General features: G+C 42.3%; 1 protein-coding gene across 2 annotated transcripts; it reads left to right on the top strand.

Annotated features, from left to right (window-relative positions):
* The first annotated feature begins 25,579 nt into the window (after positions 1–25,579).
* On the top strand, positions 25,580–61,317 carry LOC147903551 (pentatricopeptide repeat-containing protein At2g33680-like). Of its 2 annotated transcripts, none has more exons than XM_087372745.1 (2): positions 25,580–25,940; positions 58,983–61,317. In XM_087372745.1, the coding sequence occupies exon 2, from the start codon at positions 59,180–59,182 to the stop codon at positions 60,764–60,766; it is 1,587 nt and encodes a 528-aa protein (XP_087228871.1). In that variant the 5' UTR covers positions 25,580–25,940; positions 58,983–59,179; the 3' UTR covers positions 60,767–61,317. The 2 variants fall into 2 exon arrangements, with proteins under 2 accessions (XP_087228871.1, XP_087228872.1); XM_087372746.1 differs by having other exon boundaries at positions 25,580–25,989.
* Positions 61,318–72,089: the final 10,772 nt, after the last annotated feature.

Below are 72,089 nucleotides of genomic sequence, written 5' to 3'. Positions count from 1 at the left end.
TAGATAGTGGGAAAAGCAGCCATCAAGAAAGGGTCCTTGTTCAAGATGCTAGCTTGAGTACCACACTTGCACGCCATGTCAACTTAGCAAAACAATTGATGCCACTTTACACAATATGGCACAAGAGATACGAACATATCAATTTTGAAATCTTGATGCAATTGAGAAATCATAATATGGCACTTAGAATTCCTAAGCTATAGTTTCTTAAAAGAGTTTGCAAAGCATGTTGCTTAGATAAAGAAAAGATTTGATACATATAGATTATGTATGTGGTTATGCATAGACCCATAGTATCAATGGTTCAATTTACTTGTTGATATATACAGATGTATGGGGCTATGCATAGACCTATAGTATCAATGGTTCGCTTTACTATTTGACTTTCATCGATGACTACAACAAATGTTGTTCGGTCTATTTTCTAAAAGAGAAATCTATAGTCTTTTCCAAATTTCAAGAATTCAAAGCCATGGTAGAGAACTAGAAAGGTAGAAAATTTAAATTCATGAGATTAGACAGAGGAGGTGAATACATGTCTTTAGCATTCGTGAACTCTTGCAAAAGTCATGGCATTTGAAGAGAGCTCACATGCATAGATACTCCTTAGCAGAATGTAATAGAGCTGAAGGTAAGAATGGGACTTTAGCAAATAGTGCTAGAGAAACTGCTCAGTGAGAAGCTTCTTTCGAATCATATTGGGAAAAATAAATTGTCACTGCAAACTTGGTTAATTGGCTTCCAACCAAACTCATTCAGCAATGCACTAGGCATCCTGCATACGCCCACATACATGACGATCATCACAAAAAGTTGGATGTTATATCATGAAAATGCATCATGGTCGGCTAGAGTGAAGAAAGAAAAGCATACAAGTTGTATGATCCCATCATGGTCAGCCATTAATGCATCACGATTGGCTACAGTGAAGAAAGCAAAGCATACAAGTTGTATGATCCCATCAACCAAAAGGTCATAATCTCCAAAGATGTCATAGTTGATGAAGAATCAGAATCCAAAACATCAAATGAACAGGAGATGGTGACACTGATTACTCAATTACCTACAAAAAGTATTGATAAAGAAGAGCAAAAATTCTAGTACCCTCTAGAAGAGTAGCAACGCAGACAGTCTACTAGAGAAATTAGGCCACAAACAAGGTTGACATATGCTCAAAAAAGCAAAGTAATTCAAATTGAAACTACTAATTATGCTCTTGAATGAAGTAATGGATGCCTTGTACAAAAACAACACTTGGTATTTATGTGACCTTCCACCAGGAAAGAAGGCCATTGAAAACGATAGTTTTACAAAGTGAAGTACAATCTAGAGGAAGAATTGAAGATACAAAGCTAGACTAGTTGCAAAATGTTTTGCACAACAATATGTGCAAGACCATGATGAGACTTATGCTCCAATAGAAAAGATGGACTCCATAAGATTTTGGATATCACTAGTGACACTCAAAAGATGGAATGTGTACCAACTAGATGTCAAAAATGTTTTTCTCAATGGTTACCTAGATGAGGAAGTCTACATGCAACAACCAGAAGGGTATGGTGAACTAGGGAAAGAGCATTAGGTCTACCATCTCAAGAAAAGTATCTATGGCTTAAAGTAAGCACCCAAAAGTTGATACAATAGAATCGACAAGCATTTTGCTAATTGAGATACATGAAGTCGAATGCAGATCATACACTACTACAAATTGCTCTTTTTTTAATGCTTTATTTAACACTTATTAATTAGTCTTTTGATATAGAAGCCTCCTATCAATATTATAGTAAGAAAGTTGTTACATCCATATTTGGTCATTATTAGCATCGATATTAGCATTCATTGCTAGAATGGTGCAAAGTACTTGTATATGCCACTTCATCTGCCACGTGCATGAGCAAATGCAATTGGATGTCATGATACTTATTGGAAATGTGTTTCAATCAAACATATGCTTCGACTGTGAGAATTCTCATTTGCAGAATGGATGATTTCTTGATCTCTTTTGATGATATCCCCTTGCATTTACATGTAAGCAATGGAACTTGCTTTTGCAATGGTATGAAAATTAAACATGCAATTGTAGATCCTCTTACATACCTTATAAATACACTAATCTTGTTGATGGCCTTTGATGAGACTTTGATGCATCTTTACTACTACATCTCTGCAAAGCACTTGGAGGTACATACTATAGAAACAATGTTGTGTTAGTCAAATTCAAACAAGAGTTCCAAAATGATCAACCTGAAGAGGAATTCATGTTACCTAAATCATTCTGTGCCAATCATTCAAATTTAGACCACTTAGTTTTCCATTTAAAGTAAAGGGACCCTTTAAGTTATGCATGTACTCGGTTGAGGTTTTCATACCCATGATAACGCTCTTCAACTGCTTTTGTCATTACCTAGGGCTCCTTAGGTAAAGTCACCTTGCCCACGACAAAAGGCTCTTTCAGTTTTCATTAATTTCAAGTCAACTCATGCCTTTGGGGTATCTCTAGCCCCCAGTCATATATTTCCACAAACTTTTAGAAACATTTTTGAATATATGCATTTGGTCCAATAGATATGTGACTTTGTGTTGTCTCTAGTAAGGAAGAGTGTAAAATATGGAGAGATGTTGCATGCTAGCTAGAGGTATTTCAACTTGTGGATAATGCCACAGTCACTCCCAATCACCAAACCTTATGGCCAGAGGAATAGGGTCTAGTTCTACATCTCCAAAATATGGATCCACTTGATATGGATGGTCCATAGGAAGAAACTGACTATGCTTCACATATACCACCTTTGAAAGATCTTTTGAGTGCTACTACACAACCTATCTCCACAATTAGGACATGCAAAGTATCTAGACATTGGCTCAAGGATTTGTCAAGAAAATGTGTTCCTCGAGTTATATAATAGGAGCAAAGTAAGCCTTACTGAGAAGCAAGCTAGAACTACGTTCAAGGTCACTCGGTTGACAATGCCTTGGTGAATTTTATGACATTCCCTCTTCTTAAATCTCCCTCGATTGGAATGAATGACTCTTGGATGTTGATGCTGATGGTGTTGCGGATATTGAAACTAGATTTGATGATAATAACCGCTTCTAATGCTCTACCTCTGCCTTTACCCTCTGCCTCTATTTGAGGATGTGAATGCTTAATCATTGGAAGGAACTTTTGCATGCTTGAATGGATTGAGTCCTGAGATCTTCACAAAGAAGCACTAGTTGTAGCTCTTCTAGTGTTGGAATCTACCTTTGAATAGCAATACACTGGACAAAATTCTAGTATCCCTCTCCTAGTCCATTCAGGATGACTTGAACCATTTCTACAAGATCCATAGTCTCTCTAGCTATTGCGATTTGATTGTTATAATCCTTGATCCTAAATACATAAGCATGACCAGTTTCATTGATATTGTGGAAACTCTCATTGATTTGGTTTCTCAGTATGAGAATCCTGGATGTGTTCTTGGCATGTTCTTGGACTCATAAAGAGCTGCGAACATAGTTGCAGGAAAGGTGACTGACTAGTTTAAGGTGTAGCATTAGAATACATACATACATACATACACACACACACACACACATACATATATATATATATATATATATATATAAAACACACACACACACATAGAGAGAGAGAGAGAGAGAGAGAGAGAGAGATCCCATGTTTCTTTCTATGTCTTCACCCAAGCATGAAATCTTGCACATTTTGTCTGATCAAAATGATATGCATATTCATCTTTCTTGTTCCATTTTTCTTGTGCTCAGGAAATGATAGGATATACTGTAGGTGTGGACACCATTGGTCCAAGTGTAGACCCTTTTGCTTGTGCTATAGCAATGGTGGGAGTTACTGCTAGTGCACTAGATGATCTAGCTATAGACCCATCTATGTACTCCCCTTTGTCTTGAAGTACACAAATGGTCTCCATTTGGCATTTCCATGTGCTGAAATTAGAAGTGTTTGTCTTAGTAGATGCCTCCAAATTGAGGTTGCTAGTGGTAGACATGATGCAAAAAATAGTACCAAAAACACTATGTGAAGTTATTGCAATTTGAACTATTAGTGGTCAACATAGAGCTGCAATATATTCCAATCTATTACATGGCTTATGTGGCAAATGATGTCGGGAATAGCCGAGGCTTTACAAGGCTCAAAATAATGTGCAAAAATGCCAAAAAATACCTTATAAGACTTTAAAATGAGGGCATGTGAGTGCAAAATGAAATGATTTACAATATACCCTCTAAACAATCTGCCAATACCATTGAGTACTCTAAATTTTATTCATTGATGTGTGGAAGATTAGGCTTCAGAAAATGTGGTGATGTGAAACTGCATGTGAGCGTTGGAATTGTTTTTGAGTAAGAATCAAGAAATTTTGGGCATGGCTTCAATTGGCTACTTTGGAGTTGTCTCCTTTATGGATAAACTAATCCACATTAGTCTAGAGCTAGACCAATCGTCAAGCGAAGAAAAATAGCCAAAAAAAAAAAATTGTTCCTTTTAGATACAGGGTCACAGATGCATTGATGTAGAGGCTTGAACGTGTGCAAGAAGTGTATTTTGATGTCAAGGCTAAAAAATGTGTGATACAAATGCTGAAATGTGTGCATGATGTAAAAGCATGTAGTGCACTAAAAAAAGAGCGATTTTCCTTGTTGGAGTACCCTCAGATTCTTTATGAATCAAGAGATACGGCTTGATGGAGAAATGATGATGTGGTAGGCTGTGTTTATATGAAAATTTGTGCCTAGCAAGGGGTGTGCCTATGGAGCACTGTTGAGGTGCCAGCTGTGTGCACATGCAACATGCAAAGTGTGCCTGGCAGGGGTAATTGTGCCTACATGTCACATGGTAATGTTGATGTGGCAAGGCAATGTGTCAGATGATGGGGCATTGATGACATGGTTAGCTAAGTCAAGTGCATTAATATTGTAATTTGATTGATCAATGATGATGTGTCCATGTGACATGGCATATGCATGGGTCACTGATGATGTGGATAAATAAGGTACTGTGGGGTTGCCATGTGGTAGGATAAGCAATGACATGGTAATTTGCATGTGTGGATAAGGTGAGGTGATGTGGCCAAAGGATAAGGTGGAACGTGTTACATTGTGACCAAGCCCTGAGGATGGGTTAAGAAATTTCCACGTGTTAATTCCACGATAAGAATTGTCGAAATATTAGGACATTCTAGGCAAGATTTAGATTTCATTATCGTCGCGTGGCTCACATTGATGTTGTTTGAGGTCATCGATGTTTGGGATTATTTGAAGCTCTGCATTGTGATTCCCTTGCATTAAAGTTTGGCTTTGTCTATTGTGGTTGCTCATTGTTGGAGGTTTGCTCATGAGTCATGAAGGATGCTAGAGGCTGACAGTCATTGATAAGAGCCATGAGCATCACCTGAAGCTTTGCTTACATCATTGCGTGTGTCATGTGTCATATTGGCTTTATGTGGGCAATGAAGACTTCATTTGGATGCCTTTGTGCCTTTTTGCATTTTGTTATGCTGTGTCGTGGTGGGTTGTGTGTTACCTAGGCAGTGTTGCTACTATAGATGTCCATCCATCATTGTTGGTGCCTTGTTGAGTTGTTGATGCTTGGTGGCACTTTTGCACTACCTTCTTATGCCTTGCAGTTGCCTTGGAGCTGCATGCAAGGAGATGGTTGTTGAAGTAGCTATTGGTTGGTTGATGAAGGCCAGACAGGCTCGTTTGCATTGTAGTTTGGAGGTGACAATTGAAGACAAAGTCATTGTAGAAGCTGATTCGAGCCTTTGTCTACCTTCAAATTGCCTTTGCATGGAGTCATGACTCATTTGCTTTACATAGAGTGTTGGCACATTGTGGCTGCCTTCGCTGGCTGGAGCCTATCGCTAAAGCCTTAGGAGCCGAGTCATAGATGGTCATTGCTTTATTGATAGCGCTTTGGACTCTCGCTCCTTGTAGCATGTAGCTCTAGAGACTTGAAGGTCTCTAAACAACAAGGGACTCATAAAGGCTCTCAACAAGGAATGGACTCAGCTCCTTGTTTCCCTCTCAAAATCGGTTCTAATCTTCTCTCTCAAACATATCTTTTGAAACTCTAAAACCAACGCAACATTCTAGTAACTTTTCTTGGAATCCACTAACTCTGAAGCCAATGCAAGAATCCACTAGCTCTCTCTTGGAATAAAAACAAAGACCTCCCACAAGTCTCTCAATGAATTTTCACGACTCTCTGCCTCTCTCAAAATGAAATCTCTCAAAGAGAAAGACCTCTCAATGGATGGAAAAACCTTTCACATCAACGGAAATTGTATCACTCAACGGAAGTGTGAGAATTCTCTATCTCTCAATCTCTCAGACTCTCAATCTCAATGCCTCAGCAAAATGCTCTGATACCATGAACCAATATGAGGAGAGGAGAGGAGAAGAGTGGAGATGAGGAGAGATGGCACAGCTAGAGAGCACACCACGAACGACTAACTGTACACTAGATTTTGTTGAAAATAATGAACATATACAAACCCTTTTAGGGTTAGGGTTTCCAGCCCTACCCATACGTTTATTTAAGAGCCTCCCTCTCTCACTTTGTTCTTCCCTCGTGCCAAGACCTTCATTGCTAGCTTCCTTTTTACCCACCATCAACTACCTCTACCCTTGGCATCAAGTACTCACTAGTCTAGCTATGCTCTTCTTGCAATTGGCTCCCTCTTATCCTATGCATCATGGATTCCCATATATGCATCATAAAGTCCCCATACTCCCTACATGATTTGTGTACCCATCTTTCTTCCACACTGTTTGCAATTTTTTGCTCTTCTACACTTGGACTTATGAATTCATCTTTTCTGCTACATTGATTTATGATGTGGCATGCACACGTGGTTCCCAATACATAGATCAAAGTGGCATGCACACATGGATCTCAACGTCTAGCTCGAGTGTGAATAAATTAAGATTTGACCAAAGCTGCTTACAAAATGTTTACCTTTGTTTTGTCAGTAACATGAACATTGAAAACAAATGGGCAGAAATGCTTAAAAAGACAATTTAGAATAAGGACATGCTTTTTCATACGTATGCATTTCCAATTTATCCCCATAACAGTAGAATTTGTCACATCCATAACTGCAAAGCATATTTGGTCACATCACTACATTTCTAAATGAAGCAATTGTTGAAAAGGTCACCTCCCCATCTGTAATCCCCATATGAGGAGGGCATGGGGGAGGGGGACCTAGGGCAAGAGCTGCCACATGGGCATCTGTTTGGATGCCATGTGAGTAGCATGCCCATAGGAAAGAACAGAGAGAGGGGGCTACCACATGGGCAGCCCCTCATAGAAAGGGGCTACCACATGGACGACAACATGGCAGTTGTGGGCAACAATCCAAGGTTCATACCTAGAGGAACACAAGAAACTTGAAGAGCCTAGAGTGATACCTTTGGGATGCTTGTGTCTCTGTAGCAGATGTACATACTACAATGCAATTGTACGGGATAGTATGGAGTAGATATGGATGGACAGAGAGATGCAACAAAGGCAGAAAGCAGGCACATCAAAAGCGCAAGGTGTACAGGCAGGTTATGGAGCTGGTACATGGCAGGATAGAAGCGGCTGAACCCTACAATAAAGGGAGGGCTTTATTCCCTAGATCAAAGGCATTGAAAGGGCCATGAAAGACCCTTATATAGGGCACTGATTGGGCTGGTAGGGGTAGCCAACCAATCAGTTTTTAGGACAGACAAAAGTCAACCAGTAGGACCTTGATCAATCGATCATTTTGAGCAAGCCTTGGGCCTATAAAAGGAGAGGCCCTAGGCCTCATAATTCATCCAGCCTTGTAGCTTTTGGAGGAGAAAAAATGAGTAGCATATACACTATCCTTGAGCCTCTACATGGGAAGTGAAGGAGAGAAATGTTGCTGCAGACTTAGCTCTAGGGAGAGGCTAAACTTGGACTAATCTTCCAAGGCAGAAGGTAGAAAGTCCACATACGCTCGAGGTGGAGCACGTTCGAGTCTAGAGATCAGAGGACCACACCATTGGTGGGACTCTGGATATGGGACTCTGGATCTATCTCTTTTGTATTGTGTCCATTGCTTTGGATGGAAATATATTATTTTAGTGGTTTCCATATCTCGTTGGTTCATTGTCTATTGATGATTCTGCACATCTATGTGATGCACATTAAGTTAAGAAGTTTGTGATTCCACACCCCACACCACACTGTGTGAGCTCTTGGGCTATTCTCTAAGTCTTCCGTCGTGCGTACCCTCTATTGGTCACTTCCTAATAGCAATGATAAATAAAGAATGTGCACCCACATGTGAGAGGATGCTTTCGCATATCACCTTTGGAGAAAGTGGGTGCATGTGTGGGGTACTCTAGTCAAAAAATGATTGGAGAAGTTGCAGTTATTTCTTAGAATTTTTTAAGTAAATGGGAGCCAACATGCAACTGACTCAGATTTAGGGGACTTGAGTCTCAACTTAGCATTGAGTTGGTTAAAATATCAAGTTAGCTAGATTGTGAGTCGATTTGATTAGAATTTAGACTTTGCCACTCAATTTCGAGCATTGAACTTTCAAATTTGAGGCCATTTTAGCTTGCTCTATACTTAGATTATTCAATGATTAGGTACCACTTAGTTTGGTTATATGCTCAGTTTACTCACCAATTTAGCTAGATGAGTGGCAATGTGACATTGATCAAGGGTCAACACAAAAATTTGCCCCCCCTCCCCCCCTCTCTCTCTCTCCCTCCTCTCTCTCTCTCCCCCTCTCCCTTTGATTTTTCTCTCTCATTCATGCTCACACACATGCATTAAAATCTCTCTCTCTCTATATCTCTCGCCCCCCCCCCCCCTCTCTCTCTCTCTCTCTCTCTCTCTCTCTCTCTCTCTCAAATTTTTTGGACTTTCCCTTTGTGATTATATTTGGCCTCATGCATATGGATGTCTACCAAAGCTCTCTCTCTCTCTCTCTCTCTCTCTCTCTCTCTCTCTCTCTTTCTCAGCCTCCTCCCGTCTCTCCGGTTCCATCCCTCCCCACCTCGTGATCCTCTCCCTCCTCACTCACCTCAACTTGTCCCTTAGCAATTTTTCAAGTCGCATCCACCCAGTTGGGCATCCTCCTTGCTCTTGCATACCTTAGCCTTCATTAAAATTGCCTCCAAGTCACCATTCCTCCTCAACTCGTATGTTGGGTAGCTCTATTGTTGTTGGATTTGAGCTATAATAATCTCTCCAATACCATTGTCCCATCTCATCATCCTCCGATTGAGTTCCAACGTAGTTGTGGGTGCCCTCCCTATAGAGCTTAGCCAATTTATGCAACTCATAGAACTCATTCTTTTAGGCAACTCCCTCAATGGAAACATTCCTCCACAATGAGGTAGCATCTCAAATCTGTAGAAACTCTTTCTCACATCCAACAAACTCTCTGGGAGCATTCCAACTGAGCTTCCCCAACTGATACACATTAAACAACTCTATCTTAATGGCAATAGTCCATAAGGCAATATTGCTCCCCAATTAGTGCACCTTTAAAACTTGTAGAGCCTTGTGCTCTATACTAACAACCTTAGAGGTAGCATCCCTTCAAAAATGGGTGGCCTCTCAAGCCTAGTCTATCCCACCAACCTTCTTTTTGGTAGCTTTCTTGAGGAGCTTGGATGATACATGGGGTTGGCCTTATGTCTGTGAAGGACACAAAATTTTGCTTCGGTTTGATAATGGTAGGTTTGAAATTTTCCTTTTGTCTCATTCTTGGAGGATGCTTCACCCCCACATTAAGATTTAAAAATGCATCACATATCGTGAGTGTTAAGCTAGAGAAGGAGCACCACTAAATTCGTGGAAGCCTCCTTTGCATGCCACATGGCAATGTCCCAGCTCCGTCTCCACTCCACTCCTCTTGCCACATGGTTTTTAAAGACAACTAAATTCAATCCACCTATGGTACCAGCATAAAGTGGTGGATGATTATTCAAGACCTCATAAAATAAGCTTTTGCTTGGCACAAATCCTAGGCACAAATCCTTCTTAAGAAATAGAATATATAGATAGAAGATAGAAGACAACTAAGGACATGCCCTAAAACTATGAATGTTGAATGGCATGGCCAATCTATGATGGATTAGGGAGGTGTCAAGGTTAGGATCATAGGTTGCTTTTATTTCAAGGAACACAATTTTAGGTTTTATTTATAAATCTAAATATTTAAATACTTTGAAGGTATTTTTTAAATTGGTTCTCATTGAAGCGTTAGCATTGTTGTTGAGAAGAACATTTTACATAGAATTGCATGCATGTTTATGTGTACTACATGTTTGTATGTGTCTTTATTTTTATGAAAAAAATATTTAAAAGTCTAAGCGTTGTGTGTGTGTGTGTCCATACATATATACATGTGTAGTTTTAGAAGATTGCAAGATCTTTGGAATGCAAGTATACCAAAAGTTGTGAGGACCCAATGCCATTAGAGCTCAATCTTCCCCTAGTGGGTATATTATCCACAATTAATGCATTCCATGGTACAATTTCTCTTATGGGGGATGCATCAAAGAATTGTTGGGATTCAACTATGCTCCCACATTTAGCATACATGTCAATGGCACTACTTGCTATGATAGCATTGGTCTTAAAAGAAACCTTACTAATTTGATAATGGACCTCATTTTTTTACATCCAGAGCTACTATGTTGCAACAACTTTCAAGATGGTAACAAAGGTAAAGCTACTCGGTGACAGGCCTTGTTCATTTGCACATAAAGGCTAAAAGCTTACTTGCTTGCTTTATACCCCAAGATCAATGTACTCCATGCACATTTGTAAAGATGCTTGTTCTTCATACCCCAAGATAAATGTAGTCCATGTAATCACATGGCAATGAGGCAATTAATTAAAGACACATTGGCATACATGTGTACCAAAGTGGCTGCAAGCTGATGGACAAATTGATGTAATGGATCATACCAAGGTCTATGGTTGTGAGTGATCATGTGAGTGAGTGTGTGAGCACATGTGTGTGTGTAGGTGTGCTTGAGTTAGGTGTGATTGATGATGTGTTAGTCAGTAGGTGTGATTAAGTGAATATAGGAGTGTGGTGTGTGATTGAGAGGTTCTAGGAGACATTGGTGGTCTTCCTGATTTAGATAATTGTGGATCTAGATTCCACCTAGTTGCTTATATGTACTCCATTCTATGAATGGATCGATTGCTCATTGCCTTCATACTTGTGCCATTGTATCTACCTCTTATCTACCATGCTTGCACCAACATGGGGTATAGCCTCTTAAGTGCCATGTCATCATCTTCTTCACCCTCTTCTTCACCTCTACCGTTTTGCCTCTTTTTTACATGGATCTTATAGCATCAAATTCTTCTCATCCGACAATTGGATTTCTAAATCCTTCTGGCTGCAACTTCCCCACTTTAGGGTGCACGTCCTCACTAGAGGGATCTCCAAAATTGTGCATCTACAGCCCGTGCCTCTGTAATTTCTAAAGGACAAACTATCTCTTTCACGATATTTGCTTAGGTTTGTTCTCTCCATTCTCTCAGCCATTCCCCACGTCCCTGGTGTGTGATCCTAGGAGACATTGGTGGTCTTCCTGATTGAGATAATTGTGGATCTAGATTCCACCTACTCATGGGTAGTTGCTTATATGTACTCCATTCTATGAATGAATCAATTGCTCATTGCCTTCATACTTGTGCCATTGTATCTACCTCTTGTCTACCTCCATCATGCTTCCATGCTTGCACCAACACAAGCCAATCTTAAAAACTTCGGAGTTGAGGGCTCTACCTTTCACTAAATATCTTCTTTTTGGTTACAAGTCTTTGCTACTCTAAATGCTTGTATTTTGAAGATCTTCAACTCTTTCTAGCCTTGTAAGAGAGTAGACACTACCCATTTTGGGTTAGACCCTCTCATGGCTACCTTCTTGAATATGGATAAGTTCAATGGTAAAGGCTTTCACACATCGCAGATGAAAGTTAAGTTTGCATCGATGAGGGAAACCTCATCAAACCTGCTGCAATTTGTTCTTCAATAGCCTCTAATCTGGAGAATCCTCAGCTCCTACATGCCCGACACGAGATCCTGCTAAAGAGGAGAAAGCCTATGGCATTATTGCTCTTGGCTTAGGAGATGATTATATTCATCACATTTTTTATTTGGAGTCTCCTTCTGAAACTTGGCAGAAGCTTGATATTATTTTTGGTGCTAGCTCTCACATCTCAAAGTTGTCACTTAAGATTGCTTTCTTTGAATTAAAGATGGCTAGTGGCACTCCCTTGGCTACCCATGTCAATCACATGCGGAGTCTCATGACTCAACTTGCTTCTATCAACTCTCCAATCACTATAGATGATGCAATGGTAGATCCCTCTTTTATGTTGAGTCAAGGTACTCTGCCTCGATAGTCCTCCAAAATGAATGGAATAAACTATCGTATTCTTTGTAAACACCTCTGGTCACCATATGATGTAGGCCATATGTATGTGTTTTGCTCCATGGTACCTCCTGCAGACATTGTGTGCATGTACATGCAGGGGAGATAACCATTGGAATGTCTTATGTATCCCTTTGTTTACTTCACACCCTTGGGAACCCTTGCTAGCATGAGATCCTAGCCATAGGTTTATCATTGACGACCATGAGATGGCATGAGAAACTATGAGACTAGATGTATCCTTGACATAGCCTGAGGCATTCCCTTGAGGGGCAGTTTGATGGGATATCTCAAGGTGTATGCCCCAGGCACACCTTGAGTTCTATGTGTGTGTGCTAGAGGCACAGTTAGGTGCCCATAAGCACTGTTAGGTGGTGGTAGATGCCACATAGGATGATTGAGAGATTCTAGGAGCTGATTGAGGAGATCATTGAGGAGATGATTGTGGAGCTTGGTGGCTCATGTAGAGGTGCCTACATATGGACCTCACTCTTCTTCATTCTAATGCAATTCTCTCATTTTGTGTTCAGCTTCATGCTTTCCTTTCACTTCTTCAACAACATCCACACACATACCATCTCATTGTTGAGCATACTCTAGAATCGAGGCATTCCAAGAAACCACTCTGTGATGAGACTCTGTGATGAGACAATACTTCAAAAACACACACTTATTCCCGTATTTCATGTATTATAACGTGGTTCCTGTGAACAAATCTGTCTCAAAGCCCCTATTTTCTACTTGAGAGTGGATTCCCTGAATTTTCTCCAAGCATCATGTCTTTGTAAGTTTTCTAATGACTTGCCTCTGCCCTTTTCCAAGTCTTAGATGGCATGATGCAACAGCAAGCTCATTGAAAATTTGATCTTGAGCTCCCGTGTCAACCCGATCACTCCTCCCATCACGTGCATCTTTCTTTCCCAAGATGTTGCAAATAAATTAGGCTTAGCGACAAAGTGGGCTTGGTGAGAGTGATTCTTTGGATTTCTAATGAGTCCTCTTTGTAAGCCTCCATACTTTCAATGACTCGAAGAGTGCACTCTCAAGGTTAGCCTTTTGTATCCTTGTGCAACTAGAGGAGGGGAAAGGAATGAAGAAGCTTGCCAAGCCCTCTCATCCTTTGCATTGTAATAATGGAAAAGGGCTCAAATTGGGCATTTGCACGGGAGTTTCATCGCTATACTCCTCGTAGCAAACATCGCTATACTCCTTGTAGTATATCGATGCATGGGAGTTTCATTGCTATACTCCTTGTAGCAAACACTCACACAGCAAAGCTGGCTCTCAAGACAAAACATAACAAACACGCCACCCAAACCCCCCCTGAAACAATCAAGGGGAATGAGGTAGTCCAAATACCTCTTGATTTTTTTTTTCATTTTCTTGGGTAGGAGTCTAAGCACGTCGCCCTTTCAAAGAGAGCACGAAAAACAAAATGTATCTCCAAGACACATTTCTTGGTCTAAGATAGACATGCAAAGATCAATGCTGTGTGGGTAGTTTCAAAGAACATACCATGGCTCTCTCAAGATGAACCATATTGAATTTAAGTAGTGCAGCTTGTGAAATAACTTTAATGTGTTTGTGAAGGGGTAAACTCAACAAAGCTCAGTCCCATGCCTTGCGGGGAGGATTACCAAAAAGCGAGCGGAGAAAAGCGAGCAGCCCCAAATAAGCGAGCAAGATTAAATAGGTTTCAAGCGAGCGAGAACCTCATCCAGCATCTTATTCCTCTCAATATCATTGGAATAATTGATGTGATCATAAGCAAATTAAACATATTCCAACAATGAAGGCATGCCTGAAACTCACAATTAACTTCTCTTTCATCCCCATACTATCAATTTGAGTCATTGTGGAGAGGTAGAGACACAACAATACATAAAATTTGCGATTAAAAAAGCAAACACTACTCAGATTGAACATCCACACAGCAAGATAATGATAGATCACAATGTAGAATATATGACTAAAAATATGTAAACATGATCATGTGCTACATATACATATCATGTCTTTTATGCTTGCAGAAGATCATCCATACATTCGATCCAAAAACATGGAAACAGAATTAACTATGTCAAAAGAAAAAAAACACATTTTCATCATAAGGATTAATTTTGCTTAGTGAAAATACCTATGTAATCTGGACAATACCATGCTTTAAAAAACTCAGGGAGCCAAAAAAGGATTTTAGCCCTCCATATTTCTATTATGACCAATGTCTGAATGATAGTTCTATCGGAACTAGAAATGAATGCATCTAACCACTATGTTGAGTGCTCATCCAATATCTTGTAGACTATTATGTTAAACTCAATACGTGACCACAAACTCAAGCATAAGAGAAGCATGATTCAAGTGAAATAATTGGCAAAGACACTCTGTAACTAGTATCCTACTGCATCTAACGGAAAATATGCACAAGGCATTAACAAGCTTTTATTTCCACCCGTATAAGCAAACTCGTATCTTGTAGTATGAGAAACTTTAAGGAAAACATTGCACTTAATGCATCAGTTAAGCCAATGACTACTCATCATGCACAATCAAACAATCATCAAGGAAAGTCTAGTCAAGCAAGTTGAAGAAAAAAACCAAATATCTATTCGGATCTATGCCGTGGTGTATCTGCCAACCATGAGTAGCAAAAGAACCTATGAAAAAGGAAAAATAGGGATTATGCCACTCTACCATGATCACTTCCATGCTATAAATAAGGGAATACATAGTCATTTTAGGGTACTTTTAGGGTTCATTTCCAACCACTAAAAAGAGAGCCAATGCTATCTATTTGTATTCATAAAATCTTTATGAACATTATCATGTTCAATATAAGGATAGGAGCCAGCTCAATGGGTAGTCTTAAACAAATATAAATACTATTCGAATTTTAACCTTATGCAAAAGTTTTTGACACACAGTAAAACTTGATTATACATATAGATGGGAATCAGGTCACCATTGTAAGTATGTATTTAGTAATTAAGTTGAAAATATTCCCTTAGAAAAATAGCTCAATGAACATAGTACCCATATTATATATCCAAAATTTACAAGATCTCATTCATACCATTATATTGTTTTCATCACTTGTCATCAGTACTAACCTCAATTGGCATTATGTATTTGGGTCAAAATAGTTTTTAGTATAGGATATAATGGAGCAATACATTTATGTAATATCTAGAGATCATAGTTTCTAATATAGGATAAAATGGAGCATAGAGTAATGTTGTCATTAAAAAATGAAAATACCTTCCTTGACCATAAACAAGTATCATGCATTCATAAAAAAAGTTAGTCATAAACTGCAATATAATGTGCCCATAATGCATGTACATTAAATCTTCACATGTTAGAATGTGAGAAAGGGAATAATTTAACTATGAAATCAGGGATCAATGTAGGAAATGGTCTTCTATGCACACATATATGCTAAGGGTCCATCTAATACAATATTGGAAATTGATGTGAGTATAAGTGTATGCATCCATCAGTGATGTATATGAGTGTATGCATCCATTTGTGATGTATATTGTTGTACTAATCCATGGTGCTTTATGGCTTGAGTTGTTTGTAGTGCAATTAATCACAACAATTTTGTATTTTTTAAAAGAAAAATGCCATAAAAATTTCATGCTGCAAAACACACACAAAAAAATGGCATTTGTAGCATTAATCCAAGCATTTCCTACAAGCAATCTCCATCCCTCCCTTTCCTGCTTACTCTTTCGGCCACCTCCACCCTCTTGTTGCCCTTCAAGACTGCCTCTTGCCTCCTCGCCTCCTTGCTTCCTCACCTCCTCTCTTTGCCTTCTCACCTCCTTGCATCATGCTTATTGCTGGCAATTCCAAGGCTGTCCCTCCCCTCATTGGCCAGCTCCTCTACTCCTCACGTCATCCTTCTCCTCATTTTGGTGTCTCCAATGAATAGCTTGGGGGTCTTGTTTTTGGAGGGGGAAAGCATAAGAATGGCAACACCTTAATGCGCTGTCATTTTTCGTGCTTTTGCCACCCAAAAACAAGACCTGCAAAGCCCTTGCTTAAGCTTGAATGAGCCTCTTGATTTTGGGCGTGTTAAGCCATTTTTGACCATTATACCCCCAAAATCAAAAGGCTCATTCAAGCTTAAGCAAGGGCTTTGCAAGCATTGCAAGTCCAGTAAATGAAATCAATCAGATTAGGAATTGGCAAACTTAATTTGGAAATGGTCAGAAATACTTTGTCTTTGAATAATGCCTTGGATCATGGGATGGGGTCCCATGAACCTGCTGCCTATGATGACGAATGGTTCTGCCCTCGACTAAAGGTGACGTGTGTAGTAGTAAAAGGATAGCCCTCATGGAATCTCTAAGGGGTCTTGATTTTGGCCATGATTTGCACATTCTAGCACTTGAGCCATACATCAATTTCCAACACTTGAGGCATATAGTGGCTTTGCCCATGCAATGTTTCCAGCTGCAATCCAAGCATCAAGCAATCTCATATTCTGTATCCAGAGACATCATGAGGGGTAGAGCCTCTTTTTGGTAGTCTCACTAGCAATATGTATTGAAAAAAAAATGTATTCAATTATTATATTCTTCCTTGCTATATGAATGCTCTTAATGCATCCAAATTGTAGAACTACTTCAATACTACTTCTTAGTTATATTGTATAATAACCTCCATATGTATGCTCGTGAGACAACAAAAAAGAGTCCTGGCAACCCAAAAATGATAGTGCATTGATGCACTGCCATTTTTGGGCTACTAGGCCTCTTTTTTAATGTCTCCTGAACATAAGAACAAGCACTTGTGTTCCTTACCTTTCTTTCCAATGGGGGTCTTGATTTTGGGGGTGTATGCCAAAAATTGATAAACAACATTATTTGATGCATATAGTTTTATTAAATCGATAAAATAGGCATGAAAACATCTAAATTGGCTCTTGCCATTTGATTTGATGTATGACATGACCCCATTTGGATTTGTAATTCCAAAGATACGGGGTCTTACTTTTAGGGCTTGAATGCCTAAAATAGGCAGCGCATCAATGTGCTGCCTATTTCATACATTTAGGCCTCAAAAGTAGGACCCCATGTAGGACCAAATGAGGTCCTACTTTTGAGGCCTAAATGCATGAAATAGGCAGCACATTGACAAGCTACCTATTTCAAGAATTCAGGTCCTAAAAGTAGGACCCCGTATCTTTGGACTTACAAATCCCAATGGGATCATGTCCTATATCAAATCGAACGGCAAGAGCCAATTTAGATGGTTTTCACGCCTATTTTCTCCATCAATCAAAACTGTATGCATAAATATATACATCAAGATATGCATCAATATATGCATCCATATATACATATGTATGTATGTATATATATATATATATATATATATATATAGATACATACATACATACATACATGTGTGTGTATACACACACACACACACACACACACACACACACACACACACATATATACACATATAGATATATATGTATGTATATACATACATATATACATACTTACATACATACAGCAAAATGGGGGTCTTGATTTTGGGGGGGGTATGCCAAAAATTCATAAACAACATTATTTGATGAATATAGTTTTAGTTGATGGAGAAAATGGACATAAAAACCATCTAAATTGGATCTTGCCATTCAATTTGATATATGACATGACCCCATTCGGATATGCAAGTCCAAAGATGCGGGGTGCTACTTTTAGGGTCTGAATGCCTAAAATAGCAACACAATGGGGTCCTACTTTTGAGGCCTAAATGCATGAAATAGGCAGTGCGTTAACGCGCTGCCTATTTTAGGCATTCAGGCCCTAAAAGTAGGACCCCGTATCTTTGGACTTACAAATCCAAATGGGGTCATGTCATATATCAAATCAAACGGCAAGAGCCAATTTAGATGATTTTCATGTCTATTTTCTCCATATATCAAAATTGTATGCATCAATATATACAAATATGCATTAACATATGCATACAAACATACATACGTATATATACATATATATATATATATATATATATATATATATATCTATGTATGTATGTATGTATGTATGTATGTATGTATGTATGCATGCATGTATGTATGTACATGCATATATATACATACATACATACATACAAACATCAAAAGTAAGACCCCATTGGTTTCCCATGTCATGCATTTTGTTGTCTCTTGAGCATAACAACAAGCACTTGTGTTCTTTATCTTTCTTTGTAATGGGGGTCTTGATTTTTGGGGGGTATGCCGAAAATTGATCAAGAACATTATTTGATGAATATAGTTTTAGTTGATGGAGAAAATGGACATGAAAACCATCTAAATTGGCTCTTGCCGTTCGATTTGATATATGACATGACCCCATTTGGATATGCAAGTCCAAAGATACGGGGTACTACTTTTAGGGCCTGAATGCCTAAAATAGGCAGCGCGTTAACGTGTTGCCTATTTTAGGCATTCAGGCCCTAAAAGTAGGACCCCGTATCTTTGGACTTACAAACCAAATGGGATCATGTCATATATCAAATCGAACGACAAGAGCCAATTTAGATGGTTTTCATGTCCATTTTCTCCATATATCAAAATTGTATGCATCAATATATACATATATGCATCAACATATACATATACATACATACATACATACATATATATATATAGATACACACACACACACACACACACACACACATACACATATAGATATATATGTGTGTATATACATACATATATACATACTTACATACATACAGCAAAATTAGAACCCCGTTGGTTACCTATTTCATGCATTTTGTTGTCTCATGAGCATAAGAACAAGAACTTGTGTTCCTTACCTTTCTTTGCAATGGGGGTCTTGATTTTGGGGGGGGTATGCCAAAAATTGATAAACAACATTATTTGATGAATATAGTTTTAGTTGATGGAGAAAATGGACATAAAAACCATCTAATTTGGATCTTGCCATTCGATTTGATATATGACATGAACCCATTCGGATATGCAAGTCCAAATATACGGGGTGCTACTTTTAGGGCCTGAATGGCTAATATAGGTAGCGCGTTAACGGCCTCAAAAGTAGGACCCCGTTGGCAACACAATGGGGTCCTACTTTTGAGGCCTGAATGGCTAAAATAGGCAGCGCGTTAACGCGCTGCCTATTTCATGCATTGAGGCCTCAAAAGTAGGACCCCATTGTGTTGCCAACGGGGTCCTACTTTTGAGGCCTAAATGCATGAAATAGCTAGCGCGTTAACGCGCTGCCTATTTTAGGCATTCAGGCCCTAAAAGTAGGACCCCGTATCTTTGGATCTACAAATCCAAATGGGGTCATGTCATATATCAAATCAAACGGCAAGAGCCAATTTAGATGATTTTCATGTCCATTTTCTCCATATATCAAAATTGTATGCATCAACATATACATCAATATATACATATATACATCAACATATACATACATACATATATATATATATATATATATACACATACATACATACATATATATATATATATATATATATATATATGTATGTATGTATGTATGTATGTACATGCATATATATACATACATACATACATACAAACATCAAAAGTAAGACCCCATTGGTTTCTCATGTCATGCATTTTATTGTCTCATGAGCATAAGAACAAGCACTTGTGTTCTTTACCTTTCTTTGCAATGGGGGTCTTGATTTTGGGGGGGTATGCCAAAAATTGATCAACAACATTATTTGATGAATATAGTTTTAGTTGATGGAGAAAATGGACATTAAAACCATCTAAATTGGATCTTGCCGTTCGATTTGATATATGACATGAACCCATTTGGATATGCAAGTCCAAAGATACGGGGTGCTACTTTTAGGGTCTGAATGCCTGAAATAGGCAGCGCGTTAATGTGCTACCTATTTCATGCATTTAGGCCTCAAAAGTAGGACCCCATTGTAGGACCCCATTGTGTTGCCAATGGGGTCCTACTTTTGAGGCCTAAATGCATGAAATAGGTAGCGCGTTAACACGCGCGTTAACACGCTGCCTATTTCAAGCATTCACGCCCTAAAAGTAGGACCCCGTATCTTTGGACTTACAAATCCAAATGGGGTCATGTCATATATCAAATCAAACGGCAAAAGCCAATTTAGATGATTTTCATGTCCATTTTCTCCATATATCAAAATTACATACATACATACATACATACAAACATCAAAAGTAAGACCCCATTGGTTTCCCATGTCATGCATTTTGTTGTCTCATGAGCATAAGAACAAGCACTTGTGTTCTTTACCTTTCTTTGCAATGGGTGTCTGATTTTGGGGGGGTATGCCAAAAATTGATCAACAACATTATTTGATGAATATAGTTTTAGTTGATGGAGAAAATGGACATGAAAACCATCTAAATTGGATCTTGCCATTCGATTTGATATATGACATGACCCCATTTGGATATGCAAGTCCAAAGATATGGGGTACTACTTTTAGGGCCTGAATGCCTAAAATAGGCAGCGCGTTAACGCGCTGTCTATTTCATGCATTTAGGCCTCAAAACTAGGACCCCATTGTGTTGCCAATGGGGTCCTACTTTTGAGGCCCCATTGTGTTGCCAATGGGGTCCTACTTTTGAGGCCTAAATGCTTGAAATAGGTAGCGCGTTAACGTGCTGCCTATTTTAGGCATCCAGGCCCTAAAAGTAGGACCCCATATCTTTGGACTTACAAATCCAAATAGGATCATGTCATATATCAAATCGAACGACAAGAACCAATTTAGATGGTTTTTATGTCCATTTTCTCCATATATGAAAATTGTATGCATCAATATATACATATATGCATCAACATATACATATACATATACATATATATATACACATACATACATACATACATTTATACATACATACATACATACATACATACATATATATATATATATATATATATCTATATATATATATCTATATATATATATCTATATATATATATCTATATATATATATATATATATATGTATGTATGTATGTACATACATATATATATACATACATACATACAAACATCAAAAGTAAGACCCCATTGGTTGCCTATGTCATGCATTTTGTTGTCTCATGAGCATAAGAACAAGCACTTGTGTTCCTTACCTTTCTTTGCAATGGGGGTCTTGATTTTGGTGGGGTATGCCAAAAATTGATCAACAACATTATTTGATGCATATAGTTTTAGTAGTTTTAGTACACATACATACATACATACATACATATATGTGTGTGTGTGTACATACATACATGGATGCATGCATGCATGCATACATACATACATACATACATACATATTGATGCTCTATTGATGCATATAGTTTTACTAGATGGGGAAAATAGGCCCTACTCCGATTTTTGTGGAGAGACACAACTAAACAAATAGAGCAAGTCCAAGGGGTCGCTGGGGACACCCCCGGCAAATGGAGATGCCCAGTATGCAATTTTAGCACCAATTTTGGGATGTAAGCTGCATAGTCATGTCCAAAAAAAGTTGTCACTTCTTGCACTAAATGTAGGGTGGTGAATATATCCTATTCCGTCATGGGGCCGGAGAAGACGGAGGCAAAAAATTGAACCTCCAAAAAGACTTCTTTTACCGGTCTATGGGGACCGCGACTCTTACTAGTGTTGAGAGTGGACAAGACAGCTACCGTTGGTGTGATATGGGAATCTCCCAATCTGCAATTTTAGCACCAATTTTGGGATGTAAACTACATAGTCAGGTCCAAAAAAGTTGTGTCAATTCTTGCATTAAATGTAGGGTGATGAATATATCCTATTTCATCAGGGGGCCTTCAGAAGACGGAGGGAAAAAATTGAACCTCCAAAAAGACTTCTTTTACCGGTCTATGGGGCCTAGCTCTTACTAGCATTGAGAGTGGACAAGATAGCTACCGCTGGTGTGATATGGGAATCTCCAAGTCTCAAGTTTTGGCTAAAATGCAAGGCAGTGAAAATGCGAGGAGAGTTGCTAGGTAGCCTTGATTTTGGGAAGGGATATGATGATACTTTGTTGTGTTATGTAGGATATTAATTTCCATTAAATTTGGGACATGTTAGATATAACTTCACAAAATCCTAAGTCATGAAATTAATACATTACAAGTTCAAGCATAAATAATAGTTGTGAAGTTAATGCATTAAATATTCAAGCCTAAAGAAGAATTAATCAAGACCTAATGCACCGTACCAGAGACTTTGGCCTTACCTTCATTCCATAGACTTGCCAACGTAAGGCCAAAATTTTCATTCTTAAGAATATGTGAAAAGACCTTACATTTGGCCCACTTTTGGCGAAAAAATTTCATTCTAAAGAATAGGTGGAGTGAAATTGTGTTTGATAAATACAAATCAATGCTCAAGTTTGGACATAAATAAAGGTATCCTTTTGAAGATATTGGAACACATGAGAGAAATAATATTGAAGATACATGAATTTTTAGACATACTATTAAAGACAAATGAACATAATAATGGATGAAATCCTATTGATGATACATGAATTTTCAATAGAACTGTTATTCAAAAGATTTGATGGATTGAATGTAGCTTTAATACATTATCCCTTTTACAAGGGTGTTTGAGTTTGAGGCTTGAAACATAAGAATGAATTTGTGTTGAAGCCTAGTGGTTTGTTAAGGATATGTGAAACTTGAAGTAAAAGTACTTACAATGGAAGGGATTATATCAAGATCCTATTAAGGACATGTGAACATATAGTAGAATAATTCTACATAAAATCAGTGGATCAAACTTAATGGCTCAAAAGCAAAAAAGGATGATGGTGCAACCTAGGGGCTACTCTACGGCACTATGGCAGCAATCTTTGTAGTTACTATCAAAGGTAGTGTAACTTTTTTGTCAAGGAAAGAGACGCGAACCACTCCACATGACCTAGATCTGTATGACCTAGGTTGCACCGACTTGTTTCTTTCATGGATAAAAAGTGATCCTTAGGTGATGCTATAGCACTCCCTTTTTTGGTCCATTATTATAGCACAATTAGGGCCTTTTGACCTAATACTAGCTACCCATCAAATATTTGTTGTAGATGTTAGGGGTAATTACCAAACTACTAGTGGTAGTTTTATCACCACCATTAGTAATTTTATTTGAGTGTTCCTTAATGGTAGTTCTCCTACTACTACATACAATATTACCAATAGTAGTCCTAATCCCAATGATAGTACACATAATATTATTACGACCGTCCAACTTTAATCATCATTATATCTATGAATGCATATATATAGGTCTATCTATATCTATACCTATTTATTCATCATCCAATACGTTTGCATTTATTTTTGGTGCTTTGCTTACTTTGAAACTAAAGATAATGTGATTTTAATATTGTTTGCATTCTTGTCAAACATGAGGAGCTGGAATGCGTAAGAGTTGGGAGGCACATTATAATTTCTGTGCAGATTTGAGCCATTGAATAGCCTATTGATTCTGATTGTTTTCTTTCTTATTAAATCCTTAATTTGGTTATTTCACACCGAACATCGCCATATCAATTCTTTTTTTTTTGTTTTAGTAATGTCCTATCGTAGCATAGTCTAGGGTTGATCAAACAAGATAAATGGGTGCTCACATTTAATATATTTTTGAGAGTCAAAGGATAGTGGCTGTAGACTAGAAAGTCATCACTTTGAATAAATTTGGCAAGATTCTTCTGATAGAAGGAATAATTTCTATTGCACTAAAGATGAAAGAAAATTATCAAAAGGTTGATACAAGGCTCAAAATCACACTGGTGCTACTAGGCTTAATAGTCGTAGGCTAGTAGTAGTACTAGTGTATTTACTAAGTAGTGTGCATGCCTCTCTTCATTAAAATTCATAGTCTTCAAAAATATATAATACATAAGTCAAAATATTCTAATTAGTTTTATCATCCTAATGTTGAAACTGACTTAAATTCATAGTCTTCAAAAAGGTATAATACATAAGTCAAAATATTCCAATTAGTTTTATTGTCCTCATGTTGAAACTGACTTTCTCTTCCTTCGTCTCCTATGAGCTTCAAACCTTTAATCCATTAATCTCTCAAATAGTAAGAATGGTCTTGTATTAAGAGGCGATGATATCTAAAGTGATCTACAAATACTAAGAATGGTCTTATATTAAGAGGTGATGATATCTCAAGTGTTATACAAACCGTAAGAATGGTTTTGTATTAAAAGGTGATGATATCTCAAGTGTTCTACAAATAGTAAGAATGGTTCTAGTGTTCTACAAAAGTATTAGGTACCTCTTAGTAGTAAGGGAAGGAGTGATGATATCTCAAGTGTTCTACAAATAGTAAGAATGGTCTTGTATTAAGAGGTGATGATATCTCAAGTGTTCTACAAATAGTAATAATGGTTTTGTATTAGGAGGTGATGATATCTCAAGTGTTCTAAAAAACTATTAGATACCTCTTAGTGGTTGAAGAGAAGGGGTTGGAAGTATGGGCAAAATCTCTATGAACTATAGGATGGTTGCAAGAACAATTTTGAATGTCATAAATGACACTTGGGTTTTTCAACATACGGGTTAACTATTTTTAAACATTTTCTTTCATGATTGATAACACTTTTAATAAGAAGAACCATTTTGAATGTCATAAGTGTTGATGCAATCCCATGCTATGAAGTCTACAGACGATTTTTTTTCCCCACATATGGGTGAAGTGATGTTTACGTTACTAAGTTCAACATATCAAGCAACGCATTTGTTTTGATTATTGAAGGAGTTTGATAATAAGACCCATTTCAAATGCAAAAGAATTGTTGTATCAGTAATGGAATCCGCTTTGGAGTGGAAATTCGGTTTCTTTCAAACCACATACTATTGTTGCATAATGCGAGTATGGCTCCAATTGGAAGTTAAGGTAGACTATAATTCGCAATATTGGTATAGTTACACATAGTAACATAAGTTTTATTTTCGACAATCTTCCCAAATAGTGGTTTCCACAAAGCTATGTTGAGTACCTCGATAAGGAAATTGTGAAAAAGTTCGCTCTCTTTTTTGGGCCCGCTCGCTTTTCCTCGCTCACTCTATCGACTGCCTCCCTTGCGGGCAGCATGAATTCGCCTCAGCCAAATCTTTGACGATGTGTTAAACTTGTGAATTATTGTCTTCAACAGTTCATCTGCCAAATCATGTTGATTTCGCCGTTCCTACAATATTGGAGAGCTCTCTCTAAGACCTACAAAGTGGATTCCTTGGGTAGATTGAGAAAAGCAACCGAGACGTTCAGCTTCTCCCTCTCCTCCCTAAGATGTCACGCAACATTGGGGCTGCTATCTCGCCCTCGATCAACTATATGCACCTTTGAACGACATGTAAAGCAGCTCGAAAAGCAGAAATGAAGGGAAGAGGAGAGATTAACCTCTCTAGACAGTAACGCAGAAAGTGCTTGACCTCCTCAAATCCTGGTGCATACCTTCGCTTGTTCAGCAGTCGGGCAGTCTTCATATTTATCTTGTGAGACGTTTCCTTTAACAACGATAAGAAATTCAGACTTGTGCCTAATCATTGCATTTGCGCTTTGCTCATGCGACAATTGACGTCATCACGTTGCATTTCCGGCTTCTCTTTGTTATTTTCCTGTCTCCATTCTATTCAATGTGACATCGAAGCTGCTTGGCTCAAGATATTTGTTGCAAGCTGCTCAATCTCTGTCGAAAGATGGAATGCTTTGACAGAAGGATCTGTTGTCTTCTAAGTTGATGCAGCTTACTGCTGTTTGGCATAGGCTAGGCAAACGGCTAGTAGCTTGTCTACAAATCTTGTCTCAGCATAGTTCGTTTGCATTACAAGAGCATGTGCATGGCATGCTACCCACAGGACTGCCTTCTATGCGCAGCAAGGTGCTGCACATTAGCAGCCCATATAGCTGGTTCCCATGTCCTCAATTTGGGGGCTCATATGTGGGGCAGTGGCCAATGAGCCCTCACAATGACCCATTGTGGGCCCACACACCGAATTATAAGAGATGCTCCTGTAAACAAGTTCAACGATGTCCAAGTGGCCTGCGTTGAAATAGAAAGAAGAAAAAAAGGAGGAGGATAAGGTGGAGATCACATGCCCACAACCAATCACAAAAAACCTCAAGAAAAAAAAAACCGATTTTAAGCTTTCTCAAGACAAACCGGTCACTATACCCTACCAGGCCAAAAAGCTCTCTGGATCTTGTGGAAGGCTTTCTTGAATTCAGGTTTTAATCATCCGCAACTCCTGCACTTCTAGGTCACAGTTTGTATTGTCCATGATCCAACCTGAATCACAGGTACAACACAGCTTGACCACACACCTGCGCCCAAGGGCTAAACCCACTGGGCCCAGATGACTTCCTCTTCTGAGTTATACCTGGCTGACCTACTGCTTCTGGCCAGCCAGGTCCAGTCTATAAGATTCATGTGCCACCCTTTCAGCCCCATCCTTTGACTACTCTGCTCACATGGCCCGGAGCCCATGATGCTGCCCCCACGACTGCCTTCTATTCACAGCAACATGCTGCAGATCAGCAGCCTGTATGGCTGCCCTTTCTGGTCTCATATCTGCGCACGTGGTATCTCCAACGTTTGCCACTTGGCAGCCCTATGTACCCTTGCTTGTTGCAGGTGTCTTGCTCCCATGCAGTATCTCAATACCCCCTCTTATGGATCCATTCTGGGCCCACACTGACAAAATCTTTTTAGGTCCACAGGTTTGGCTTTTGTCCTCGACATTGTAAACCTTCATACACAGCTTGTCCCGCAGATACATTGCTCACAACTTCTTAAGTATGAGTGGATTGTCTTCTGCCTTGTTGTGAGCGCTATCACAAAACTGTAATACCTCAGGAAGCGTATTAAACAACATGAGGGCCTCGTATCAAAGTTCTTCTCTAAGCTCAACGTGTTGTTCTGTGATGATCTTAAGGACTCCTCCGTGGTCTCATTTCCCCCATCTTCAGTGAGCATAAAAGCTTTAGCATGCTGCTTGATGGTCTTGTATCAATCCATCAAGATTGTACAAGGCTTGTGCATGCTTGAGGTCATTTGAACCAATGGGATGGCATTGTCCTTTGTGGTGATTGATAATCTGTATTTTTGCTCCACTCCTCAACCTCTGCTAGATTTGCCTTTTTCTGGGTCCTTGCTGTTAGAAGGCAGTATTCCACATATAAGCCCCCATATTAGGACAAAGGAATGTGAAATAGGTTAGATTTATAGGGTAAAGGATGGCAGCACATACTTAGAAACAGGGGATGTGTGTCTACATCTAGGGCTGTTTTATGATAGCAAGTTATTGGGAGGAGTAGAGCCTATTTTTTGGAGGTGGTTGGGCTCTAGATGTGGCTAACTAAGAGGCCATCATGGTGACTGGTTTGGCCAGTTGGCCCACTACCAGGGTTAGTCGGCTGTTCCAGTCAGTTTAGTCTGGGGGCGGAACTGCCTCCCCTTGGCTATAAATGTTGGCCTTTGGGCCTTGGCACTCCTCATTGCATCCCTCTGTCTACCAAGGCATGCAAGGGCAAAGGACTACCAGCCTTCCCTTGGCTGTCGACTTTGCCAGCACTTGGCTGGATGTTTGGAGCACTCCCTTGTGCTGTTTTAGTCCATCCTTGTGGAGCTATTATATGAGATCTTTGCTGCCCTCTTTACTGTTCTATTCCAGATTGAGTTTACCTCTTGTGCATTCATGAGTGAAAGAAGAAAGAAAGAAAGTCTGTTAATGTCCACGGGAGACAAACAGGTCTATGGGATAGTAAAAAACCCAGCTAATACATCGATTCAAGTAGGGTACAAGGCAGCGTGTATAAAGCGACTCTGAATGATTATATATATAAGATACCTACATTGTAGTCTGAAAATGAAGACAATAATTGGCCATACATCAGTTAAAGAATTTCTGTCTTTTGGTTTGGATCTAGACTCCTTGGTGAGGGCCACACCCTCAAGATATACTGCCGATTTTCCGTCCTTCCCAGCAGCGTTGACCTTGGCCAATTCTGTTGCCTTCTGGTTCAGTTTGAGCTCCTGTAAGCTCTTAGGCGATCCATTTCTTAGTCCCTTTCAGCTTGTGATATTGGCGAGGAAGCTTGATTCGTATATCTCGTTTGCTAAATCTAATTACAGCATGTCCTCCAGAGTCATGAATATTAATTGTGGAGTCTGTCCATCTTTGTCCTCTTCCGGCCATTCAATGCTAGGGGTGGCTGCTTTGATGTGTGTTAGAGTCTCCTTGTATGAATCCTCATTAGAGTCTCCTTGTATGAATCCTCATTATTGAACCAGCCTTCAGGGAGGTCTCTTATCCTAATCTTCAGTGCATTGCTGTGTTTAGCTTCGTGCTCATTAATCTCGGCTTGAATGTCAGTTTTATTTGCTTTTTTATCTACTTCTATAATCAGTATGTTCTTGATTTGCTGCACTGTCGTGTGAACCAGATCCTTGACGGTAGAGAGTCATTGTGAGAGATTGAAGAGAGTTGTCAAGATCCTTTCATTGCTCTTGTACTGCAAGGGTATCCTAGAGCATGTTGCCCTGCTTTTTGACACTTGCACCCATTGGCATGCTCACAACTACCTTGTTCATTGGCTTTTTGTGGTGAAATTTCACAACGTCCAAGAAACCAGCAATGTCTTCACTTAGATCTTTCATAGGAACTTAAAACATAGGTACCTGGAATGGAACATTCTTCTGAACGCCTTGAGAATGAGAACGGGCATCACCAATGGTGGAGTTGAGGTCTAAAGCACATATATGAAATAATGATGATGGGTTGCCAAATGACATACAAAAGAAAGGCAACTAGGAAACACCATGAAAAGGCAAGCAGTTAGCTTCAAGTTGGACACAAGAAAGAACTCCTTGGTTACTATAAAGCTGAAGGTTGGTATGTAGTGTTTAATCTTTGTGGAATGGCCAAGGGGACGTCCCCTAGATGTTTCCTGGCCATTCCCATATGCCTCGGGTTCCTTAGGTGTTCTCTATAGTCATCTTGAGTAGATGGATTTATCTAGATATATTTTATCACCCTATTAGCGGACATGGAGATTTCACGTTGTGAATTTTTTGTCCATGTTGCAGCTTGCTGAAATGGCGATAAGTTCTTTCTCTCTTAAGTGGTGCATTGCCCTATAAACTAGTTTTCTTAGCATTTAATTCTTAGAATTGCTCGTGAAATTATATAGTCTTCACAAGCAATTGTAGAATATTGTTGATTAGCCTTCTCCTTTAGTGCTAGCCTTTGTCAAGGCTGGGTCTGTCCTTCACCTCCGAAGTATTGACAAGAACTTAGTACGAAGACCTTGGTGTGAATGGATGCTCAAGTATGTGTGGATGTGTGGATATGTATGTACATGTAAAAGCATATGTTCATAATATGATCTACACCCACTGTTGGGTGTTGATGACTTCGGTGGGATGTCATAGTAGATAGTCCTTGATATGCATGGAGTTTTTGGTCTCAACCTTGTGTGTAACATGCAACGGTGAATGATCGTGTAATGCGCATCAAGACCTTCTTTAAACCTTTATGAGGCGTATGCGTATGCACCATAAAAGATAGAGAGAGAGTGTAGGGTTTAGAGAGAGAATGTAGACGCGACACCATAGTGCGTCCCTGTACCCACTGAGGGCCCCCCTCCCCAACTCGGAAGGAATTTGCTTTATATCTTGGGGAACTGCAAAAGAATACAACTGACACTCCTTCAGAGAGCTTGATAGACAACTTTGAGAATGACCCTTTGATACCATTGGCTGACCCACAAATGCCTGAGAAGCAACCCAAATCTCGACCAAGACCACGCTGCCCACACGGAAGATGTGGACCATTGTGCAAGGCTATTGAAGAGGCTTGTGCTGTCCCTAGGCATGCAGCGGACCTGCGTGAGTGTGAGAGATGAAGGGAGGACACAAAGCTGAGAGTAATGGAAGCTAATAGAGAGCTGAGATATGAACTGAGAGATGAGTGATAAGAGCTGTGAGTGAGCTGAGAAAACTGTAAAAGAAACTGTAAAACGAACTGCTGAAACAGGAACCCCAAACCTCAACTCTGAGCTGAGCTATGGTGTTGTGTAAATGGATCACCCTTAGGGACTGCTGAATGTTTGCTGTTTTGCAAAGGCTGAGGACTGCACCGGGCTGGAGGAAATGGAGGCTAACTGCTGGGGGCTGGATGAGAAATGATGGCAGCAGCCTCCCCTTTATATAGGGGGATGTAGGGCTGATAGGGAATGAGCCAACCAGCCTGAAACAAGCCGACCAGCCAGTCGGCTGGTTCTGTCTGGTTGGGCTCTTTTCCCTAGCCCTAGCTCCCTAGGGAGGGGCACAGGGCAGCCTATACAGGCAGCCCTTCCCCCAGCCCATTCTCTGTGATGGGAGGTCATTGTCTCTGCCCCGAGGGGGCCCTTTTGGGCTCCTATCCTAGGCTGAGACCTAAACCTACCTAGAACTCTAAGACGGAAACACTAACCTACTGTTCTCAAGTGGGTACTAGTGAACAAGGACTGACTTTCTGACTTGACCTAAGGCTGAGAGATTGGCCTACGTAGCTCGTGTTTGAGTGTCCTTGGACAAGGGTTCACAATGGGGTCACGGCTTACGACAAAATATCCTATCATAGGAACTATTTGCACTTTGTCGATGAAACCAGTTGTCACCTTGCACCCAAGTGCAGGGGTGCATGTGACATCGTGAGTATGTGCTATGCGATTGAAACTGCATTATGTGTTGTGTTTTTAGAGGATGAGTTTGGGCATGTTCCTTGATTAATCTAGATGCATGTTCTCACCGTATTAGCAGAGATGCAAATTTCATCTTGTGTAAGTTTTTGTCCATGTAGTGGCTTGTTGATATTGTGATAAGTTATCTTATGTAGTGCAATGCCCTATCAGTCAGATTGTCTAAGCATTTTTTGCTTAGAATTGCTCATTTGTGAGAGATTGAACGAAATCATGTAGTCTTCACAAGCAGTTGTATCTTGAATGAATAGATTGTGGACTAGTTTATGATTAGCCTTCTCCTTTAGTGCTAGCCTTTGTCATGGGATGAGTCCGTCCGTCCACCTCCAGAGTGTTGACGAAAACTCAGTACTAAGATCTTTGTATAAATGGATCCTCAAGTATGTGTGGGTGGTGGATATGTATGTTTGAGAGCATATGCTTATACTATGGTCTACACCCACCATTGCCATAGTAGCTAGTCCCTACTATGCGTAATGGAGTTTATGTATTTCAACTTGTGAGTGCCTATAATGAGCTTGCAATTGCACACTGTTGTGTTTTTAGAGGATGAGTTTGGGAGTTCCTCAATTCATCTAGATATATGTTCTTGCCGTATTAGTAGATGTGTAAGTGTATGTGTGGATGTGTGAATTAATATGTGTACTATGGTCTACACCTACCATTGGGCAATGATGGCGTTGGTGGGGATGTCATAACGGCTAGTCCGTGCTATGCATGATGGAGTTTATGGTTTTCAGCCTTGTGATTGACGGTCATGAGAATGAAACTGCACTATGTGTTGTGTTTGTAGAGGATAAATTGGGGCATGTTTTGGAATCTTTCGAAACCTAGTAGTAGCTTATGCTTGGGTACTGATGACAAAATAAGTGTAGCTTTTGTTTTTTAGTTTTTATTTTTCTCATTCACTCATAATTTTTTCTAAAGTCACTTATAAACTCCCTTCTTTACTTTGTCCTTTCGCTTCTTTAAAACTTTAATTATGTAAGATTGAATATATTCTAGTCTTATGAAGGTATATGTTTTCGGATTCATCTAGATATGTATAAATTAAAGTTTAGTTTTATTGTTGACCTTGCTAATGCTTGTGGAAGTCAATGTACCCACCTATGAAGCCCCATATGAGGACATTGGGGGCATGTGACTGTGAGGGGGAAGGGATATGGGGCAGGTCTGGAGCAGCAGTACAGGCTGCCTGAGGTGCAGCAGTAGCAGGGAAAACGACCCACTGGCAGAGCGCATATATAGGCGTGCCAAGGGGTGTTGGCCAGCCAACCAGGCTAGTTGACCCAATCTGTGTGAACTGACCAGCAGGGCGGCCAGATCAGAGGGGCAGCCAGCCCCTATATAAACCCCCCCATTCCCCTATTCAGTCATCAACTACTGAAGCCTTTTGGCAGCGTGGAGAAGGAATTTCTGAGATGTACAGTAGTAGGGAGTTCTCAGCTTTTGGGCTAGCCTTTGCTGGTTGGTTTGTGGTCACCTTTGAGCTTGTCTTGCCCACTTTTTGGTGGAAGAATATATTTGAGGCCGAGGGAGACCGAGCACAGCGACATGTCATGGACTTTAATGCATTTGAGTCTGTTGGAGATATCATAGTCAAAGAGTGTGGTGATGTGATGTGTTAGTGTGTAGTACTAGGTGATCTAGTACTAGTCTATGTGAGTGAGTCTTGTGTGAGTGCCACGTGTCATCATGGGACTTATCCCATATGCACTAGGTGCTAGAGTGTGTGTGAGTAGCCTATATAAAGGCTTGTACTTCATTTGTCATGATACACTTGATGAATGAATGAGAGCCTTTCATTATGTCTTCATTTGAGCATTATTTCCTCACACCCTAACTCTCTCTCTCTCTCTCTCTCTCTCTCTCTCCCTTCACCATGTTTCTAATAGAGTCAGCTCTAGGACATTGCGGTGTGGAGGAGGAAGTGCTAGTTGACATGAGGGCAGTGTGGATCAATGGGGAGAGACCACCCGATGCTTCCAAGCAAGGGAGGCAGAGACCACGTACGACATGGAGAGTGGCCAGAGCACACCAGATCGAGGTTGCGGCCATTTCAGTTCTCCTTAGAGGAGACCGCCATAGACAAGGCGTCACTCCTGACAAAGCCCATTGGATACAAAGGTCAAGGAGACCATGTCCTCTGCCACAGCGAGAGACAAGTCAATAGACACAGATCTGGGATCTATTTGCAGCCCACCAGAGAGCCACCACGACACCGGGTTTTAGATTTTGAGCTCTCAGTCTTTCAATCTTTCAGTTTCTTAGTTTGTTTTTGAGTTAGCTGAGTATAGTACTCAGCAAGGGCCCTAGCCTTCCCTTTGCTTCAGCCCACAAAGGCTTGTATGGGTTTCTTCTTTTGATGTAGTTTGTCCCATAGGCCCATGAGGCCTTTCGAGGACGTTAATCTCTCTCTCTCTCTCTCATGTGCCATCTATTCTCTCTCTCTCTCTCTCTCTCTCATGTGCCCTCTATTCTCTATTCTCTAAGTGAGGTCTTCATCAGTGAGTTGTATCATAGAGTGAAGTGGATAGAGCTGTTCCTATTTTGCTGAGGTTGATTGATTCTACCTTGTGGTTTCTAAGATGGTATCACAGCCAACACTGCAGCTCTAGTTTCCACTCTGAAGGAAGGAGTCACTCCATTCCAAGGCGACCCTGATTCAAGTAAGATGTGTGGTGAATCATTTGGTTGCTATAAAAAGTTTGCTGGTCCTTTTCTCAGTGATTTTCAGAAGCTATGTTTGCAAAGAAGGGTTATGGTGGAGATGGTTCCGGAGAAGGCTCCGGTCGGTGGTGGTGGTTTTGGAGGATCAGAGGGCCTCTTAGATCGGAAATGTGGAGGGACTAACTTTCCTATCGGTCATTTGTCTTTTGTATTCAATTTTACACTGAATTAATCTCTCTTTATCCCTCTTCCCCTTACTTCTTTTCTCTCTCTTCCTCTCCCTCTACCCCTTTCCCTCCTCTCTCTCTCTCTCTCTCTCTCTCTCTCTCTCTCTCTCTCCCATCTTTCCTCTCCCCTCTCCTCTTCCCCCATTTCTGCCATCTCTGGCCCCTTCACCAATTCAGCCCTTGCCTCCTTCATTACATTGGTATCAGAGCATGGTTCTGTTGGCACTTGCTTTCCACCCTTATCCACATTGGTAGCTTCAAGAAGATAGTTCCGGAGCTCATTGTTGTACATGGAAAACCAAGGGTCGTGAGACCGAGCCTGCAAATAGGCGTCAAACATATTTGACACTTGAATAAGCTATGTGACGAAGGTGCCCGACGTTCTCCTGTTCGATTAGTCACTCTACTATTCATTTGACAATCTTCTACAATAGCCTTCCGAGCGTGCAAACAGGCATCAACGTATTTGATGTGTGGAACAAGCCTTCCGTACTGCCATTTGCTAGCCCTTGGTGGTTGTCTCTCTTGATGTCCTATTGTCCTTCTGTAGCCCCTGATGACCAATGCCGACACCAACACCAACAGGGATGGTGGAAGGTATGTGAATGCCATGCCCAAAGTGAGTGGCAGAAACCGTGGAACTAAATGATCACCAAATGAGCAATCGTCGAACTAGGCACACGCTTGCCAATAGAGCCAAGACTCTCCAAGCATCGAGGCCATAGCCACATCCATGCCAGTCGCCTCACGCCCTGCGCCACCCTTGCGTCGCCTTTGCAGACGCACTCCACACGGTGCCACCCGCCTACAAAAATAAAATCCTTGCATCGCCTTGCAGACGAGTCCCTTGCCTTGTCGCCTTCCGTCTCTCTACTGCCTGCCTCTCTGCCATCCACCGCCGTTCTCTCCGTTGCCCTTGCCATTCTCTTTGCCGCGCTGCCATCGCCCGTCACACGTGCAACAAAAAAAACCCTTAGTCTCCATTTCCTAGGTTCAATTAGCTAGGGCTAGGGTGGTTGGTTAGTTACTTGGGTTAGGTTAGTTAGGTCTAGTTAGCTAGGTTAGGTTTAGTTAGTTGGGGGCTAGGTTAGATTAGGTGTTAATTAGGGTGAGGTTGGCCTAAGTCACTGTCCTAGTAGTCCCAATAGTCTTAGGGTAGTGCCCATTTCATTGCCTGCATTCGATCTCTCCCGGACAGCCACCAGGCCACCCAAGTGTGCTCGACGGGATACATTGCATGATAGTGATGAGGCTGCTCAGCATGAGCAATTGCCTTCCACAGTGGGTGCATCCTTGGTGGTTCAGAGATCCCTACAACTCAGCCTCTCTCTCCTGCATCTTGCAAAGCGCAGGTAGCGCAAACACAATTTGTGGATACCCTTGCTTCTATGCTCCAGGGTGCTTTCCGCTAGATGAGATAGGACTTCAGCCAGCAGCTTACCACGCTATGCAGGATACAGCTCTTGTCGAGATGGGACGGCAGCTCGAGCAACAGATTGGTCAGGCTATGCAGGACAGGGGTAAGGAGCCCACACCCTAGCAAGGGGACCACTCAAATAGTCAGGATGTTTTGTTTGCTCCACACAGGAGTTTTATGGCAGATGCCCGCCGTGCCTATGGGCATGAGTCTTCTAGACCGTTGCTTGTACCCCACCATGGGGATTATTTAGATTTGGATGATGCATTCTCTGTGCCGCAGAGCACCTTCTTGCAGGATGTGAGGCCATCTTTTGGCTCTCAGTTTTTTGGATCCATGCAGGCTAAGCTGTCTCTTTTGGGCTGACCCGTTGGTATGCATCCAGTTAGTGCTCCTTTCACTGCACCAACGAGTATGCCTAGAGCTGGTTTTATTTTTATGGCAGCCCACGCCCCTATGGGAGAGGTCAGTCCTCTTCTCAGCCCTTTGGCATGCCATCATTCTAGAGAGATGCATTTGGCAGAGAGACCCAGCCAAGGGTTCATGCACCTATCGCTCCGCATGTGAGCACATAGAGCCAAACGCAGCCAAGGCATCAGATGGCAGCAACTACTACGCAATAGAGGGTTAGTGGTGGGCAGCATGCCACTTTTGATGAGATGTTGGCAGATTCCTTGCATTCATATAAGGCCCTACTTGAGGCCATCAAACTTGAGATGTCCTTCTCCGATCATGTGAACCTCAAGCGTGATGATGCCCACACTTCTGGAGCTTACACACACAGGAATTATGCAGCCAAGGATATCAAGGACAAACTCACAGTGCATAAGTTCAAAGGGGACACTCGCACACCTAATGAGCTAGAGGAGTGGCTTACGAAGCTGGAAGATTATTTCCTCTTCTACCCAAAGTAGGATGAGGACCGCATAATCTTTGCAGGTATGCACATGTAGGACTATGCACATACTTGGTGGTGTTGTATGAGGGACTTGCCTTAGAGGCCAGCCACATGGAAGGAGTTCAAGGAGTTGATCATCACCACATTTGTATCCCCGCTCATACTAGAGCAATATCAGGCTGAATTGCTCATACTGGAGCAATATCAGGCTGAATTCTATGCATTATCGCAGAATGGTACTGTCCAAGAGTATTTGCAAGGCTTTTGGAGACTTTCCTTGTTGTACAAGACGTATTTTAGAGAGGGAAGTTGCTGCATTTCATCGATTGAGTCCTTCTCTCGCTGCAGATGTGAAGGCACATAACCCTCAAACAATTGAGCGTGCAGTCCAATCGGCAGAGGTGTTTGAACTTAAATATGCTAGTAAATATAAGATGACAGTGGGCAGCGCATATGGGAATGCAAATGAGTCTGAAGAGAAGCCTAAGGTGACTGATTGGCATGATAGGAAATCAGCAGCAGCACCTTTCCGAGGGTTCCCATTGTTACAGGTAGCAAGATCAAGATGCCTTATGCTAAGCCATACCAGTCATTTGATGCTAAGCCAAGAGCTAAGCCAAGTCTGGAAATGAAAAATCAAAATTTAAACAACACACCAGGGCTATTATCACAGGACGTGGAAGAAGTTCTAGATACCGCAGCCACACGAAGGGGGCTGGTTTCCTCTTTGATCTCGGTGGTGCTATTGAACATAATATGCATGGTATACAATCCAATGACACTTAGCCCACATGTGGCATGCGACGCTGTTGGCCTACAGTGTTCATGTGGAGCATCAGGTTGCTATGCCTTTCATGCGCGAGAGGATGCGAATGGAAATGCTCCTGTGGACGAGGAGGAGATCTATTGGGATGTGCAGCAAACAATTTATGCTATCTCTTTTCATGGCTTGATGGGTGCTAAAAGTGCTGAAACTATTAGATTGAAAGGGAAACTTAATGGCAGGCCTGTTCACATGCTTGTGGGACAGCGGTAGCACTCAGAGTTTCATCAATTCTAAGACCTTACAGAAGGTGGGACTGATTGCTACTGAGATTGATCATGGGCTGAGAGTAGAGGTGGAAAATGGAGAGCATTTGATTAGTAAATTTTGTTGCCAAAATGCGCTCTTTGAGGATTATGAATTTGTTGGGGATCTCTTGGCACTGGACATGGGCCCAATAGATGCTGTCTTGGGCTGCGATTGGCTAAAATCTTTGGGTAAAATCAGCATAGATTTAAATGCCCTATCACTCAGCTTTGTCCACAAGGGTAGAACTATAGCATTGCATGGCATTGCCACTCCTAAATTGCAGTTCATTTCAACAAGGCGGTTGGCCAGAGAGCTCAGGAAGGAGCATGCCCTCTGTGCATTGAACGTGTTAGTATCTCAGGGGGATAGCATTCCTTGTGTTGAGGATTATGATATGCAGAAGTTGGTCTCGGCATTTGTTGATGTATTTGCTGATATGCCATCCCAATTGCCTCCCAAGAGGGATGTGGATCATGCCATTGTTGTAGAGCCTGGCAGTAAGCCCATTAACAAAGCCCCATACTGTCTCTCTAGGGTTGAGCGGGAGGAAGTGGCAGTACAGGTGCGGGAATTGCTTGAGAAGAGCTTCATCTCTCATAGCACTTCTCCTTTTGCCTCCCCAATGCTTCTGGTGAAGAAGAAAGTGTACATTGGTGTCAGGAGAGAGCAACTTTGAGGTCAATAAGGATATTGGAATAAATGATGCAAGGAAGGAGATGGAGATAACTAAACACATGAGAACATGCCACCAAAAATGGGGACAACTAGATGGATCGTACCGCATGTGCATTGATAAAGAGGATCTAAATAAGGCACCTATCAAGAGTAGGTTTCCAATCTCCAAGATAGATGACATGTTGGATGAACGCAAGGGTGCTCAGCTTAGATTTGAGGTCTGGTTACCATCAAATTAGGGTGAGAGAAGCAGATGAGCACAAGATGGCCTTCCGCATAGAACGGGGCTTGTTTGAATTCAAGGTGATGCCTTTTGGATTGACTAATGTACCGGTCACCTTCTAGGCTCTGATGAACGAGATATTGCAGCCACTTCTTTTCAGGTGCGTGCTGGTTTTCTTTGATGATATCCTCATTTACAGCAAGGATAGACATGAGCACATTGAGCATGTGAAGCAAGTGCTAGAAATTTTGAGGATGCATCAACTTTATGCAAAAGCCAGCAAATGCACTTTTATGGCAAAGGAGGTTGAGTACCTGGGGCATATTGTGAGTAGATGTGGCATTCGGGTGGATCCCACAAAGGTGAAATGCATCAAAGATTGGCCACAGCCACAAAATTCCACCCGATTGAGAGGATTTTTAGTCTTGCTTCCTTTTACAGGCACTTTATTCGCAAATTTGCCAAGAGGGCAGCTCCTCTTACTGATCTCTTGAAGAAGGATTCTTTTCGGTGGGGAAATGAAGCACAACGCAGCTTTGAAGACCTGAAATTTGCTCTCACTCATGCACATGTCTTGGTATGCCCTGATTTTTCACGTCCTTTCATTGTGGAGGAAGATGCCAGTGGCAAAGGATTGGGGGCTGGTTCTGAGGCAAGAACATGGGGTAATAGCCTTTGAGAGCAGGAAGTTTGATGTCAAAGAACTCAATTGCCATGTTTATGATCAGGAGATGTTGGCTATCTTGCATGCTTTCAAAAAATGGCACCACTATCTGTACGGGAGTAAAACTAAGGTAAAAACAGATCATAGGACACTCAAATTCTTCCTCACCCAACCCAATTTGTCCTACAAGCAAAAGAGGTGGTTGGCTGCAGTCCAATCCTATGATTTTGACATTGAGTACAGAAAAGGGAAAGAAAATGTGGTTGCAGATGCCTTGTCCAGGATGTGGGCTTGCGAATTGCTTGCTATCTCTACCATATATCAGGAGTGGATTTATGGCATTCAAGAAGAGTATATGCAGAATTCTAAGGCAGCTCCCATATTTTCAGATTTGCAGAAGCCTTCTAAGTCAGGGTTCTCCGGAATTCAAATTGCATAATAGGCTGTTGTGGTGCCAGGACAGAATGTATTTAGTGCCAAACTCAAAATATAGACAGCTGGTTTTGCAAGAAATGCACTCCTCTCTCATGGTTGGACATACGGGTGTCACTAAAACATACAAAAGAATCAAGCATAGATTTACGTGGGAAGGCATGTGGAGAGATGTGGTTAAATATGTGGCTGAATGCTTGCCTTGCCAACAGAATAAAGTGGACAACAAGTTACCCGCAGGTCTCTTGCAGCCATTACCCATTCCAGAGGAGGGCAAGTGGACGCACATAGCAATGCATTTCATCACATGATTGCCTTCTACCGAGAGGGGATGGGAATGTAGGATACTCTATGGGCTATCCATAGGTACCGCTCATTCCTTGGTATGTGCATTGTAGGTCTAGTTATTAGACTTTAGGTTACATGGTACAGTTAGTACATGTACCTGTTATGACACCTAGTTGTGTTGGGACACCTATCTTAGGGTTTCATCATATTGGGTGTAGTCTTTGTACTTTTTAACACTTTTAGTTATTCTACTACAGCAGCATGTTTTGCTTCTTGCCTCCGTCTCCTTTGCTTCCGTTGTCCACTCCACCTAACAGTGGTATTAGAGCAGGCTTTGCCTTGGTTCCTGGTCTTCCCCCCCTTGCAAGCTTCCTGTGGATCTATCATTTGCTGGTTGTCTACTTCTGGAGCTGTTTTTCAGCAGGTCGCCAATCTTTTTGGCCATCTGGAGCACTCCCGTGGATTCTGTCGCAAGAGATTGCATCTACCTGCTGCATTGAGCTGGGCGACTGCACTTCAGGGCAGATTTGAGCTGGGCGACACTTCTCCTGGCTGTTCTTTCCCTGGGTGACCTGTTTTGTGGCTTCTCCTGGCTAGGGCGACCTCTTTTCAGGCAACCATTTGCTGTTTTTCACATTGGACAGCAACTTTCTCTCTTTCTGAGTGATTGGTTTGCTTCTTGGAGCTGGAATACACATTCAAATCTGAGATTTATTGCTGCAGCAACTGTATTTTGCTGAATTTAGTATATTTCCACTTGGATTTGTGCCTGAGACACTCAGATCTTGCACCAGAATCCTCCCTTTTGCTGGACGAATTGATTTTGGTGGCATCTAGAGTGATATTCAGTCACCATTTGCTGATTTTCAGTCACTATTGACTGCTACATACAGGCTGCGTGCTTGTCATTGACTTTTCTCAGCTTCTGTGCTGATATTTGGTCATTCTTTGGTGAACATTTGCTGTCTTTCTTCCATAGGCTCACCTGTGGACAGCAATACACTTTTGAGTTTGTGCTTTGAAAAAGCCTCGAGGCTTACGCATTCAGTCACTGATATTTGCAATTGAGAGCTTGAGGCTCCTGTTCTTTGCCTTTGTCATTCTTGGATTTGTGCATTTGCTTGCATAATGGCTGGTGGCAAAGATGATTTCTTTGGGGCCTTTAGTGCTGATGACATGCTTGATGGGGTTAACTACCCTATATGGTCATTCATGATGAAGCATGTTTTGGTGGCCAAGAATTTGTGGAACATAGTGAATGGCAATGAGCCTAGGCCTGTCAGGCAGGCTACACTTTCTTCTAGTGATGTTACATCCACTGGTTTTTTCCGTGATGCCTTTATACCTCCTTCTCAGGAGATGATACAGTGGGATGGCCGTGATGCTAAGGCACATGCATTGATTGCTCTGTCTATCAAGAAGAGTATTGTCCCTCATATCAGATCATGCACTATTGCTAAGGAGTCTTGGGATAAGCTTGCCTCTTTGTATCAGGTACGCAATGAAGGATACTCATATGAATGAGCGTGATAACATGGATGCATATCTTACAGCTATCCAAGATTTAAAGGAGCAATTGGCTAATATTGATGAGGACATCCCTGACTCACAGATTGTATTAGGCACATTGGATGGGTTGCCTGACTCTTACCAAAGTTTTGCCACTACCTTGAGGTTGGTTGCCATGGGCAAAGCCAAACTACTATTCCTTTGCTCAGTTGGTTGCACTTCTATTGTAGGAGGAGCAGAGCCGTGTGAATCGGAATGCTAGTATGCACTCAGATCAAACATTTGCAGCCAATGACAAGAATAAGGGGAAATTTCAGAAAGCTGACCCTAAAAATACAGCAAATAATCAGCCTTCTTCTTCATCCTCTCAAGGTGATCAGAAGAAGAAAAAGAGGTGCAATTATTGCAGGAAGCCAGGCCATGAAATTGCTGAATGTAGGAAGAGGATTGCTTCTGAAAAGAAGAAGAAAGACGCTGAACTTTCAGTCACAACTACCTCTGGCACTGATGCAAACACACATGAGCATGCTAATTTTGCCAGAGAGCAGTCTTGGGGCTTCATTGTCCAATGCCATTACAATCCTTCAGTGCATGATACAGGTTTAGATGCTTGTATGGCAGCTTCAGCTTCTACATGGTTCTTTGACAATGGTGCTTCCAAGCGCATTACTTCCTATAAAACTTTGTTTAATTCTCTTGCTGATGCCCCAAAGGGGGGTTCCATGATATGTGCCAACAATGCATCGCATTGGGCAGGTGGCTGTTACATCAGCTGTAGGCAATGTTGTCACTCTGGAGAATGTCTTGTATGTGCCAGGCATATGAAAAAATCTGATTTCTATTTCAGGCAGTCTATGACTTGAGTCATGCCGATGCTATTTTATTGACTGGTACTCTTCAGGGGGGCTTGTACAGGATGCATATAATAGATGCAGTGACAGTTCAGCTCATGATGCTTATGCAGTTGATGCAGATGTTTTGCCTGACACTTATTTGTGGCATGAGAGGTTTGGGCATCTCAACTTTAATGCCTTGGTAAGGTTGCCTACAATGGTTGAGGATATGCCACAGATGCAGATGCCTCATAAGCATGTTTGTGAAGCTTGCTTGCTTGGCAAGATGCACCTGGGGCATCACGCAAGCTGTTCCTGATTCACAGTGATGTGTGTGGTCCCATGCGGGCTGCTTCAGTTGGAGGCTTCTATTATTTTGTGACATTCATTGATGATTTTACGAGGTACACTTGGATCTTTGCATTGAAGTCCAATTCAGAGGTGTTTACTCGCTTCAAGCATTTCATTGCCTTGGCTGAAAATGATTCAAGCTTGAAGATTGCTCACATGAGATCAGACAGAGGTGGTGAATATATGTCAAAGGAATTTAATGATTACATGGCAGCCCGTGGTATTCATCATGAGTGTATAGTGCCTTACACTCCTCAGCAGAATGGAGTTGCTGAGAGAAAGAATAGGACCATTATGGAAATGGCCAGGTGTATGCTTAAGGGAAAGAATTTGCCCAATATGTTTTGGTTGGATGCAGTGATGTGTACCAATTATGTGCTCAACAGGAGCCCCACCAAAGCGTTGAAAGCAATCACACCCCATGAGGCTTGGAAAGGACACAAGCCAACCATTTCTCATATGCGTACTTTTGGGTGTTTGGCCTATGCACATGTTTCTTCACAGAGGCTGACAAAGCTGGATGGTAAGGCTATAAAATGTATATTTTTGGTATACAGTGCAGAGAGTAAGGGCTACAGGCTTTATGAGCCTTCCAACAAGAGGGTGATTGTCAGTAGAGATGTCATCTTTGATGAGACATCTTCCATGCCCTTGCGGGACTGCAAAATGCAGTCTACACTTGGTGTCTCAGATATTTTTGATAGTCTTGTGCCATTGCTTGGATCTGATGCCTCAGATGATGCACCACAGGGTTATGCTCCTCCACCTATTGCTCATTTACAGCCTGCTACACAGTCGGGACAGCCACATGTTTTGACACAGATCCGGTGCTACTGAGGACATTGTGGAAGAGGCAGTAGAGCAGGAATTGGCTGATATTAGACAGCCCAAAAGAGCACCTAAATGGCTCTTTGACACATGCTCCTTTGCAGGCCCGTATGAGAGCTGCAGCCAAAAGAGATTTGGCAAACTCGGTTGCTCATGCATTGATTGCTACAACATGTGATGAGGAGCTTGTTTGTCACAGAGATGCCTTCTCAAATGAATTGTGGATGATAGCCATGCAGGATGAATTGGACTCCTTTCATGCAAACAAAACATGGGAGTTATGTGACTTGCCACAAGGTGAAAAGAAAAGCTGATGGTTCAATTGACAGGTACAAAGCTTGTCTTGTGGCCAAAGGCTATGCTCAGAAAGAGGGCATTGATTATGAGGAGACCTTTGCTCCCACTTCACGCATCACCACCATTAGATGTGTTATTGCCCTGGCTGCCCACAATAATTGGGAGGTGCATCAGTTGGATATAAAGACAACATTTCTCAATGGTCTTTTGGCAGAGGAAGTTTATGTTGCTCAACCTCTAGGCTTTGAGGTTGAGGGGTGTGAACGCAAGGTACGCTGGCTTAAGAAAGCCTTATATGGATTGAAGGAGGCACCCAGGGCTTGGTATGACAGGATTCACACTCATTTGCTCAGCCTTGGCTTTCAAAATAGTCCTACAGAGGTGACTTTATATATCCACAAGAGGGGGGCAGATTTGCTGATTTTGATCCTCTATGTGGATGATATGATTCTCACTGGGTCACATCCCGAGAAAACTGCAGATTTCAAGCGGGAATTACAGCAGTCTTTTTCCACGACTGATCTTGGCCAGTTGCACTACTATTTGGGCATTCAATTTGCTCGATCTGAGGGGGGAATTGTGATGTCACAATTGAAGTATATTGGGCAGCTTCTACAAAGATTTCAAATGGAGGATTGTAAGCCTATCTCCACCCCATTAGAGACTGGTTTTCATTTCTCTGCTGAAGATGGCAGTGGTCCATGTGATGTTACCTCCTATCAGCATGCAGTTGGTTGTTTGCTTTATTTGTGCCATATTCAGCCGGACTTGCAGTATGTGGTTTCTCAGTTGAGCAGATACATGCATAATCCCACTCATTACCATTGGCATGCAGTGAAACGTGTCTTCAGGTACATCAAAGGCACGCAATACTTGGGCCTTCTCTACAAGGCTGATACTTCACTTATCATGCATGGGTTCACTGATAGTGATTGGGCTGGTTGCCAGGATACATGCAGATCCCATAGTGGCAATTGTTTTATGCTTGGTTCTTCATGCATCTCATGGTTTAGCAAGAAGCAGGCTACAGTTGCCACATCTAGTTGTGAAGCTGAGTACAAGGCAGCTTTCACAGCTACAGCCGAGTGTGTTTGGCTACGGAAATTACTTGCAGATCTTCTGGTTGGTTAGACAGTTCCTACCGTCAGCCATACTGACAGTCAGAGTGCTTTGGCTATAGCATGAAATCCGGTGTTTCATGCTCGCACAAAGCACATTGAGGTCCATTATCATTATGTCAGAGAGAGATGGTCAGATGGTGACATCAAGTTGTCTTATGTTCCCATTGAGGACAACTTGGTAGATCTATTCACTAAGGCTCTTCCGCGGCCTAAGTTTGAAGCTTTTCGACAAGCTTTACACTTGGTCCCTTTTGTTACATGATCTGCATTCTTTGCACAATCATAGGTTGCTATATCCACACTGGATGAATTTGTGTAACCATAACACTTAGTCTTTCAGGTTTCTTGAGACATTTCCAGGATACTTCAGCCCATTGTGTAATTAATTCTCTACATGGCTAGCTGTTAGAAACCAGGAGGTAGAATCACTCAACTTTACAGACAACGGAATAGGAACAGTTTTGGATGTTTACTCTATCATATAACTCACTGATGAAGACCTCACTCAGAGAATAGAGAATACACAGCACATGAGAGAGAGAGAGAGAGAGAGAGAGAGAGAGAGAGAGAGAGAGAACTATTCAGTTTACGATAGAGAGCCACTCGGTGTCATCCAGGCATTAAAGCATTGGAAGCCTTTCCTCTACGAAAGGACTTTCACGGTCAAGACAGATCACCAAGCCCTTAAGTGGCTTCAGACAATGCCTACTTCACAATGGAGTGATCGGTAGCAATGGTGGAGCCAGATATTCCAGCAGTTTGGGGGAACGATCGAGTACGTCTCCATGAGAAACCACCTCGTTGCCAATACTCTAGGCCAGAAAGGTTCAATCCATACCATGGAGAAGGCTACTGTGCTCGAAATCAAAGGAAAGCATCTTGATAGCATGAAGACACCGTATGCAGAGTTAGTAGAGTTTGGCACTCAGTTCCTGTTAGGCACGACACTTGCTCCAGGCCATTACTCATTAGAGGACAGTTGGCTTTTCTATAACAAAAGATTATGGGTACTCTAAGACAAATGGAATTGCTTCTCCATGATGCCTATGATGCCCTCACCTGTGGTCACAGAGGTATCAACGGTACTTTGAACCCAAAAGATCAACGCTTCCCACAAGAAAGCAACTGGCTTACTTATGCCCTTGCCAATACCCGACGGTCCTTCCCAAGACATAGGTATGGGCTTCGTGGGACCACTTCCAGCATCCGTAGGTATGCGTAACACTCAATGTCTTACTATTGTTTGTCGCTTTAGTAAATATCGTATGCTTATTTCCTGCAAACAGACGGCTTGTACTGAAGATATAGCTTGTTTGTTTATGCGAAGGCCATTTTTACGTGGGATTTCAATCTGACACCTTTGATGAGGTGTGACATGATCCTCAGGATTCAACGGTTCTGTGAGCATGTACCGACCCTTGATTGGCGGCAGGACACCTTCACTATTGTGGAAGGTTTACTTGAGCCCGCCATGATACATGGTGATCGGAGCATACCAGGGACTCTGTTAATATCTCATATTCAAGCAGGTCATGCTGTTCGCAAGGATGCCATGTGTGCACTTGTTAATGTAGAAAAATTTTGCATCATTGAGTCTTTCCAAGATATACTCAATGCGGGGCATAAGGAACTTGTTATTGACTATAATCCTGTTGAGTGCTCTGTAGTCTACACATAATCGTGCGGACTTATCCTTCTTTGTCACAAATCGAATGGGTGCAGCGAATGGCGAAGATGACGGTCTAATAAACTCTACGCGTAATAATTGAGACAACTGTTGCTCAAACTTCCTCTCCATAGACTTGGAAAGTCAATAAGGAAACTAACTTGGATGTGTGGAGTCTGGAAGTAGAATGATGCAATGGTCTTCCAGTCTGTTGGGAGGTAGCTGGGGTGGCAGATCATCCCGAAGCATGATGCCTTTAAACTCGTGGAGTAGATCCACCATGGCTTGCCCCATATGAGGAGCGGCTTGAACTGCAGTGATCTGGCACTGAACATAAACAATTGCACACATGGCACCCTTGCGGACAGCACGACCTGCTTGAATATGAGATATTAACGGAATCCTTGGTATGCTCCGATCACCACGTATCACGGCAAGCTGAGCCGTGAAGGTGTCTTGCCGCCAATCAAGCATCGGCACATGCTCATGGAACCATTGAATCCTGCGTAAAAATTGCCTTCTGAACTGAAATTGATGGCCTTATGCATAATGTATGTGCGCAAGCCAGGTGTGAACCTGTCCATTATAAGCTCATGAGGCACCAAGGTGCACCCACTTTCTTGGCAAGCTGAGGGAATATGGCATCTTCTGAACTCCCCCTATCGAACATCACAATAACTGATGCCCATTACCTGTGCCGTACGCCCAAATGAGCGCCTTCTTTTGATCTAAGAAGTCGCCCTCCTTCTTACCTTAAAAGACCACCGTGGGATTCGGGAACGGCGTTCAAAGCAAGAAAGGCATCATTCGTAGATGAGGATGGAGGCGGGGTTGGAAGAGCCAAGACATTGGCGACGGACGAAGTAGATGCTTTCACAGCCTTTTCGGCAAGCCACTTTGGACAATCCTTCTTGCCGTGCCCAATTATGTGGCGGCAACGAAAGCAACGATGTTCTTGGTGGTACCGCTTCTGCTCGTTGGGCTGTAGATAGCTCCCGTAATATGCACTTTAGCGTTCTCATCCGGAGTATCTTTGGCTTGGACTCCTCCTTTTGACCAAAAGCCTGATCGTCTTTCTTTTGATACTGGTTGTCCTTCTTCTTATCCTCCGCTGTGTTGTTTGACTATTGTAGGGCTTTGGAATCCTTCTGAACCTTCTTGGGCTTTCCCCCGTTCAACATCATCTCTTGATTCTGTGCGAGAGTCAACGCCCGCTCGTAATCTGGCGGGTCGAAGTTCCGGATGGTAAAACGGATGTTGGTGTCCAATCCTCGAATGAATTGCTTCATCTTGTCGCTCTCAAACCCGCCCAACTGCTGCTCCAACGTGATGACATTGTTACTGTACGTGAACACATGCAAACCATTTTGGGAGAGACGAGAAAACTCATCCTCCAGGTTAAGCATATACTGGGGCGGGAGAAAACGGTCTTTGAGGTCGGTAACAAATGTTACCCATACAAAATTCGTCTTAAAAGTGGTTGGGTTCGGATACTTACTAGTCTCCATTGTTGCCACCAGATAACCGCCTCACTGGTAGGATGAGGGGCTGCTAGGTGGACTTTGTCTTGCTTATCTTGAATCCGTGCTAAGAGAAAATGAGCTATGAACTGATGAATGAATTGAAGAATGGCTGAATGGTCACACTTACCATCATACAAAATTTGGAGTGGACCGAGTGAGTGGTGTACCTTTGTTGATAACGAAGGTGTGGTGATGATTGCTGCCACACTCAAACTTGCCTGCATAGTGGCTAACATCTGCTTGTGTAGGAGAAGCATCACCTCTCAATCTAGCTTTTGTTGCCTCTCTGCCTGGGTGAGCTCTACGCGTCGGAGTGCCTCATTCTTACATTCTTTACGCATCACTAAGCACAGTTTTTCAAAATATGTGGTTCCTCTTTCTTCTAGTAGCTTTTCTGCTCATTTTTCCTCCAGGCGTTGCTTTGTCTGGTCCAACTGTCTTCTGCTTCTAGTGGGTACCAGTGAACAAGAACTGATCTTCTGACTTGACCTAAGGCTGAGAGACTGACTTACGTAGCTTGTGCCTGACTGTCCCTAGACAAGGGCTCACAAAGGGGTCACAACATACGACAAAATCTCCTATTAGGAAACTATTACGCACTTGTCGATGTAGCCAGTGTGTCACATTGCACCCAAGTGCAAGGGTGCATTTGAATTGGGTGTTGGGAGTGAGCCTTGGTGTGCTAAGAATAATGCTTGGTTAATGAGAACAAAATAAGATTATATAGTTCTAACTCATAAGGCAGACATAACCTCCCAAACCAACAAGCTTTGAGTATATTCTAGTAAGTAGAAATATACACTAAACCCTCACATGCACATCAGGTAGTGCAACTCAAAACCTAACTACAGGTTTTAGTTGAGGTAAATAAGAGTTATCTACCTTGAATTAAAACACTAGCAAACCTAAAATATTGTATTTGATCTAGGCTTATTGTGTAATTAATTCTCTACATGGCTAGCTGTTAGAAATCAGGAGGTAGAATCACTCAACCTTAAACACAATGGCATAAGAACAGCTCTATCCACTTCACTCTATCATGCAACTCACTAATGAAGAGCTCGCTCAGAGAATAGAGAATACACAGCCCATGAGAGAGAGAGAGAGAGAGAGAGAGAGAGAGGGAGAGAGAGAGAGAGAGCTTAGATATATTCTTCCACCAAACAGTGGGTAAGGCAAGCTCAGAAGTGAGCCCAAAAGCTGAGAACTCTCTGCTGATGTAGATCTCAGAAACTCCTCCTCCACACTGCCAAACGGCTTCAGTAGTTGATGAGTGAATGGGGGATTTGGGGGGAGGGGGAATTTATATAGGGGCTGGCTGCCCCTCTGATCTGGCGGACCTGCTGGTCACAGATTGGGCCAACCAGCCTGGTTGGGTGCTGGCCGACCAGCCTGGTTGGCCGCTAGCCAACCCCCCTGGGCAGACCTATGTATAGGCCCTGACAGTGGGTCATTATCTGAGGTGTTCCATATACTCCCATGGCAACGCCTTCGTGAATACATCTGATAAGTAGTCAGTGGTTGGATGGTACAACAGCTCCACAACCCCGTCGATGATGAGCTCCCGTACGAAGTGGTAATGGACTTCGTTGTGCTTCGTCCGTGCATGGAACATGGGGTTTTTTGCGATGGCAATGCAACTATAGTGGCCGCACATAACCACCGATGCCTACTGCATCATCACGTACATATCCTCAAGGATCCACCTGAGCCACAACGTCTCACATGCTGCAGTGCAAGCAGCTCTGTAGGTCCGCGTCTGTAGAAGAAAGGACTGAGGGCTGTTTCTTGCTTAGCCATGAGATGGCCCCTAATGCAAGCACAGAATAGTAGCCCATAGTCAAGTCCAATCTGAATCACAGAAACCACCCAACTCCACTGCTGTGGTATAAGTATATGCAATTCCATAAGTGCAAGGTATCTTGCACTTATAGATCTCTGTTCCAATGACTCTCCTGTTGGCGGTGTTCCAATGATTCTCCTGTTGGCGGTCAACATCTCTTGATGTCACCTTAGTGAGTGAGGGCCTTGCTTGTGGATGTGCCTGCCCAATGTGAGGCTAGGTTAGGTTGAGAGAGGGCCTATGTTGTGGGTGTTTCTGCCCCCGGTGACGATAGTCTAGGGTAGGGCTGACAGTAGGGTTGCTTGGCTATCCGGGGCCTCTTGCTGGTCCGTAGGCTGCCACGCTGGCTAGGGAGGATCCCAGGAGGGGTGCGGATCTGTACGCCCCTATTCAGGGCTCGGTCTGGCCTGTTCGTATGCCACGGTGGCTGGCTTTGGAGGCACCCTTGATGGCCCAAGAGAGGGGGCGCTGTATGCCTCCCTTTGGGGCATTATACTCGACTGCCAGATCGGCTTACTAGGCCTCAGTAGATGGGTGGCTGGATAAGGTGGTCCAACCAGCTGGTCGGCTACTTGGCAGCCTCTACATGGCTGCGTGGCAGCCTCTCATATGGCGAGTCCCAGGGCAGGGGGGGTCGGCCCCATGGTGCAGTCTTGGTAGGCTCCTTGCCACTATTAGGTTGGCCCCTAGGCTAGGGGGTCAGTCCTCTTGTACTAGCAGACGACGACTGGAGGAGGGTGAGGGGCTATATATAGACCCCCCCTCAGTGCTTGTTTTGTAGAGCAGGGTTGTGGAGCAGTTCTTCCACACACCAGTAATCGCCTCAAAGAGCTGCTCTTCCAGCATTTGTTCAGCCACTCCTTGTGCAATGTTACCGGCTCATGTGCGCTGAACTTGGAGCCTATCTTGTGAGTTGCTGTTGAGCACGTGTATATAGAGGTTTTCCCCCAACAGGCTATGGCATTTTGGCCCGAGATCACTTGCAATCTCTCTTTGAGGATATACACAGATCTATGTACCCCACTCATTGAGGATCTCTATTGGGCAATTCCGAGTTTCTTCACATAGACTTTGTATCGAGAGCAGTAGAGCAGAGCAACTACCCAGGGAGAGGCGCATATGCACATTATGTGACATGCAAGAGGTTGAGACAGAGGAGCACTTCATCTTCAAGTGTCTTGTTTACTATGAGATCCGAGGGTGTTTCTACTGCCTCTTCAGAGATAGCTATGGGATTTTGGCCCGATTCCTCTCCTATTCAGACCAACGATGCTTGGCATGTTTCATTCATGAGGTTCTCAGACACCGTGAGAGGATACTTCGAGCACGGAGAGAGGAGCAGATTTCTTCCTTGGCTGATCCCGCTCAGAGCTCTTTTTTCAGCCAGATCACATGGACCCCCACGAGACAAGGCCTAGACATGACCGTGACCCGGTGCCAGTGACCCAACAGCTCAGACAGAGGGTTGACACACAGATCACACTTGGGGATATCCCCTCCTTGTTTAGAGTTGGAGCCTGATCGACAGGGGTCACAGTAGCCCTGGTTAGATGTAGAGCTATGACCAAGAGACATGCTAGGGCCGCACCTGTGAGTGGCCGACAACACTCTTTCATCGATTTCATGCCCCCATTGTCTCATCCACCCTGATGTCCTGATGATGATGATGAGATTGATATATAGTCGACCACCGACATGACTATGTTGTACATAGGACTTAGTATTACCATTCTGCATTTTTTGCATTTTGCATTGGTGTGGATGCTCGTTTAGTAGCTCTACCACCACAGCTCGTTTGTACCAGGTTTTTCACAGTCTCATAGACCCATCGGTCTTCCGAAGACTTTATTAAACTTTCTTTCTTTTTTTCTTTCTCCTTTCTTGTTTGGTGTGTGTGAGATTGGCTATCTCTCTCTTCACTCCTGTTCATTTCCGGTACTTCTCACATCTCCCTAGGTTGTGCAAAAATTTGACATAGCATCCCAATGGTATAGGAGATGTCCGGCCTTTGTGTTGGTTAGGTAAAGCAAGCTGCCTACCAACCTCCGATACTTGCTAGCATGCACCAGCTGAGATGAATCATGAGCACTCAGGTTTTGTGTGACCTCCATTAGTGTCATTGCCTCCTTGTAGTCCTCCATCACGATGATACTCCTCTTGCGAGATGACCTCAATCCCAAGGAAATAGTGGAGAGATTCCAAGTCCATCATCTTCAAACTCCTTCATCAGAAGCTTCCTGACCGCGGAGATCTTCCTCACACGATCACTTGTAAGTATAAAGTCGTCAACATACAGGATTAGTACCAGCCTCCCCCCCCCCTCTCTCCGAAAAGAGGTAGAGATTGGCATCTGACAAACTTCGATTTAGCCCAATTTTCCAAAAGAAATCGTCGATGTGTTGGTGCCATGCTCTAGGGGCCTGTTTCAGCCTGTACAAAGCCTTCTTTAATCTGTAAACTTTAGAAGATCCACTTATTCCTCTTCCAAGTTCCAGTTCAAAAATGTACTTTTCAAAAATGGACCACCCGTGATGGGAAGCCAAGGCTATCACTGTCCGAATAGTCACCATCCGAGCCGTAGGAGCAAATTTCTCATCAAAGTCAAGACCCTCTGGCTGAGCATAGCCTTTACTACCAGTTGGGCTTTGGATTGTCACTCCCATCAGATTTGAACTTCAATTTACACACCCATTTGGTACCAATCACCTTCCGCTTGAAAGGCATGTCCACTAAATCCCAAGTGTCATTCTTCAGAATGGTGTCTATCTCTGTCTTCATGGCAGCCCGCCATTCTGGATCCTTTGCCTCTTTAAAGGATTTGGGCTCCTCGAGCTGAGCCACTAATGGATAGCTCACAGAATGAGTCTTTGCATTGCATTGAGATCATCATACACAGGAACTAGGCTCAAGTATATCTAGTACCCGAGACTCTTGCAAGGTCCTTAAAAACCAATAGGATATCCTCCTCTCCGTTTGTCACATGCACCCCTGCACTTGGGTGCAATGTGACACACTTGCTGCATCGACAAGTGCGTAATAGTTCCCTAGTAGGAGATTTTGTTGAATGTTGTGACCCCTTTGTGAGCCCTTGTCCAGGGACAGCCAGGCACAAGCCACTTAAGTCAGTCTCTAAGCCTTAGGTCAAGTCAAATAGTCAATCTTGTTCACCGGTACCCATTGGAGAGAAGTAGGTTAGTGTTTCCATCTTAGGGTTTAGTTAGGTTTAGGTCATAGCCTAGGTTAGGAACCCCAGAGGGCCCCCCAAAGGCTGACTAGGAAGACCAGGCCAAGTAGGAAAGGCAGCCTGCAAAGGCTGCCCAAAAAGTTCCCAGGGAAATGAGCCAGGGGGGGCTATTTATAGGCTGGAACCAAGCCACCCAGTCTGTAAAACAGCTGACTCAGTTGGCTGTTTAAGCTTGCTGGTTGGCCCAGCCAGCCCTATAAAAGGGGCCCTTGGCTGCCCTCTTTCCTCACTCAGTAGCCTCCAGCCTTAGTACTCCTTCAGCCTACCTTCACCTCTCGGAGCAGCCTCTGTACCTTCCTACTTATGGCCCTGATTAGCCTCAGTCCCTTGACCATCAGTTTAGCCATCTGTGGGAGAAGTACACGCAGCCCGTGAGTAGGGTGTTGGACAAGCAACCGGAGCAAGGCTTGCATATCGTTCAGCAGCTCTTTGCAATAATCTTTTACAGTTTGCACGGCTCACTTCTCAGCACTATATTTCAGTCATCTCTCAGTTCTCTTTAGAATCTATTACTCCTAGCTTTCACTCTCTCACTCACGCAGTAACCTTGCATCCTGGTGGATAGCACAAGCCTCTTGCCTTGCAGAAGTTCCCTACATTGTTAGTGTAAACATCATCAAAGTCTCGGTATTGGTCGGCATTGCCTCTCAGGTCTTTGGGTCTACAATGCGTGTGCACAGTGTACTCTTCCAAAGCGTGTTTCCGTGCTCTCTTGAAGAGTGTCATTTGTATTTCTCCATTCTCCAAGTATAAAGCAAATTCTCCCCTGGTTGGGGGAGGGGGCCCTCAATTGGTATAGAGACCCAATCGGTTGTCGACGCTATTCTCTCTCTTCCCTTATCTCCTTTCTCTCTGTAACCGGCCTTCAGTTTCCTAAAGGGCAGTAGACCATAACTTGCATTGCATATTCATTATTCACAGCCACATTGCATCATTTCCAACCACTTAACTTTAAATAATACCACTTAGAAACAACTGGAGAAATAACTAGATGGAGGCTAGAGTGTCTCTGCTTAATGAAACCAAGTACATGACACCACATTGGCCCCAAACACTTGGCGCCCCTTCCGGCATTTATTTATTCTTTAGGAATGAGATTGGTACATACAACAAGGGCACACCCTTGTGCTCTGCCCCACGGGCTATTCTACTGTCCAAGCCAAACCTTGGCTATAACTTGCATTCCATCCTAGTGCACACACTAGTACCCAAGTGCCAAGGCAAAGTGAAGGCATTCACCATTTGTCCATGACCAACTGTAAAGGTATCCAATCATTCCACAAAGACTGTAACCAACTGTTAATGGCCAGGCATCCATACACTTCCCAAAATGCTCAAGCAGCCTCAAGGTTTCCAAAATGCAATACACTGCCCCTCTGGCACTCTCCCAGGCACACCCTTTGTAATTGAGTGTCTGCTTAAGCCTGTAAGGTCCAAAGAAAGCTCCAAACAACAGATGGAGCAACAACAAGCTTCAAAAAACCACCAAATGCAATCACATGAAAGGGATAGCGACAAGAGAACTCAAACCAGCTTCGACTGTCTTCAATCCAGCTCCAAAACACCTCCAAAAGCAACACATTCAGTGTTGAGGCTAGCAGGAGGAATTGGCAGCTAGGAGAGGGGAACGAAGAGAGGGATAACGGGCTGGAATCTGAGATAGAATATAGCAAGAGGATCACGGGTAGGGGAGAGAAGGTGAGCAGGCCGTACAACAGGGGAAAAGGGCAGTAGAACAGTGAATAGATGTCCGTACATCAGCCTTGGGTATCCGTACAGCAGCAGTAATAATGGCATCCGTACAGCCAGTGGTAGAATCCTGTACAGCAGCAAATTAATGTCCGTACAGCCTGCCTTGGGAGTTGTACCTCTTCCGTACAGCCAGCAAAGGGGATTCCGTAGTATTGGATCCCATGCAACAGCTCGTACAAACTGTGATTAATGCTGCTGTACAGCCGTATAGAAGCCTTGGAGAGAGAGAGCCTTGGAGCGAGATAGAGAGAGAGCCTTGAGATGCGTGCAAAAAGGGGAGAGAGAGAGAAGCAAGCTGCGTTGAAGAACTCGTACCTCTTCAAAACCAAGGTGGAAGGAGAGCAAGGGGGCATGAGGGGTTGCCTTGTGGCCCCTCATTAATGCTCTAACCACACAAACCAATGGAACATTGGTTTGCTTCTCACATTAAAGTCCTAACCCCTACTAACCAATGAAACATTGGTTTCCTTGGGCCTAACTTTAAGACCCTTCTAAACCTTTCCTTGTCCCTAGCAAGTAGGCCTAGTGTGTGCACCTAGGGACTTCTGGGAAGTGTTGCTTCCCCTGGGCTAGCCCCCTAAGCCAAAGTTAGTCACGGTTCATAACTTCACGTCCCTATGATACTCTCCCTATGGTGCATAACGCCATCCTCGCTAAAGGTTTAAAGAGGTCTTGTTGTGATTACACAACCAGATTACCGTTGCATGTTACATTGGTATCAGAGCTTCGGTCTGTATCCAGCTTGACAACTGCAAGTGTATGGTCGTGTTGAGATCTGGAAAGGACACACAATCAAGCGCCATGGAAGGGTCGGGGAAAAAAAACAACTTTGAAGACTATCAAGAGGAGAAAGACTACCAAAAAGATACTCTTCCGCCAAATGCTCAAGAATTGATGGCGAATCTTCTGGAGCAAAATTGGGTCCTCCTACAGCAACTCAAAGAACATTCATCCTAGCTAGAAGAAAGAAGAAAACAGTTGGACTAGAAAAAACAACGTCTGGAGGAAAAAGAAGCAAAAAAGCCGCTGGAAGAAAGAGGAATCATAGATTTTGAAAACCTGCTCTTAGTGATGCATGAGGAACGTCGTAGGAATGAGTCATTGCGATGCGCAGAGCTCGCCCAGGCAAAGAGGCAACAAAAGCTAGACTGAGAGGCGATGCATCTCCAACACAAACAGATGTTAGCCACTATGCAGGCAAGTTTGAGCGCGGCAGCAGTCGGTGCCACAGCTTCGTCATCGACAAAGGTAAGACTACTCACCCGGTTCACTCTAAATTTTGTTAAGTAGGATGGTAAGTGTGATCATTCAACTATTCTTCAATTCATTCATCAGTTCGTAGCTCATTTTCTGTTAGCGTGGATTCAAGATGAGCAAGAATAAGCATACGATATTTACTAAAGCGACAAATAGGAATTAGCGTTATGCACCATAGGGAGAGAAAGGAGATAAAAGTAGAGAGAGAATGGAGTTGACAACCGATTGTGTCCCTATACCCACTGAGGGCCCCCTCCCCCAATCAGGGGAGAATTTGCTTTATACTTGGAGAACTCAGAAATACAAATAACACTCTTCGAGAGAGCATAGAAACATGCTTCTAAAGAGTACACCATGCACACGTATTGCAGACCCAAAAACCTGAGTGGCAACGTCGACCAATACCGAGACCTTGATGCTGTCCACACTAACAATGTAGGGCACTTCTGCAAGGCAAGGAAGAGGCTTGTGCTGTCCACCGGGATGCATGGTTACTGCGTGAGTGAGAGAACTCTTGGAAAAAATCTTCGTCCAACCCCACTGCTTCATGGGTACCTTGATCACGGAACTTGGTGTAAAACTCCTGGATCCTGCCTCTTGATCCATGCTTGAATATATGAAGAAGGATCTGCTCTGGCTGCAAAACTTTGGCTTTATCAAGAACTTTAGGTTGCTGCTCGTCCAAAATATTGGTAAGAGGAGGTCCAAAATACGGCTTAATCCAAGCTACATGGAACACATTGTGCGTAGTCCTACTGTTCGGAAGGCGTAACTTTATTGAGACATCATTGATCTTTTAAATGATAGGGAATGGTCCGAAGCTCCTGAAAGACAACTTAGGGCATCGCTTGCCCACCTGCTTCAATCTCTGCTTGACAATTTGTAAATACACCCATCGACCCTCTTTACACTGGACATCTCATCTGGATTTGTTAGCATGGCGCGTGTACGGTGCTTGAGCTTTGGTGATGCGGGTTTTCACGGACGTCGTAATCTCTGCTATCAATTTGGTGGTTTTCTTGGCTTCAAGAGATTGAGACACCATCCGAGTGAGGAGTGATGTAAACCCTCGTCCAAACGCCGCTTATAAGGTGTGCGACCAATGCTTGAGGAATAAGTATCGTTTAAAATGGCCAGCACAAGTGGAAGAAACTGCTCCCACTTTCCCTGAGCATCATGACAATATGATTTTAAAATATCAAGCGCCATACCATTATACTTTTCCGTCTCTCCATTCAATTGCACATGGAAAGTGGTGGACATCTGCAAACTGCAGCTTAGTACCAAAATTATCAAACAAGGCTCGCCAAAACTTTGACGTGAATTTGGAATCCCTATCGGATGTCATGGTCCTTGGCAACTGTCCAATGGGATACCAAAAGTTTAGGAACAAACAAGCTACATCTTCAATGTTGGCCATCTATTTGTAGGGACGTATATGGCTATGTTCAGAATTGTCAGATATGCCAAAAGATCAAGGCTTCCCACAAGAAAGCGGCTAGCTTACTCATGTCATTGCCAATACCCGATGGTCCTCTCTAGGACATGGATAAGGACTCGGTGGGACCACTTCTAACACCTGCAGGTATACGTAACATTCAATGTCTTACTATTTGCTAAAGGTTTAAAGAGGTCTTGCTGGGATTACACGATCAAATTACCGTTGCATGTTACACTGTTGATGGCTTCTTTGGAGATGGCTTTGGTGCTTCCTGCTCCTCCTCTGACTCCTCAGACTCTTTAGCCTCGTCAACCTCCATGATTGCAAGTTTGTGCACTAGTGGGGGTTCTACAAAAGCGTCCTCCTTAGGCTGGGACATTGCCTCTTCAAAGACAACATCCCTATTAAAGGGAATTTTCTTCGTTACTGGATCAAAGAGATGATACGCCTTAGACTCTTCACTGTAACCGACAAAGATACACTTTATGTTGTTGGAATCCAACTTTGTCCTTTTCAACCTTGTGCACATGTACGAAAGCATTAGAATCGAAAATCCTCAGATGTGGTAGGCTTCTTACCATAATTGGCTTCAAAACGGGTCTTGTCTTCAACGGCCTTTATCTTTGTCCTGTTGAGGATTTGAGCGACAGTGTTCATCGCTTCATCCCAATAAGATTTGAAGAGAGAATTCGCCCTCACCATGGTTAGCCCCTTCTCTATGACCGTCCTATGCTTCCTTTCAGCAACTCCATTTTGTTGTGAAGAACGGGCTGTTGTGAGCTGTCTTTTGATTCCATGTATCTTGCAGAAATTATTCAATTCAGTAGAAATCTGCCCCCCCCCCTCCCATCAATACAAAAAGATTTTACACACTTCCCTGTCTCCTTTTCTACCTTGGCCTTCCATTCCTTGAACTTGTGAAACCCTTGAGACTTCTTGGCTAGGCAATATACCCAAATCAAACGGCTATAGTCATCAACAAAGGTAAGAGAGTAGCGAGAACCTACAAATGAGTTCATAGACATAGGCCCGCATATGTCAACGTCAACCAACTCTAGCAGCACCATGGACCTCAATGAGGCCTCCAGTACCTACAGGTGTAGAAATCTTAATGACTGGGTAACGGAAGTCTCGTGGATGTGTGAATGACCCTATAGGCTGTAATATAATCTCAAATAGTGTGGAATCCACCCCATGTACTAGCTTACAACATCCGGTCATCGGATATGAGTAGCTGAGCACTATAAGAAGTCGTGTTTGTGGCTATCTTTGCAAAAATGCCACTGCCATAGGAGATTAGTGTACATGCTGGTTAAACCATGGTAGTATCTTTGTCTCTTAAGATGACCGATTCATTATATTTGATGAAGATAATGAAAGAACTCACACAAACACTCACATTTTCTGACGAGTAAATGTGTGCACAAATAATAAATAAAGTCAAAAAATAGAATTTGATATTCGTGGAATGAGGTAAGCCTGCTATAATATACTTTTTACTTGCTTTGTTACAGTGGCAAAGGTGCTGAATTGTGGGGAGATGGGGCAAACACTAGTCATTAGGCCTTGTCCTTTCAAGGTACAACGGGATCAATGGGAGTAAATTTGGCTTATCTAGGCAATGCAATCCAGGAGGACCATGCAGATTCCCTTGTTTCCATATGGCATCCGCATTGGGAAATGAGTGTAGCTACCAGCTAGCCATCTCCTCATGGACCTGCACAGTCAGTATGATCATAACAGAATGCCGGGTCCATATAGACCAGCAAAGAGTTCTTTTTCAACCATCTTCAACTCCCTTTTGCAGGGTTGTATCAATATGAAAGACCTTGCAGCATGTAGGGAAGTGCATTCCCTTATCATCAATCATGGATTTGAGTCGGATGTTTTCCTGGGAAGCTCTCTGATTCGCATGTTTTCTATGTATGGGACTTTGATTGAAGCAAAGCTTGTATTTAGGAAATTACTTCATCCAGATGCATTTACCTGGAGTGCAATAATTTTGGCGCATGCCAAGCATGGCCAGGGTGAACAGGCTATCAAACTGTATCATGAAATGAGACAGTGTACCGTGAAACCAGACGGTTATGTTTTTGTTGCTGTACTTCAAGCATGCACCACTATACTTGCCCTGACTGAGGGCAAGCTGACTCATTCCCACATAATAGAAAGTGGGTTTGAGTTAGATTTATTTGTTGGAAATGCTCTCATCAATATGTATGGAAAATGTGGCTCTCTTGAGGATGCATGGAAAGTGTTTGGGAAGTTGCCACACCGAGATGTTGTGACATGGAGTGCAATGATTTCGGGATATTCACAGCATGGGGATGGCCAAGTGGCACTCGAACTTTTTCAGCAAATGCAAGCAGGGGGGAAAAAGCCAGACAAGTTCTCATTTGTTAGTGTTCTGAAAGCGTGCTCCAGCATAGCAGCCCTAGATCAGGGCCGGCTAATCCATGCCCAAATAATAGAATGCGGTTTTGAGCTGGATGTAATTGTTGGAAGCACCCTTTTGGACATGTATGCTAAATGCAGGGACCTTCAGGATGCAAAAAGAGTATTTGGTGCCTTGCCAAAGCGGGATCTAGTGATGTGGAGTGCAATGATTGCAGGATACACTTTAAATAGTGAATATAGGCTGGCCTTGCAATTTCACATGGATATGCAACAAGAAGGTCTGAAACCAAATGAAGTAATCTTCCTTTGTCTTCTTTCGGCATGCAGTCATATGGGCCTACTTGATGAAGGATGTAAACTCTTTAACTCAATGATAATGGACTATGGTCTTTCACCAACGATTGAGCATGCTAATTGCATCGTTGACCTACTTGGTCGCTCAGGGCGTTTGAAAGAGGCAGAAAAGATACTTGAATTGATTCCATATGAATCAAATATAGTGGGATGGACATCGTTGCTCAGTAATTGCAAAGTATATGGAAACATGGAGCTCGGAAGACGCTGCTTTAACTTGTTGGTTGCAATAGATCCCAGAGATGCATCTGCTTATGTGCTTATGTCAAGTATTTATGAGGCTGTTGAGATGTGGGAGGCTGCAAGTGGAATAAAGAAAATGAAAGAAAGTGCAAAAGCCTGGAAGAAGCCAGGGAAAGCATATATCCAAGTGGATGACATGGTACATCAGTTTGTTGTTAGTGATACAGATCACATCAAAATATGTGATGTCTATCAAAGGATGAAAATTATAACTGCACAAACGAGGGCTGAAGGACATGTGCCATATTTAGACGTGGGCCTGGAGACAATTCCAGATGGAGACAATGAAATTGCCTTTGTGTAGACACTGGGAAAGTAAACTCAGCTTTTGGACATCTGCTGCTGATGTGCCAATCAATTGGCTGAAGCTTGGCCATTAGGATGTTCATATTTGCTATTAACTTTGAGCTAATGCCACTGCTGAGTCACTGCTACTTTTACTTAGAAATAGTTATTGCTTTACTTCATAACATTTAAACAAAATTTTGTGCAGCTGGCTCTATTATAAATCAGCCAGTGGTTTCAGTAGCCTGTACATACCCATACATACCCCTCTCAGCTTCAGAAACTGATTGCATTTTTTATTTGGGCAGAGAAGAGGCCCAGTGTAAGAGTGTTCGGTTGATCTGTCACAAGAAAGAAATTGGACAGCAAAGCATGTAGGCCATCTCCTGGTGGTTCTAGTGATGCCCTATAGGCCATGGTATGTGCCTTGTAGGCATAAATATAGGCACTTGTAGTGTGACTGCCTTTTAGGCCACATAGGACACTTAGTCCTATGTGACACTTAGGACACTTAGTCCTATGTCTAGGTACTTGTACCTTGTGCTCCTTTTTTTCATTACTCTAGTCAACGTGACGGCTCATCATCTATCGACTCTTTTGCACCTTGCTGTCTCTCTATCATCTAATGATCCTACAGTGGTATCAGAGTCATGTTTGACTCATCTTCCTGTCCCCGGCTCCTTGCACCCCCTTCCGTACAATCTGTACGATTGTACGGACGATTGTACTCAAAGCCACGTCGTACTTGCACGTGCAAGCGTACCTGTGTTCTGTACAACGTAACTGAGCAGCCGTATAGATTTGAAACTACATCGTAGTACATCTTCCGTACAGGCGTACGGAAGGTCTTGTAACAGGCTCCATACTTGTCCGGTACTGCTCTTCGTACTTGCTCCGTACAGCGTACAGCGTAGTACATGTTACCGTACAGTCGTACACTCTGCATGCGTACGATTGTACGTTCAATGTACACTGGACCTGCTCCGTACATTCGTCCGTATGTTCGTACGATTGCACCGTACATGTTCCGTATAGAACAGCTGTCCGTACAGCTCGTGTGGACTTTCTCAAAACTTGGGGCTTTTGAGGACTTTTGCTGTCCTTCACTTCCTTTTACTATTTGAAGTCTTATCAAACTATTTAGTCCTAATTTTGCAGTTACAAACCTTGAGGCTAATCTTTTTGGGATTTTGTCTGCAATTTCTCTTTTGATTGCAATACATTGGGACAGATTGGAGAACATTGAGTTACATTTGCAAGACATTGAGCCAGATTTTCAGACATCGAGTCTTTTCTGCAAGACATTGAGTCAGATTCGCATACATTGGGTCACATTTGCAAAAATTTCAGCAAAATTTGGCTCTCTTTTTGGTCTATTTGCCCTCATTAAATTTGGGGCTTTTGCCAAATTTGCTGTTTTTGCAGTGAACATTGCCTGCCACAGTCACATTTGGGTCAGATCTGCATTTGCCCTTTTGATTTGGGTCGGAAATTTGCAGATATTTGTAGTCATTTTTGGACAGCTAGCTTTTTGCAATGATAGCCTTGAGGCTTTTGGGTTTTCAGGTCTCTTTCAGGGTATCACATTTGCTATGGCTGGGAACAATCAAGATCTATTTGGCGTTTCATGAAGATGATAGGTTGGATGGCACCAACTATCCAATGTGGTCTTATCTCAGGAAACATATTCTTGTTGCAAAGCATTTGTGGAATATTGTTCGTGGGGTTGATTTGAGGCCAGTCAATGCTACAGTGGTTGTCTCTACTGCTGGTCCCTCTGCAAGGGGTACTCCTCCTGATGCCTCATCTTCTAGCACTCCTGCTACTACTCTTCCAACTCAAGAACAGTCAAGATGGGATGCAAGAGATGCAAATGCACATTCATGTATTGCTTTATCATGCAAGAGAATCATTATTCAATTGGGGGGCATAAATATTTTACGACTCTCATTGATGATTTCACAAGATATTGCTGGGTATCTCCTTTAAAATCCAAATCTAAATTTTTCTTATGCTTTCAGAGGTGGCTGAATATGGTTGAGAATGAATCAGGATGCAAGTTTGTTACCCTCCACACAAATAGGGGGGGAGAGTATATGTCTAAGGAGTTTGATGCATTTCTGTCTTCACGGGGCATTATTCACTCATGCACTACTCCTTACACTCCTCAGCAAAATCTTGTTTATGAAAGAAAAAACAGGTCCACAATGGAGATGGCCAGATGCATGCTTAAGGCCAAGTCTTTGCCCAATAAATTTTGGCTTGATGCAGTAATGTGTGCCAACTATGTGCTGAATAGATCACCTACATGGGCATTGAAGACTATTATACCTTATGAAGCATGGAAAGGCAGGAAGCCTTCACTTTCACACACGAGAGTTTTTGGGTCTCTTGCATATGTTCATGTATCATCTCAGTTGAGACATAAGCTTGATGATAAGGCAATCAAATGCATATTTATTGGTTACATCCAGGAGAGCAGAGGGTATCAATTATATCAACCAACCATCTTCTTCTGATGATAAAAAGAGAAAGAAGAAGATCGAGTGCTTCTATTGCAACAAGGCAAGGCACAAGCAGAATGAGTGCTAGAAGAATATTGCAAATGAGAAGAACGGAGTAAAGAAAGAGTTCAGTAACAGTGCGTAGGTAGTACCAGTAGAGCTGTTCGTAGCAATTGCGGAGATTTGCACGGAGGCAATTCATGTACCTGCGGATGAACCTTGGATTATTGATAGTGGTGCATCACGCCACATAACCAGTCAGAAGGATTGGTATACCTCTCTACAGCCGGTACGGAATGACATCTTGGTAGCAGTTGGCAATGATGTAAAATGTCCAGCAAAAGTAAAAGGTATGATTGCTCTTAAGTCAGATGGAGTTGTAAAACAGTTGTCCGATGTTCTTTATGTGCCAGATCTCAAGAGAAACTTGTCCGTTTCTGCGATCACGGATCGGGACCTCAAAGTTCACTTCGATAAGAATGGCGCACAGACTTTGGATCTTCAAGGGAAGGTCATTGGTAAAGGTACACAGTGCAACAACATCTATGAACTCTTAGCTTTCAGTGCTCGAGCCGATGTGAAGAGCACTAAGTTGTGGCATGAGGGGTTTGGTAATCTAAACCTTAGTTCTTTAAAGGAGATTCATAAAAGTGGAATGATTGCAGACCTACCAGAAATTACAGATTTGCCCGATGTATGTGAAGCTTGCATGATGGGCAAGCAGCATCAGCAATCCTTTCCTAAAGAGGCCAGCAGGGCAAAGGCTCCTCTAGAGCTCGTTCACACGGACCTCTACAGAAAGATGGAGACGGAAGCTTTGGGTGGTTCCTACTACTTCATGACACTGATCGACGACTACAGTAGAAGGATATGGATATACTTCCTGAAGACTAAAGATGAGGCTTTTAGTAAGTTCAAAGAATGGCATGTAACGGTCAAGAAAGAATCGAGGAGGAAGGTGAAGAAGTTGAGATCAAACAGAGGAGGAGAGTTCACATCAAGTGAATTCGAAAGTTATTGCAAAAGTCACGGGATCAAGAGGCATAAACCTTCGCCACATACATCACAGCAAAATGGAGTAGCAGAGCACAAGATGCACGTCATCTGTGAAATGGGCATGAGTATGATGAAAGGGAAAGATTTGCCAAAGACTTTCTGGGCTGAAGCATGTAACACGACAGTTTACATTCTGAATCGTAGCTACACGAAGGCTATGAACGGGATGACTCCACTGCAGGCCTTTTCTGGTAAGAAACCTTCAGCTGCACATTTCAGAGTTTTTGGATGTGACTGTTTTGTGCATGTCCCGGATGTTAACAGGACCAAATGGGAGCTGAAGAGCCAGAAGTGTATTTTCTTGGGCTATAGTGAAGAGGCGAAGGGTTACCTCTCTATAACCCTGTTACCAGGAAGGTAATAGTAAGTTGTGATGTGGTCTTCTCAAAACAGTTGCATCAATTGGAGAAGGATGCTTCCTTCCCAAACAACCAGGACCAGGATATCCATCCAGTACAACCACCGACAGCAGACCAAACTCCCCCAATGGTGCTTGGGAGGATGCAAGATAAAGAAGAGGAAGAAGAGCCTGCAGAACCACAACGGCAATGGCCATTCCCGAAGTGGGTAAAGCAGCTTTTGGATGGCAAGGAACCTTTAGCCATTGAGGAGGAACCATCCGAACACTGCCGGTCCAAGAGATTAGAGGAGCACAGAAGGGCGTTGGAACACTTGGTCAACTACGCTTTGATGACAGAGGTGATCCGTGCTGACGAACCCAAGTGTCTTGAAGAGGCACAGGATGATGATAGGTGAATGGAGACTATGCAGTCAGAGTATGGTTACAAAATGAAGAGCAACACTTGGGACCTTGTGGATCGACCACCAAAACACAAGGTAATCGGCACCAAGTGGGTGTACAAGACGAAGTACAAGTCCGACGGCACGTTGGATAAGTACAAGGCTCGGCTCATGGCAAAAGGATTCGCACGGGTACATGGTTTTGATTATCATGATACTTTTGCTCCCACAACTCGGCTAACCACAATTCGTAGTGTTTTGGCTTTAGCAGCCCAAGGAAGTTGGCCCGTGTTTCAGATGGATGTAAAATCTGCCTTTCTGAATGGAGATCTCAAGGAGAAGGTATACCACTAGGTTTTGTGATCCCTGGTTCAGAAGGTAAAATATGTAAATTAAAGACAGCACTTTATGGGCTGAAATAGGCCCCACGAGCGTGGTACTAGCACATTGATGCCTACTTTCTACAAAACAAGTTCAGGAGGAGCCCATCTTATGCAAATTTGTATATCTTTAGAGAAGGAGGCAGGTGTATGATTGTGGTCCTTTATGTGGATGACCTTGTCATAATAGGGACCCATGAAGAGAAGATCTTGCAGACAAAGCATTTGCTAGGAAGAGAGTTTGAAATGACAGACCTCGGACTCATGCATTTCTGTTTGGGGATTGAAGTTTGGCAAGAGCCAAAACAGATCTTCATCTCACAGCTAAAGTATGCTGGAGAGATACTGAAGGCATTTGGCATGGCTGAGTGCAAGACAGTCGGCAGCCCTATGGAGGTTGACGTGAAGCTCTCAAATGAGGATTCATCACCACTGGTGGACGAAGCGAAGTACAAAAAGCTTGTGGGCAGCTTGATTTACTTGTGCAACACGCCGTCGGACATCAGCTTTGCGACTGGTGTACTAAGCAGGTTTTCCAATAAGCCCCGGGAGAACCATTGGAGGGCAGGGATGCGGGTGCTGAAATACATCAAAGGCACACTTGATTATGGCATCACCTATACGAAGGGCAACATCTTGACTGAATTCTGTGACTCGGATTGGGCAGGAGATGTGGACATCAGGAGATCAGTGACAGGTTACTATTTCTCACTTGGATCTAGAGCTATTTCATGGGTCAACAAGAAGCAACCCACAGTTGCTCTTTCTTCTACCAGCCTGAGTACAAATTAGCATGTTTTGCTTCTTGTGAGGCACTGTGGTTGAGGAGGATTTTAGGGGACATGGGGGTAGTGCAAAACAAGCCTACGCAGTTATCATGTGACAATAAGAGTTGCATGGCGATTGCAAAGAACCCTTTGTTCCATGCTCGCATAAAACACATTGAGATTCAATATCACTTTGTACGCGAGCTCATCATGGATGGGCGGTCGACTTGGTGTACTGTCTGACTATAGAGAATGCTGCAGACATCTTCACGAAGGCTCTTGGAAGAGACTTATTGGAGAGGCATCTTCATCAACTTGGCATTGGGCCAAAAAAGTAAGTTCACTTGGACATTGAGGGGGGGTCTTAGATATCAATGCTCCACTCTCATGTAACTATGCAAGAACCAACTAACTCTACTTGTAAGCCCCCCAGATGAGGAGAAGGCATTTGAGTAGCTCGGTTATCTGGTAGGTCCTGGTTTGGACACTAGATGGGGGCCATGTGTGGCATGATGGCTAGACAGCTTCAGATAGAGTTGGCACGTTGCCAACTAGGCTACATGCAAGTGCGGGAAGGCATCCCATGACTGACCGCATTGACGGTAGACAGAGCATTTCCTGGGGCAGCCCACTCTCGGGTTGCGGGGCCCGTTGGGAGCCCCAGATGATCCCGAACGGCTGTGGGCTGAATGGGAATTGTAGGTAAGTTGCTCTATTTTGCGCCACGGTTCTATCGTGTGGTGGGTGGCCTATTTCGGGACTGACCTCCAGTCAGTTGGTTTGGGTGGACTAGGTCGGTCTCTCAATTGAGCCTAATCGACTACGACTGGTGGCTATATAAGAGCAAGCCTGAAGCCCATTATCATCACTGGCTATAGCAACCTTGATTCCTTAGCATCCAGCCTCCGTCCTCTACTGTTTCCAGCATGCTATCGAAGCTTCTCTTATAGGAGCGCACGGATGGGAGGCAGCGCCATCTATTGTATTAGTTTTATAGTAATCAAAAATTTGATTCTCCATATTATCTGCTTTTCTCTCTTGCATACGAACTATCTGCTTTTCTCTCTTGCATACGAGATCGTGTTATTTGTTGAGCACAGACGTTGTATTGTTTTCTTACAAGTACCTTGATCACCCCTGCCATAGAAGACATCAACACAAGCATGTTCACATTGACGATTGTTGACACAAATATCTATATTAAGGAAGATCATAATGTTGATGACAAGGAGTGACCCCAGGGTCTTGAGCTGGCAATTGTCAAGGTGAATCCAACTACACCTATCAACGTTAAGTTTCAGGCTTTCAGGGGAATTGACGAGGAAGATCCATATAGTCACTTCCAGATTTTGTCTACGAGTCTGCCACATCAATGATGGTGTAATCAAAGAAGAATATATGAGTTATTTCCCTTGCACATTGACAAGACAACACAATGCTAGTTTAACGAATTTCCAATTGCCTACTTCAAGGATTGGAAACAGATGCTTGGTTGATTAGGGACTGTACTTAGATTGATTTGAGGTTCCCAAAGATTGTCAATCCACCAAAGACATATGAGGAATCGGTGAACCAAGCTATTGCATTGGGGAAAAGTGGACCTCCCAAGAAGAAGTCAAAGAAAAAGGTTGAAGGGAGTGATGAAGAGGATGCTTTCACAAAACCAAACAAGTTGAAGTCAACAATGAAGAAGATCTTGAAGGAAATGAATTTCTAAGAGAAACCAAGCTCAAATGGAAAATGGTGCAAAAAGTGTCCTAGAAGAGGAAGTTCAGAGAAGGAATGTAAAACAAAGTATTGTGAAACTTGTACCAAACATGGTCATCATGTCGCGTCTGAGTATTGGTATGAAAAGTAGAGGGCTAGAAATGTGAATTAGCTAAAAAATGACCCTAACACAAAGGATGGATGCCCACTTAAACTCGAGTAAGGAAAGGGTAAAGGTAAGAATGGTAAATATAAGAACCAAGGCCTATCATGAATTGGTGTTACTTATGCAATGGTAACCACACCAAAGCCGAGTTTCCATTGTGGGAAGAGCATCTAAAGTTATTAAGAAGAAGTAGTATGGAAAGACGAGAGGTAAATATTAGATTCTAAGTTATATTGCAAAACTTCCAAACTCAATGGATGCTACTGCAATTAATCTTTCCCAAGGTCCAATGGATAGTGAAAAAGATCCTCCACCTACATCAAGATACATCAACTTGAAGGCACAAAAGTAGTTTGCATCTTGAATATTGCCAAAACTTTAGGGTGAAGCACTAGCTATGGACGCCTCCTGATTTGAGTGTGGCACCACTAGGTGAAAACTTGGCTGGAACTTTCACAAGCAAGTCATAGGATGAACCTAGTCTTGATGGAGACCCAAGCCTAGAGATGGAAAAGGCATGCGAAATATTTCAAAATATAAAGATGAACCTCAGAATGGTTGAATTGCTAAAGATTGCTCCATACTATAAAGACTTCTTCCTACATTAGCTCCAATCCAAGGCCACGCATATTAAAGGTGGATTCTCTTGTCACCATTCCAATCATTGACACATGGGTAGTGGATGAAGAAGTTCCAATGATCACTGTGAAGATAAAAAATTAGAATGTGTTGGGTGTGATTGTAGATAGTGGTTTTGGGCTGAATATCATCTCCAAAGTTGTTGTGAAGTGAAAGCTAATTTTTTTAGAGCTGTCTCCCTTTCAAGTTTGCATGGTGGATCAACACCCTATGGGAACCAATAGTGTGCTTTTGGATATTGTAGTTACCATTGGTGGAGTGAACTATACTACGAGTCTACTCATAATTGTGATTACCATTGGTGGAGTGAACTATACTACTAGTCTACTCATAATTCCCATGGAAGAGAATGCCTATCCAATTATACTCAGTAGACCCTAGCTAAAAGTTCTAAGGTGTTGCATCATTAAGGTTGTGAGTTAATGATCATTAAGACTGGGAAAGTAGAAGTATAGATTTTGACTAATCTAAGTAAAGTTCCATGCAGTTGTAGACCAAAAGACTTGGTCCAGGAAGTTAGAGATTGATTTTCATAGGATTTTCAAATGTGGCTAATGGGACTTCAAATATGTGTGTCGGCAAGATTGAGCTATTCCAAGTAGCTGCTACTCTCAAGATCAATAAAAGTTTAAAACTAAAAAAATAGTAGAACAACAAATTCTTATCGAAGTAATATACTGAAGATGTGGTCAATGAAAAAGAATTAGATGATCCAAAAGTCCATTAGGGGAGAAATGGGGTCTCAAAAGGGCCTCATAAGGAATGGGTCAGTGAAAGATAAGTTTTCCCAATACAAGCCTACATGGAGGGGTCATAATGGAGGGAAGGAGGTTTTGGTAGACTATACTTGTTTTTGCAAGAAATTATGATGTATAGGCAATTATAGTATTAGAATATATTTTACATGGGGAAATAGAGTGTCACTATTGGCTCATGGTCTAGTGGTAAGAGAGGGAGGTCTTGATCCAGGTGTGGCGAGAGTTTCATGTCTTGCTAGGTGCCAAAACTACATTTATCCTTTTGGTAGGTGCATCCTTCCATGCATGGTGTGGCATACATGTGTCCAACCCACGTGAGGTGCAACGTCTAGTCTGGTCCTACTGCCCCATGCATAGTCCCCAAATTCACCCCCAATGGCAATCCCACTAACACATGTCTTAAATTCACCCCCTCCCCCCTTTTTGAGAATTTGGACACATGGCATCACATGGTTGTCCCTCCCCAATCCTAGTAGTTTTGTTCCCAAAATCATTAAATTTTTGCCCCTTTTTTCCAAATTGGAACCACCTTTTTCAAATTAAAACCACCTCGAGGTGTTATGAAATTTCCCCTTATTTGATGTCCATGAGAAAATGGCAAATGCATATTTCTTACATAATTGGAATTGAGATGCAATGGGTAATGGAAGAAATAATCTTGCGAGGAAAATTTTGTATTAATGAATATGATAAATATTCATTTTAGATATGGGACAGTTTCTTAATTTAATTGTTTGTGATATATAAGTGAGGAAAAAGTCTTGATTTTACCCAAATGAAAAAGGAAATTAATTGTACATATGTTCCATTATAAAATATAAAAGAAAAGAGAAAACTAGCATATTATTAACTATTATGAGTGTAGGATTTAGCTAAAAGGTCTAAGTGTAGAGAGTAGGTGTTGAGAGAATGGACAAATAGCTGAGAATTCTCAATGTTGACCTGGTGTTGGAACACGGTGCATGCATGCATGCATGCAAGAGATATACTATTGATTAAATTATGACAAACTATATAAAGTAAACTCTAAAAGCACAACCCTTTATTAAGTCCCCTTAGAGACTGCTAGCACTAGTTTAAAAATCCCCTGGGGCCTATAAGTTTTAGCTATATTTTGAGGCCCCCTCATACATTGTACACAATCTAGGTATTTGTACTTTCTATCTTGCATTAAAGAGAGAGAGAGAGAGAGAGAAGTTTACTTATTGACTAAGTGATTTTTTTCTTACATGCAATGAGACAATATGATACAGGGCAAAATTCTTATCCCACCCTAAACCTCAACCTGCAATAAAAAAAAGAACACATTGAGAATACAATAAGACGTTCAAAACTCACTATCAGCATCATTGCCATAATTCATGAGTCCCTATCCTCATCATGTTCGTCATCAATGTACTCATCTTCAAATCCATGTAAAAGATGAATATTATTTCCTTCATCTTCATCCAATACATCCTCAGAACTTGCACTATTACTCCCTTCCTCATCCTCTTCTTGGGGTTTTGGGATTTGCAATGATGGGACTGCTTCACGTTAGATAGCATCGGGTGGGATATCGTAGGTCCATTTTGGAACTTTTTCCTCATATTCCACATCTCCTAATGTTTCTAGCATTTTATGATTGGCATAGATGTATACTTTCTTCTTAGCCCGGATCCTCTAGAAGTCTATTTCATATAGTACTATGAATGTACTTGTAATGACTCCAGTTTACTTTTGAGCCCAAGTTTGAGCATGCCTGAGAAAGAAATCTCATTTCAATTGGGTGTAGAAAGTCACACGTGCCACCATTCATCATCCACCATTTCTAAGCAGATGTAGTTTCTGCCAATGCTTGGATCGCTTGATTCAAACAACCCCTCCTTGCATCAATACTTGGCTAACTTGTTACAAGACTTTACAAACTCATGGTTTGGGGATAATACTAGTGCATGACCTTATAAAAGTCGTGCATAAAATTGGGATTCTTTGGGCTTCATATTCCACCACTGAGGGTCTAAAAGGTACCCAACACTATACAAGGGATTGTGAGCTTGATCCCATTTGGCATTGAGGCCTAAACAATTACTACAATTCCTTGCATTTTGTAGCATTAAATGGTCTTCTCTCATTCTCTTGGCCTGGGCAAGTAGGGGGATTTCTTGCAATAAGAGCTTGCTCAATACTCCAAAAGTGCATCCATGCTCTTTCAATTGATGGAGCCTTTGATTCCAAAACCCTAAGAGCATATAACACAGGTTTCATAACATTAGCCGCATCCTCAAACTGTCTCCATAATGTAGGGGATGCCAATGTTGCCTTGTAATGCACCTATTTTCTAGAAGTTGGGACCATCCTACAGGCAAATCGAATCACCAGGTTAGCAGTCGACTTACCAGGAGCGTGAAAATTGGCTGTGAGTGGCATTAGAAATTGTTATGAGGTTGTTACAAGGACATTAGAGTTTCTGTACACCATCTGTGATGAATAAAGAGAGGATATGCAATAGGCCATAAGCAAGTAGCAACACAAACTTGTAGCAATGAGAGAGAGAATGAAACATACACATTGAAACTGCCAACGATACACTTGTCATTGTATTTCCTTGGTTGTTCTCCAAATTTAGCTACCACATAGTCTCT

The sequence above is a fragment of the Dipteris shenzhenensis genome, chromosome 3 (assembly GCF_047967505.1).
Source record: "Dipteris shenzhenensis isolate YYH24624 ecotype China chromosome 3, Dip_SZ_1.0, whole genome shotgun sequence".
Lineage (NCBI taxonomy): Eukaryota > Viridiplantae > Streptophyta > Polypodiopsida > Gleicheniales > Dipteridaceae > Dipteris > Dipteris shenzhenensis.
This window is presented reverse-complemented; position numbering and strand designations above follow the sequence as displayed.

Excerpts from the sequence above, each read along its gene's own strand:
- LOC147903551 (XM_087372745.1), top strand. The coding sequence starts at position 59,180 with ATGGACCTGCACAGTCAGTATGATCATAACAGAATGCCGGGTCCATAT.